Source organism: Pavona decussata, unplaced genomic scaffold (assembly GCF_977016875.1).
Source record: "Pavona decussata unplaced genomic scaffold, jaPavDecu1.1 SCAFFOLD_49, whole genome shotgun sequence".
NCBI lineage: Eukaryota > Metazoa > Cnidaria > Anthozoa > Scleractinia > Agariciidae > Pavona > Pavona decussata.
This window is the reverse complement of record NW_028145471.1, coordinates 471,691-527,500: the sequence shown is the minus strand read 5'-3', so window position 1 is coordinate 527,500 and position 55,810 is coordinate 471,691. Positions and strand designations below refer to the sequence as shown.

The window sequence follows — 55,810 nt, the reverse complement described above, 5'->3', positions numbered from 1 at the left end:
TTTATTTTCCTTTGTTTTTGTATACGGTAATGTGTGATAATGAGTATAAAACAAAGAAAAAGAAAAATTGAACCAAGCGTAAAATTGAACCACAAGTTTACAAATCGTTTAGTTAGAGTCGCTTCACGTCATTTGTCTTTTCCCATTGTCCAGCACTAACAAATTTTGTTTTTCCAACGTAAACTGACCAGTATAATTGCAGTGAAAACAATATAAGATAATTATTTGAGATCATTGTGAGCACCTCATCCTAAAGGAGCTAGTTTTAATGACGTCACTTTTGTCTTTCTAATCTGCCTACCACACGCAACACGATCTAGCCAGCATTTAAGTTCTTGCGACCAACTTTATGCCGAACACAAATTTACGCTGATCACTGAATACACATTAACTATCAAGAATACTCGATCTGCGCGCCATACGTCCGGAGCATTAAATTTTTAAAATCGGTTTTGGAAAACTTTTGAAGGGAAAACTTGGCGGACTGGTGAAATACAAGGTGGGTAATTGATATAGTTTCACTTTGCATGAATATGTTCTGCATCTCATGCGGTGTCAGGCAACAAACATAACTTTACAAAGCAAATCAACTTATTCGTAGCAAATATGAGTTTTGTCCAGCTTAATGATAACTTATTCAGAGACGTAGTATTTGATGGCGATGTTGACAAGCCCGGCTAAGGCGAAGTCAGGTAGAGCTCGGATTTCTCAACCAATGAGATGACCGAATGGTATAAAGTCCACTGGCAATAAAACGTATAAGATACTCTGTACTGGATAAAGTTTTCAGCTAAAGTAAGATGTCTGTGCGATTTTGCGTTAGAAGAGACCCTTGCCAAAAACAACACTATTTTGGAAGGATCTAATAATATTGAAAATTAAAATATTAATTTGTTTTGTTCACTTTTGATATCCAGGATTGCAAATAGAAAGGGATTATTTCAGTCAGCGATACCTGAATAAAGTGGAATGGAACAAATCAAAGACGCATTGCAAGCCATCGTAGAGCAAGCTGAATCAAAAACAGACCTTCCACGCGAAGACATTTTGCAAGAAGCGGCCGACATTTCTGCTACATGCACACTGACTGTTGGACTGATGTCATTCATAGCGAAAGCTTTCAAAACTTTCAAATCGGCTGTTAAGGAAGAAGAGTTAAAAATGCAGTGGCAGGATCTTCTGCGGGACAGATGGGGCACCAACGCACCAGATCTAGATGCTTTTATTTAATCAAGCCTCGCAAGCTGAGTGAGGTTCAGTCATCGGCTCTTAAATTTGAAATACCCTGTTACTTGACCAGTACTTTCGTAAGCCGACATTCTCGGCTTATCAGTGACTGCGCGTGTCGCTAAAGAAACGAGCAAAATACGAAAAACCAATATGCTGAAAATATAAAGTTTAAGAAATTTCATATTAGCATATCATGCTATTTCGCGTGCAGAATTAATATTGCTAATACAGGGGCGTGGCTTGCCAAGTCTATGACGTATGCTTACGCATTTATGAGATCACAAGTTGCCTTTGAGAACTTGGCGCTATAAAAATTTGTAAAGAGGCTAATTATAAATACGGTCTATAAATGTACTCAATTACTAAATTTATAACGACAGCAAATCTTGTAAAATCGTGTTTTCAATAAAACGTGGAATTTGTTCATTTTACACTTGTTGCTTGGCATATCAACGGGGAGGGCATTTAATTTATAAAACAGAACGCTCTTGCGTGTGGTCGAAGTTTTCTTAAACCTTCCTGTACCAGGCCAGGGAGGGTCTTGAGAGCTACGTACCCATTTCATCTTCCATTCTGAACTGGAAGAAATTTGCAGAATATTTGTTCGATTTGTCAAGGATGACTTCGGAAACCATGAAATTTTGGGGAAATATAAAAATAATTAATCCAAAGTGACTAAGCGCCGAGAAAGTGAGGCAAATTTGAACAACCCAATTGACTCTTAACCTGTTCAAGCTGGCCAGGTTTTTTAGGTTGCTTTTATTAATTTTGGTGGTTTTTTTTCTCATACAAACAATGACCTCTACTGAGGATCCGGCACAGTTCATGCTTTGGACGTAAAATTCGCCTTTTCTCGCTCATTCATGCTTAAAACACTGTTGACTTTCTTGATGTAATTTTTTTGTTTTCATAATCCTTTCATTCCTCTCTATTAAAATAATACAAGGCAGTGCGCCTTGCAGGCAATATGAAAAAATAGGAAAAAATAAGTTCAGGAAGAAGTAAAACCATTTGTTTGTCAAATTTCGAGGAAAAGGGCTTCAATACTGTATTTCGAACCGGTGTTGTGTCCTGAACAGTCACTCACGGAAACAGGTGCCCAGGCGTGACGGGGCGGGCAAAACGTGACTCAAAACGGCGTTGTGTTACTGAAAATCGTAAATATAGCGACCAACCAAAACAAACGCAAGCAATCAAATAAACAATTCAGATCTCTGAACAAAAACAACAAGAGACACTTTTATATTGACAGAACTTTATTTTCTTTGCAAAATAATCTGCTTCAGTTCTTCTGTCTTGGACAAATCTGTTGTAAACTTAACGCAAATGTCAATCTTTTTTTTTGTTTTTGTTTTTTACCAAACTCAAATAGCCCTCAAACTGATGACAGTCTTTAGTGGTAAGATTATTGTTAAAATAACACAACGCGGTTAACTCATACATTTTTTCTACTGTCAATCACAATAAGCACTGGGCATTTAATTCATTCAAACGCAAATATCAATTCCTCTAATAGTCCCCAAACTATTGACAGCTTTACAAGCGGTAAAATTATTGTTAAAATAACACAAAGCGGTTAAAACTCAATATTTTTTCCGCTTTCAATCACAACATGATACTATTCCACTATACATGTACCTTTGATTCATTCAAACAAATTCTAACATAAGAAGAATCACCTGGTTTGCATGCATTTATAACTACACCCCTGGCCTATTGATAGCTCCAATATATTTAAAGAGAGAGAGAGAGAATGACAGTTCTTCAGGCTAATCAGAAAGCCACTTTAGGACCAAGGTTTGTGAATTTGGAATTTCTACCTTCTTTACACAGGGCCCAGAAGAATTCTACTTGATTGTACAACTGAGACATTCTCATTGACTGCTTTACTCTGTTAATCATGAAACACTTTGAATGCAACCCTCTTGAACATTGCTACTTGTACATACCACAAGCCAAACAACTGATGACTCAGAAGTTTGCGAAGGTTACTTTCTTTTCTCGCAGTAACCTTTATGTTTTTAGCTCATATCAGTGTTCCTTTGTGGTTTTAATTACTTTTCGTTTAATTCTGAAACTTTTTGTTACTGTAATTTCCTGAAGTTTTGAGGAAACCCAGAAATCCAAGATGGCAATCATGACAAACTTAACACATAATTTGACGCCATCACTTCTTGTTGCAGACTTCAAAGGAAACATCTTTGGATGTACTATCGTTAGTTGTTTGCAGAGTTATGGAGGAGGAAAGGGACAACCCCCCCCCCCCCACCCCCAGCCACAGAAGATGAAAAGAAACCCAGTCTAGGTTGGGCTAATATGACTACCAGTACCTCAGCCATATTGTCACCTGAAGAAACCTGAAAAAACCGACACTTTGAAATTTAAAGAAATGTTCTCGTTTTTGATTGGTTTACAAACTACCAAAGCTACACTCCTTTGTTGTAAAGGTGACCCAAAATTGGCTGATTAATGTTGGGTGGCCCCGGTTGAGTTCGTTGCACTGTAATATACATGTAACATTGTTGTGGCCCAATGTTGCCTGTATTAACAGGGCTCCACTGTAATGCTGATGTGTTCAATTGAATGGTCTTATTTTAGTATTTCATCCACAAAATGAACAGTTCAAGCCACTTAATATATAAATGACTGGGTAGGAAACTATGATAGGTGGAAACTTTTGTCTGTCAAATTGTTAAAGTTTGGAAAACATTGATTATCATATTAGAGTCACTGCATCTGTAGTTAAAGTGCCTATGAAGTAAAAAAAAATTCTTGTTCTAACATGATAGTTTATTATTTTCTGATTTTTTACATGTAGGTTTTAGGCAGTAAAACATTCACAGCGCAGAATAGATTGAACCAAAAGTCTTAAATTTGGCACCTAAAAGTGTCTCCATCTTGCACGCCGCCAAAATGATCATATTACAAAGCTGTGACATAGGAAATACTTCAGAAATGAGAAGTAAACAATGCTTCAAGGCATTTGCTACGTCATCAGCATTGTCCTGAGCAAAGACTTGTTCCCAGTCCACAGGACATGATTTAGTGAATTTTGAGGTTCTTTGGAGGGCGAAAAATGTCAGTTTTAGTTGATTTTGTCAAATTTCTTTTGTCATTTCGTAATCAGGACACAACAAGCTTCAAAATACAAAAAAAAATTTTTTTGCTTCACAGGCACTTTGAGACTGAAATTTTAACAATTTTAGCCTTAAAGCAACCTGCTTGTTGCTTTGGCTGTAACTTCATCTTCTTAAATTATGGTAAAGTCAGACTGACTTAAGCCTCAAGATCAAAAATAGACACACTATGTTTCTTATACAATGAGTTTGAGCTACTTTTAAGCAAGTTGAATTTCATAACCAAATTTCACTTAGCAAAGTTTTGACCGAGCCCTTCATATCTTTCTTAAATGGGTGTGGCAATGAAGGGTTAAAGGGTGACAGAAAACATTCTCATTCTGAAACCACCTCTTCGCACCTATCCAAAACTTCTCTGGGGATTCTCAGCCTGGCAATTTTACATCTTTCCTGACCCAGTGGAACATTTGTGCAAGATCTCCACTCACTTGTAACAGCATCATACACATACAGTGAGGTGCCTTCCGCGAAATCTCCAAAGTAACCACACACAAAAATCTTTCCATTGAAACTTGATACACTTACAAAGCTGCCTCTCAGAGCTGATATGTTGGAAAGAAGGCTCCACGTGTCGCTAGCTGGGTCATACATTTCACACGATGCTGGCTCCGAGTCACCACTGATGATGCCTCCAAACACAAACACTTTGTGATTGACAGCTGTCCCGTCTGCACCACCTCTTTTGATTGACGTTGAAGCAATCGTACTCCATGCCTTTTCCTTTGGGTCAAATCTTTCAACAACGTCCAGTCTTTGTCCTCCTTGAATCCCTCCAATAGCATACAGAGAATTTACGTCAGCCACAGCACATACACCACTTCTTGCAACACTGAGAGATGCTACCTCCTGCCAGCGGTTCGTGTCAGGATGATACCTCTGCACTGTGCTCAATTTTCTTTCACTGACGAATTCTCCACCTACCACATACAAAATTCCCTGGAATGTAACAGCAGCAGCGAGTTTAATCTGTTGACTAAATGACATGAGAGGAGTCCAAGTGTTTGAAGAAGGATCAAAATGCTCCACTGGGTGGCCTCCTATGTTTCCTCCAATGAAATACACTTTTCCTTGACATGAGCTCATGTCTTGGCAGAGAAAGGGCCGAGCAGATAACATGTTTGCCAACTTGTACCACTTGTTTCTTGCAGGAATGTAACACAGTGTTTGTTGTAATCCACAAGCAACAACAGCATTTTCGTGCGTCTTCAAGCAACTTCTTGGTGACTGAGAAAAAAAGCAGTCTTCGGCCCTACTGAACACCATTTTCATGGCATCCAAAACTAAATTTGAACAGTCTGTGTTGTCTCTCACGAAAGAGTTGAGTAGAATAACGTTTAACAGATAGTCACGTGGCACATAAATAAAGCGAATGTGGCGAAACAAGTGTAAAAAGTTCAGCTGTCGCCCTTCACCACTTTCAATCCACTTCATGACAACTTCAAACACTTCTTCCTCTCCTTTCACGGTGATCTCGTCACTTGAAATCCACTCCTCGACTTGTTTACTGCTCAAATTCAAGAAATCCTCAGTGTCAGCCACAGCAATGAAATTTGAGTGAATAAAATCCCTTGATGCTTTCTGAAGTTCCTTCCACTGATACTTCACAGCAAAGTAATAATTCATCACACAGTTCGACAGAGACAGTGATCGCAGAATGACTTCGCCAGACAAAACTTTCAGACTTGGAATAAGCAAATAATCTGCCCGTATAAACAAATCATAAGCATTCCGTTCATTGATATCAACATGTCCGGTGTACAGAAACTCCAACACGTCTTCCATCACAGCTTTGCTTGTTTCTTCTAATCGGATCACTCCTTCTTTCTTCTCTTTCATGTCACTGTTAAGAGCGTTGTAAAAGAATGGACTTCCTGCACATAACACGATTCTGTGAGCTTTCACGCGAGCTTGATCTTCGTTACCGGAGCCAACATCACAGAAATGTTCGTTCCTTCGCTGAATATCGAGGCGTTTCATCATTTCCACACAAACGTGATGCTTCTCTGTCTCTGTAACTGGTTCAAGGGGAGAATCCATGAGTAGTCCAGTATAAAATAAAGCTGATACGATACAAAGGAAAAAAATTGAAAAATTTTTGTAGCCCAGACTAAATATGGCGCCAAAATTTGATCACGTGAACACGTTGTGCCGCTGGGCGCATTAGAGCCCGCACAATCTCGTACCCAGAGTGCTCTGGCTTTTTGGTCAGCGAGCGGTCGCCAGTAGAGACTCTGGAATTTTATGAAAATTTCTTGATTGGTTGTCCCGTAACGGCTCGTAACCGCTTCCATTGTTTTACCGCAAAAATCCTGCGGAAATAAAATTCCAGTACCCCAGAGTCTCTGACCAAAAAGCCAGAGGACTCTGGGTACGAGATTGCAGCCCGCAGGGATTCTTGATTACAGGCCTCTTCGTGTGCACTGCACAGGCCGCGTTTTTTCCTTCAGCGGGTACAGTTTGCCAGAGAAGTGCACAGGATGCACATTGAAAATTTGGGTCAACTTTTCCTCGTTTCATGACGCACAAATTCAAACGAGCTGAATTTCATGTAACGTATAGCAGGTATCACAGATCAAGTAAAACTGGCCAGCGATATGTCTCGTAGTTTGTTCTGACCTTATTTGTGCAATTTTGGTGACAAAAACTGAGAAACTGATGGCATAGAGACAAGGCTTTCTAGCGTACAAAACGTCCCTAGTTACTGATTTTCCACCCAGGCAAAACTATGTCCCTCTTGCACGCTTAGTACCCGTGCTAGGTGCTGGGACAAAGTGCCCAGATAAAAATGGAACCCGGGAGGGGGAAGAGAGATTGGGGGGGGGGGGGGGATAGGATATTCGACTGATTTCATGTCATCATTTGTCACTTCATTTTGTAATGTTCTCAATAAGTATCTCTAGAGCGTCGTGCATGAGAAAAATTTGAGTAATTCACAAATTATGCCTTTCTAGCACCTGTGTATACCCAAGAATGGCTGTGAAGTACTACGGTATAATATTCATATTCAGAAAGCTGAGAGAAAGAACCAAAATGTGTCAAACCATTATTATTATGACTCAAATTTTTGCAAGGCTGATCGGACTGCGTAGCAATCTTAACACGACAGCGACATGATAGAGACCAAACCGAGAATCAGCACAGTGTAGCACGGTCAGCACGGTGTAGCACAGCAAAAAGTAGAACAACCAACGCGAGTCGAGTGGTCTACTAAATGCACGTGGTAATGATTTCGGATGGGCCCAAATTCAGACATCCGTCCACGTCATAGCGCGTGACTACGAAAAATGAACGAAAGAACTGAAATATCATGTTGCTGTCGCAATAAGTTAAATGAGAAAAGCAAAACTTTCCTATCATGTCGTTGTCGTGTTAAGTTTTCTACGCAGTCCGATCAGCCTTGCAGAAATTTGGGTCATTTATATTTTTGGCTGATTAGTTCTTTTACAGATCCTGCGTATACTTGCAGCATTTTCGATGTGCGGTTCCTTGTTTATTGTTTGCTTTCATGTTTTGGACCAAAGATCTTTTTAGATCCGATATGCTGTACTTCTTTTTAACATGTTTTGGCCATGTACCTGTGAAGGAAAGTTTTGCTTTTCTCATTTACATGTAACTTATTGCGACAGCGACATGATATTTCAGTTCTTTTGTTCATTGTTCGTAGTCACGCGCTATGACGTGGACGGATGTCTGAATTTGGGCTCATCCGAAATCACTACCACGTGCATTTAGTAGACCACTCGACTCGTGTTGGTTGTTCTACTTTAGGCTGTGCTACACCGTGCTGACGAGAGCCAACCAGCTCGAAACAGCTGTCCACGGTTGCAGCATTCTGTTGATTCTCGGTTTGGTCTCTATCATGTCGCTGTCGTGTTAAGTTTTCTACGCAGTCCGATCAGCCTTGCAGAAATTTTAGTCACTCATATTTTTGGCTGATTAGATCTTTTACAAATCCTGCCTATACTTGCAGCATTTTCGTTGTGCGGTTCTTTGCTTATTGTTTGCTTTTTTGTTATTATTATGTTATGTTTATTATTACAAGTATTGTTATTATTATTATTATTATTATTATTATTATTATTATTATTATTATTATTATTATTATATTATTATTATTATTATTATTATTATTATTATTATTATTATTATTATTATTATTATTTGATGTTGATATGTTACATAAAATTATAAATATTTTTAAAATTTACTTTCCAAATTATTATATTAATAAATGCATCTCCGGTGAAGGGGCTGGGTGGCATTGGGGTGTTATAGGAACACTGCCTTGGTCTAACGTGGACTTTGGAAACATCCGTTTTTTAAGATAGGACCAACACCGAGGACCCGGAGAAAAATCCTTGGAACACGGACGGCAAACAACAACGAATTTAACCCATCTACAATCTTGGACAACCTCGTTCCCAGGCCTTTTCAGTTGTAAATTGGGAGGGTAAAGAACTAGGAACGAGGTTGAATCTTGGACAATTGAACTATTGTAAAAAATTAAGACCATCTCTCCCCAATTCTCAAAAGAAGTTTCTTGCTGTCATGCAAGGCACGGAACTGCACTTAGCCGGGAGGGGGTTTGTGTAGTTTTTTACGAGCCAAAGGTTTCACGTGGATTCCCCTGTCGGGCACATTTTGGCAATCGTGCCTAGGTTTGACCGTGAGTTTGTCATGACATTCCAGGAACACGGCTCGGGCCGCGGCGAAAATGATACCCAATTTGATGTCAACTTTGTTTTCAAGGAAGGCCTGTGTCTCGATAAATGAACTTCTCCGAGAAATAGTTGCTCCGGAGAGACCGCACATCATCCTTCTTGGCATATGGTGAGGCAGGCAAGCGTGTGCATAAAGTGCACCTAACCCCCCGATTTTTTTCTCTTAAATAAATCTTTGCACCTGTTCGAAACATATTGCGTTATTTAGCGCCTTTTTCAACCAAATCTTGACTTTTTATAGGCTAATCTAGCCATCATCTGTCCCATGACCGAGCTAGTAAGGGGCATGGGTCTATTCCTTACTTGACGTCACAAACGGATTTGCATTGTATTAAGTCTTTGTGAAAATGCATGCAAACAACTACCAGAATTCATTTCTTTTTCCTTTTCAAATTCAAATTTTGTAATCCCAGTGGAGAACAAAGAAAAATAGCTCTCATTAAGGATTCTGGTAGTTGCAAACAAATGACGTCATGGTGAAAATGTCCCATTCATCGTTGATTTTTTGTTTTAGAGGGGGGGGGGGGGGGGGCGCTATAATTGCTTTTTTTTTTTCTTTTAATTAGTTTGTCCAAGATTGCAAGTTTTGTTGATGGAAAGCGAGGGCTACCAACACTGCGCCGATCCTTCTTTCAGTATATATATAATCTAGGGGGAGAGCTTTCTGAATGTAAATGCAAGAAAGACCGCGTGAATTTACCCTTCCATTTCTACGCAATCTGTAACTACTTCAACGGGGTACTTGTGAGGAAAAATGTTAGCGTATTGTTTGAACGGGTACCGGTTCAGACCCGGCACGAAACAGACTGAGAGCAATAATCGACAACAACAAACTAGGATTTTGGTTCCAACACTGACTTTATTGATTCTTTAAACAACGGACGGAACCGAAACGTAGTTACATGACTGATTTCTACAAACGAGGTTGCTCAACCTATACACGATATGTACATGGATCTACTGGCAACCGTGTCAAAAAGGTACACTAACATAGAGATTGTGGAAAACGATTGCAATAGGATTAGCTTAAAGCTACCCCAACGCTGGCAATACGTTCTTTTCGATGACAAAAGTAATGCAAAGAAAGAATCATTCTGTTATTTTTCCAAGCCTTGCTTCTCCCCGCAAACCCATGTTGTAGCGAGTCCAGATGGGGAAAAACAAGATCCTCTCTTGGGAAAAAAACTTTGAGTTGGATAAGAAGGAGGAGTGGGTATAAAACCTTACAAATGCAGATAATTTGGTGTTAGAAACGAACGTATCTAATTGTCGACATTTAACCATAATTTTTTTGTTTGTGTGCGATTTGCACCCTCCTTACTGCTTAAATTACATTTTATTTGTACAACATTAGCTCAGCAAGTATTGATGAACAAAATTATACGTATTTTAGTTAAACAGCACAAGTGAACTTGAGAAGAAACTCTAATAAAGGTTGCTTGACCTTTTGTGTTATATTAACGGGAGCTATACACCTGGAAATTGTGTTTGTATACGTCACTTTGCAATTTCAGTCACTCCAAAACAAGTCATCACAGTATCGTAGAGCATTTTTTAAAAAAGATTAAAATCTCGCTACACGTTCGCATACGACGAAAATGAGCAAGGCATCTCTTATGAGCGGAGACTCTCCGACTTGCTCACCGCTATATGGAGAATACAGAGAACTCCCACTCTTCAAGGGTGTATATTGTAAACAACAATAATCTGCGCGCAACACCTTCAAGTTATTATCATATCAACACAACACTGCTCGAAACATCTCCGAAGCAGAGAGATAGAGTGGTATCCGATCTGAAGACATTTTGTAAGAACCTTGCTGAGTTCAATGTTGCATGGTATATCCTTACCTTAAAGACGGTGCCCTTTACGACTATGCGAGAAAATCGATCTAAGCAAGGGATATTGGAGTCCAAAATGAAAATTGGGGCTCACCACGAATTTCTAGGGATAATTACCAATAACAATTGTAAAAAGCTTTCCAAAAATCGAATATCAATGTATGACATTTTTGTTCCAAATTGAAGCTCAGTTTAGTTTTGAAGCTCAATTGTCTGTGAAAAATTCCTTGTTACCAACAGTTTTATGCCCGGGACGGCCATGCATGCTAGTGCACAACAAACGAGGGGTTTACAGAGTTCAATAGCTGAATAAAATTCTGTTACTTTGACTTGGAGTTCGTATTACGGGCTAATGCCGAAGTTCTTAAAGTATTACCTATTTTACATAATAATTTTCCAAAATGAAAAGCATAGCAGCTACAAAAAATGAAAATTTGTGTAAAATACAATACACTTTGTTTTTCTTTTTTTTACGTATTTCACACTGTTCTCGCTATATAATTAATAAGAAGCATAAAGATGTATGTACATGGGATGTGGTTATGCCTTTTGTTGTGTAATATTCACTTCAGACCTATCTCTTATCCCTGATTTCATAGCAGATCGAAAGAACTATATATGAAGTATAAAAACCAGGATTAGTGGTATCTTCAAGTCTAAGTTGTTGCAAATTGCAAACATCTGTCTTTTCGCCCTAATACTTAGTCTATGATTTTGATCTTTCATCCGAAGTTCAAATATATGTTTCATAATTCACATTCATGACAATGACGACGAATATTATAACTCAGTACGGTTATGAATAATAAGTAATTTAGACTCAGTCAACAGAGACAACTTTTCTCATATAACAGATCGGTTAAAGTTGGCACGGACAAAAGGATGTCCAATAATCGATATAAACTTCTTGATACAGACCCCGTGAGAGACATATATTGAGAATTAGTAAAAAATCAACTAGCGTTCTCATCACGAATGATGTTCTCTTATTGGCTATGCTACTCACTATTCTGTTGTAGATAGTTAGTAGAGTGATAGAGTACTAACAGTGTGCGGTTGTCAACAAAATGGCGCCCGCTTTTTCGCGTTTTCGAAGTGTCTGTGAAGAGGATTTTGAACGACTAGTAGATTTATACTAAAACAATTAGATTGTTCGCTCTCGATTTCTATGCGTGATAGTTGATTCGGGCTTCGCCCTCATCAACTATCACGCGATAAAAATTTCGAGTTCATAATCTAATTGTTGAATATTACAAGGTCTGAGTCAATTTCATACACAGAGTCCTCGGGCTCTTTTGCCAGCGGTTGGTCGCCAGAAGGGACTTTGGGTTATTCGAAAAAAATTTTTTTTTGATTGGCTGCCTTGTAACGGCTTGCATTGTTTTACCGCAGAAATCGAGCGGTAATAAAATTCGAGCACCCCAGAGTCTCTCCTGGCGACCAACCGCTGGCCAAAGAGCCAGAGGACTCTAGGTATTGCGTAGAGCGGGTGTTAATCATGCCAACATCCTGAAGGTATATTTAACCACAGTGCGACCAGCCCTGGAATATGCAGTACCAGTGTGGCAGTCTATTCCGGGTAACCTGTCTGATGTAATCGAGACAGTCCAAAAAAGAGCCCTTAAAATAATTTTCCCAGAGGCTGAGACTTACACAGAGGCCCTCCAGCTGGCTCAATTAACAACACTGGCTGATAGGAGAGAGTACTTGTGTTTTAAGTATATGGATGAAATGAAGCAAAGTGATCACCCCCTGGTCCACTTACTACCGAAACCCGTTGTTAATAGCTGCCATTATGATTTAAGGACAACCCCGCAGCAATTTTACTTGTTCAAAAACTTAATTAATTGGACAACCAGGAGAGCGGAGGAATTTTTTACATTTAAATATTTCAATTAGTTAGTTGTTAGTATTATTGATTAGTTTATTTATTTCATTATCTCTTGTAAATTTAGCTCGTTAATTCAGTTCTTTTCAACTGCCAGAGAGAGTTTTAATAAACTTGAACTTACTTACTAGGTACGAGATTGGGTCTGAGTCGAGTAAGTGCATTTCGAAGTTACCTTAATCCTCTTTATCAAAGCATAGGCTGCAAAAAAACTCATTTTAAAATGACAGAAAGCGAACTACAATGTGACCTAACTAATAAGGGCATTAGAAGGAACCTGAGTTAAAAAACGTATTATAACAATCCGTTTAGCCAGAAAACAGCAGCTTTAACACTTACCCTCATCTTCATGAATGTGTTTAAAAACACGATTATCAATTAAGGTACAAACATCTTTTCTTAAGTCGTACAAGGACATCCTTGATCCATTCAACTTGATAACATTCATAGTTTTCTCGAGTTCTTGACATACACCTTGTCGCCTATTTGAGGCAGGGCTTTCAGAGAATCCTTCCAGGGTTGAACTTATGCTGGCGGCATCAAATTTTGTAACAAGGGGCTCCTCTACATCGGGTAATTCTGACTTTCTTGAAGTCACCGAGTCGTGGTTGTGGTATGTCGTTGTTTGAGATCTAAACGGGGATCTACAATGTGAAGACATTTTCTTGTCATTGTCATTTTCTTTTATTTTCTGCAATGTTGGCCTTCCTTCCTCTTTGCTTTCAAAAGACTCCTGCACTTCCTTATCACTGGAAGATTTCCCCCGCATAGACTCCACAGGCTCCTCTGTAGCGGATTCTTCCATGGGTTCAATATTTGATGAAGTTCCAATACCGTACGGAATTGAGATTTGGTCTTCGTTCTTACTCTCCTCGACTTCATGAAATGCATAACTGCTCTCCATGATTTGCGACATCCGTTGATAGTTATGCTTGCTTGCTTTTTTCTTTCTGTTGCCTTGTATCGCTGTTTCTTTAATCGTGCTCTTTTCTGCAGGGGGCTCGCTCCGGCAAGCGACACCTATTTGCTCACGCTTGTAAGCTATGGCACCTAAATAATCATTGTTTAGCTCTGAGCTGAATGGAGCGCAACTTGTTGATCTTTTGTGCCTTCTATTATGACTCTGACTACCTTCATTAGGGGACGACGGGCCTATCGTATCTAAAAGCCATGGCTGGCATCGGCAGCTTTGACGAGATTTTTTGTGGGATCTTAATTTCACGTTCTCTGAGTCTTCGCAAAATGTAAACCTGCTTGCTGGCTGGTTTTGGCTTCCTCTCTTCTCTTCACTGAAATGCATCCCAAATTCTTCAATTCCGTTCTCTTGTGAATGAGATTGCCTGCTGTATGTGAAATGTTTTGGCTTAACCTCTTCAGGAATGTATATCAAAGGATCTTTGGGTGCTTCTGGTATTGATGAACTGTAGGTTAATAATCGCTTGCGTCTTCCATAACGCATTCGGGAATTTTCGGGATTGTAACAAGGCTCCATGGAGCCTTGTTCCGCCTGATTCCATTGAGACTGATTAGGAGAAATGTCTTCGCATGAAGGTAAGTTCAAGTTCTTTTGTTTTTCATAAAGGGGATGATTATTTTCCAATAGATCTGTGTTTTGCTGACGAACATTTTGGCTTGCTTTCTTCCTTGGAGTGGCACGCAGCGGTTTGGATACTTCAATTTCGTCTGCAAAAGGAAGAACGATGCTGTCACAACTAGCTCTTGTCTGCTCATTCTTTAAAGCAACGGGAACAAAGTCGTTACCGGGCTCCTTTAATCTAATTGAAGTGCAGCTTGCTAATCTTTTGCACTCTTGTCTGGGAATGCTTGCATCGTTCACAGCAGATACAGCCTCGGTTCTCAATGAGGCAAGGTGGGCAGGATGACAGAATGAATAATTTTCCCCCATTAAATGCGGCGTCTGCTGAGAGGCCAGTTGGCTTGCTCTCTTCCTTCGAAAGAGAAGTATTCCACAGGGTTGCATCCCGTCTTCCCACTGAGGGCTTTTTCGGACCCATGTCGTACCTGAGGAAACGCCTGGCATCTTTGACAAACGTCTTCGTCTATTACCTCCCTCATCGTCCTCAACATAGGGCAAAGAGTCCGCGTAAGAAAACGTTTCACTTCTTCCTCTTGCTATTCCTTTAGCCGTGGGGGACCTAACCAAGACACATCTATCTTTTGATAAAGGTGGCTGTACGGAATGACCTCGGAAACTGACAGAGGATTCATTCCATACATCGGCATAATAGGTGCTGAATTTCCTAACACCTTGTTGTGAGAAAGAAGCTGTCCGAGAGTCAGCCAAGAACGGAAGACGTTTTTCTGGGAAAATGGCTCCAGGATACTTAAAGCTTTTTGTCTTTGCACACTGAGGAGAAGTACGATTCCGGTCAAAATTGGGAAGAGGGCGCATTGTCTCCTCGAGTTCCTGCAGCTATTCACCTGGGTTGCTGTTCTGGTACTTCTCGTCGCTGGCTCCACGAGATCCACAACTTTGACGAGATCTACGTCCGATCTTTAAGCTCTGGGCCTTTGATGGGAGTCTTGACGGGCAGTTACGATCTCCAGAATGTTGATTCATGTAATCATTTTCATGTGTCAAACCACTGCTGAAGAGGAAAGAAAGAAACTACTAGATCATTTCAGGACCTGTTAATTGATTTCGATTATGTTTGAGTCAATTTTGGCGGTTTTCGTTAGAGAAAAGAAATCCGGCATGGTTAGCAGACTTTATGGAGGATTTTTGGAAATCGTGGGAGAAATAGAGTTAGTAAGTTTTTTGTTAGATTTTACGTTAATCATGCAAACTCTTTAAACTAAGCTACCCTAAAATTTCAAATAGAAGCTCCTCCAAAAACACACCTCCACTTCCCCCTAAAATACGTCTAGCAAATTGCAGAGGCAAACTGGACCCTTCCGATAACAAGCCCTCTCGAAATAAGTCCATGGACTGCTATAATGTCAGCTGTTTTGAACTGTCTTATGTTGTTACCTTAGTGTTTAATATGTTTTTAATGTCATTCAAGGCTAAACAATTTTGAAACGCAAAATTTCCTGCTGTAATATGCGCAAGCCATACCCACGTTTACACACAGTTTCCACGGTAAGGTATTCTGTAAACTGCTGCAAAACTGTGCCATGTCAGTTAACCCCGCTATGCGTGAGAGAGCGCGCGGGAAACACTATGTTCCCCTTCCCCTTCCATGTAATATGTTTTTCTTTTTCTTTGTGAACTGATCACAATATTTCAACGTTGACTTAAGGGATTCACTGATCCTTAATGAATGAATTCTTACGTTAAAAGAGTAGTGTCATTGTTTCTATTTGTCAGCTGTCCCAATGATTTTTGACCAGTGCTATAACTGGTGAAAAGTGTGTTATGTCAGTTGGCTTCTAATGGGTAATCATCTCACGGAATGGATAATATAATAACTGAGTTACGCTCTTCCAAACGTTTGCCTTAGACGCGTCTGGGCCCCTTTTGGGCCAGTTTACTGTCGCTAGTTCTATTAAGTAATTCACGTGGAGCTCGTAAGAACGCAGTATTCTGCTGTGACTTCGATGGTGTTCCATCTAAAGGCTACACTGTAAATTCAAAAGAACTGTTTTGGCCCCCAAATTGTGGCCGTTTCGTAGTGCTATTGTGAGGACTAATTTAACTCAAGGGCTGAAATGCATCTGAGCTAAGGGCTAAAACGAGTTCCAGGGGGAGTTGAAATTGTTTCAGGGTTAATTTGACCCTCTTGAGTAAGGGCCAGAATAGTTCTTATTTTATACTTTTAACTATAAGCACATGCCCCAGTGTAAATTCTCATTGTACCTGAAGAAGGCTGGTTTGGCCAGCCGAAATGTAGTACACTTTAAAAAGTAATTCTACGCTGCATCGGTCTCTGCTTCTATTATCATTTGTATTTGTTAAGCCGAGCAGATCAACAATTAATCCAACGTATACCAGCAGCCAGCGGGATTATCGTCCACGGCTGTTTTCTTAGAGATTACTTATTTTAAGGTCCGCAATGCACCAAGGGCTAAAATGAGTCCCAGAGTGGGTTAACATGGTCCTTAATAGGGCCGTTTTGCCCCAAATTGGGATAATATATAAATGGCCCCACAGGGACAGCTGAAATTGCCTTAGGCCACTTCAGCAAATTTGACACTAGCTTTGGGGCTGAAGCAGGTCTTCTGAATTTACAGTGTACAAATGATGTGATAGGACTAAGCATGCGATTTTGATAGGTTAGTTTTGTTTTCAGGATAGAGGAATTGGCTTAATTGGAGTTAAAGTTTAAGACTTCCGGTTTCCATGGAATTGTAAACTTTAAGTACGAAACACGAAGTTAGGCAAAAGTTTGCCATTAGATTCTCTAGCAGTGTAGAATATTGCGTTGTTTCTTGACGAGAAGCCAGCGACAGGTTGTTTAAGCGTAAAAGCCAATAGAGGTGCATGGCCTAGTTCAAGATCCGCAAGGTCGTGATCAGTGTGTGGAAGGGAAGTGAGCCCTGATTTCCCTAACATTTGTTGGAATAGTTCGGTACCGGCTTGGCAAGTTTTCCGCGGTGTCTAAACAAGTTACAAATGCAGTGCTTTCGTTTGCAACATTTAACCTTCGTGGAGGTCTTAGTTTGGTGACCCTAGGGTGACTTGGAGGATTTGCTGTTGACTGTTTGAGGGCCCTACAATAACTATTTAAAGACTGGAAACGTTCAATACGAAATTTAACGACAACTATATGCTGCGAGTTTGCTCCTTGAAGAGTAGCATACTTTAGCAAGTCTCGAAATGCGTCTTTTCCAAACACGGTATTTACCAGAAATAAATATTCGCACGCTGTAATCGCGCGTTACATGTTTCAGTCTCCTTATGAGTGTTTGGTTGTTGTTATCCCGAAAGCTCCATCCTACTCAATAAAATCATACTATTTGTGGCAGTTTTATTTGAAGAGTTAGTGATGTTTTAATTTTTTTAGGTCTGCCGTTTTTCCGATCAAAACCGGAGAGTTTTACTAGGATTTGATATTTGCAATTACAGAAGTTCGTCAGCGTGTCGGTAAACGATATAAACACTCCCCTAAAACAAGCAACAGCTCTTTACCACTGCTGGCAAGATGTTCTGTTTGATTTACGCAGAAACGAAACGCGTCAAAATGCCTCTTACTTCGATAAGATTAAATTAGAACCCGAAGTGAAAGCGAGAAATGACTTCTTTTCTTCGGACAGTTTTAATTCCTATTGAGATTCTGTTTTTAATTGGTCTAAACACGAACCCTACCACAAACATTGTCGTGCTTTTAATATAAAAGTATTTAAATAAAAGTTATGATGTTATGTTATGTTATATGTTATCTTATGTTATGTTGCGAGTAAGAAGAAACGTACTGAACAGAAAGGTGTTTCTTGACTTACGTAGTTCCTAATCGTTCCTGTCGCCGTGGATTCTGTTCTTGGTTATCCAAAATTTGTTCTGGCTCCAATTTTCGGGTTCTTCCCTTGTCATCACTTTGTTCCGACTGGAACCTGCAGTTTTCCATTCTTTGGGGTTACAACACAAACTAAAATGATTCGCTTGCTTGGACAAGACGAGTGCCTCTCTTGCTGGTCGAGCTGTAAACAGCGAACTGGTCTGCACTTACACGGCGCTCGTATTTACATAAAGCAGCCCAACCCTAGCTTTTGGCATGTTGTTCTCCGGTCTGAAAATACAAATCCAAGCCTAATTTGGTAATGAGACCTGAAGTGGAATGAAACGTACGCAACAGGTATTGAAGTTTAATTAAGCAATAAACGCACTAGGGCGATTAATTGTAATCTCTGGAATAAGTGTTCATACGTAACTCAAACGTAATTTGAAATTAAAACAGGTATTTATATTTATAGGTGTAATGACTCGGCTCAGCCCTAGCTTTTGGGATGCTATTTTTCGGTCTGAAAATACGAGTCCAAGCCTAATTTGGAAATGAAACCTGAAGGTATGAAGATGTACGTAATTATAACAACAACAAGCTTTACGTACTGATTACGTAAGATGTACCTAATTACGTCATGTTTGGGCGGTCTTTCTCTGAAATTTAAATGTAATTAGATAATTTTGTGTGGGAATAATCCCAAGTATTAAAAGGTTGTTAGGCCAAATGCCTTTTTCTCATTTGAACCGACCAATGCAGAGTTCGGCCATTACGAAAACAACACCAACTGTAATTTTATTCAGCTGTAGGTATTCACTCTAGTTTTGATATATGTATGCTTTATTCCTTTAGCTCGGACCACAGCATCAGCAATGCTTTCGAATCCTACTTTTGTTTCATGACTGCAATTGTCCTTCACAGATGATGCTGGGTTACTGCGACTCCTGATTCAGACTTTAACACCGACAAAACGGATGTCCTCTGGCAATGCTAGGCCAATATTCCACGGTTAATGTTTGGTGACTGAATAAAAGAATAAAAGGAAGAAAGAACGAACGAACGAACGAACGAACGAAAGAAAGGAATAACCGAGAGGGAGAGTTAAATCATAGTTATACAGTATAATAAACTAATATTTTTCTTAATATTTGTGATGCTAGCTCTTATGTAATCTTATTTCCTTTGTTATTCTTTAAAATCCGGATTAAAGGAAAGTTAATTATATTTATTCAAATAATGTTCATTTAAAGATCAAACAAACCTAGCCATAGACTCGTGCTGTGTATGTGTGTGGTTTGTGTGTTTGAATGCAAATCAGTGGAAAAGGGCCGACCGCTGCCTTCATGATAGGTGGTTCTGACAATTGACTCCTGGGGCTAGATTCGCAAAGCTCGTCCAAGTTAAGATGTATCCCTTGTATTGTTTCTTAACAATTAACTATTGTCGGGCTAATAATAGGCTATTGTCAAGAAATAACACTTAGGTTACATCTTAGTTTAGTAGGGGTCCGTGAATCTGGCCCCTTGTCCTCAAATAGCTTATGGCGTTATAATGTAATAGGCCATTTCCGAGTTGCTTTAAGCCTCACTATGAAAGCGAGGCTAAGTGCAAAGTTTTTATTACGAAAATCAGGTTTCATTCATATGCAAACAAAACTGATTTTCATATGAAAAGCTTTGCACTTAACCTCACTTTCATAATGAGGTTTACGGCAACTCGGAAATGGCCTATTGTGGTAATAGAGCGCATATATTTGCTTCGAATTCTGTTTAGTTCACAGTTGTCGGGTTTTGCGTCTGTTATAATTGGACAGATTAATTACTTTGGTTTTGATTTTACGAATCCCGGTCACTTCAAATATACTAGAAATACGACAAATTTATAGCGGAAAATACTTTATTTCTACGGTTGTTCTTGTTTTGTTTTGTTTTGGTTTTTTTTTTCTATTTAGGGCTTCCAAGGCTGACTTCAGAGAGCTGTAGCAATTTGTGCCAGCTACAGTAGACTGCAAGCAGTCCCTTTCTGGTCAGTCGAGATGGTGCGCTCACAGCGCAGCGAGACTGGAGCGAGGAGAAATAAACGAGAAGAGACTGGGGGAGAGAAGGAAAAGAAAGGGACTGCGCTGCTAACTGTAACAGACGCGTTCGAATTTCCCGTCGCTCCAGCAACGGAAAATTCCGATTGGTCTATAAACAATAGCTGCTGTCAAACAAGTTTGATGTGTAATTAACTTCTTCACACGTTTGATGTCAACACTTCAGATCACTAGGAAAATGGTTTCAGTCGTGAAAGAGAGTAGCAGCGATGTCTTGGTAAATTTAAGCGATCAAGTCGGCGGCTTAGTTCTCAAAGAGGGACAGAAGCTAGCAGTAGAAGCGCTCTTGTCGGGAAAAGATGTAATAGCCGTTCTTCCCACTGGTTTCGGGAAATCCATTACATATCAGCGAAACACTTTGCCATCACGGCTTCGATCGTGTTGTTCCACTTCGCAGTGTTATCGAAGACCAGTTGCAGTCAAATGACTTTGGTTTAAAAGCAGTTGCTTTCGACAAGATCACAAAATTATTAAAAGACATTGGTGCCAACTAGTAAAATGTAATTTTCGCATTCGCGGAACAAGCCTTGTCGGCAGATTTCACCGCAGGATGCTTACATATGATATTAACAACAGCTTTCCAATTGTCCTTTGTGTGGTCGATTTCTTTTACTCTGGGCCTCGAAGAAAAATTCAAATGCACCACAACTTCTAGCGATTTTGGCTTTTCAGAGAAGCTTGGATCAATGCCCAAGCTCGGCGATTCTTCCTCTTCGCTCCTATATTCTGGTGATTGAATAACAATGCGGAGTTGTTATTCAGTTAATTGGATTTTTAATGGGTTTAACAAATTGTGGGCGGAGTTCAGCCTGAACGCATCTGTTACAGCTAAGAGCGCAGTCCCTTTCCCCTTTTTCACGCCTTTCCCCAAGCCCCCCTCCGCTCGTTTGCTCCAGTTTTTTCGCGCTCGGCTATTTCGCGCAACCTCTCGACTATCCAGAAAGGGACTGCTTGCAGTCTTTCCCCAAGCCCCCCTCCGCTCGTTTGCTCCAGTTTTTTCGCGCTCGGCTATTTCGCGCAACCTCTCGACTATCCAGAAAGGGACTGCTTGCAGTCTACAGCTACAGTTTCTTACGGAGCTTTTCTGCAGTTTTTCTCCCGTATACAGACAGGATTTCTAATTGGAAGTTTTTGTTTTCACCCCTACACAGAAAGTTACCTTTAAGACCTTTAAAAAAACAAAACACACTGAATTCACATTGAAGGGAGATTTTTTCAGCCAATTAGTCGATTTTCTTGTGATTTCGGACCAATATAGCTGCAAGAAATAGCTCAGCAAACTCAAACACTATGTTAGAAAACAAAATTCGGCCCTGTAAAATGTAGTTAGATTATTTCGTAGTGGTTAATACCTACTATTAAAAGTTTATTAGGCCATATTCTTTCGTATAATATATAAATAATAAAAAAAAAATAAATAGGAATTTCAGTGGAATCCACGGAGTGGCTCTTCTCTCCACTGTTTCCAGGTCGAATTGGAATTTGGAAATGTTGGTTTTTGTGGAGGGAGGAAAACCGGAGTACCCGGAGAAAAACCCTTGGAGCAGGGACGAGAACCAACAACAAACTCAACCCACATATGACACCGAGACCGGGAATCGAACCTGGGCCACATTGGTGGGAGGCGAGTGCTCTCACCACTGCGCCATCCCTGCTCCCATGGATAAGAGGGTTGGTTTCTAAAGAAACTGCGTTGCTGTGTTGGTGGGGAATAGAAACGATAATGTTCGTTTTATCTACAGAGTTGATAACCAAAAGTAAATTGGCCACTGTAAACAGATCTGACTGCTGACGTTTCGAGCGTTAGCTCTCGGATTCGCTCAGACGAATTAGGGCTAACGCTGGAAATGTCAGCACTGGAATCTCTTTACGGTGGCCAATTTGCCTTTATTTATTAACTCTATTAATAAACCAACTCAATCATATAAAATATGAGCAACCCAGATTTCGGCCCTTACAAGACAACATGCATCGATTATGATATTGCTCAGGCTCCCAGGTTTGTTTCACCTCTGCAGTTCTTAAGTTCTGCCGGAGACATTTTACGAATTATTAGCTTATTTTGATGTTAAAGTTGCTAGTTTGATGTTGAGGAAATTTATCCTGCAAGCTTGAAAAAAAGAAAAAGTTTGAAAACAGATAAGACCAGATAAGAACGTGTTTACAGCTTTGTTGTCCCTTGGATGACCATCGAAATCACCAACTAATAAACGAATGAACATTAGTCTCAATTATTACGTGTAATACTTCACTTCTGACCGATGTTGAAAAAATTTGGCACTGATCTGTGAACGAAATCTGCTAAATTCGACAGCTTATAGCTTGACTACGTAATTTCTGCCAATAAACTGAATTGTTTTTAACCTTTCGCTTGGTAATCCCTTACTTGTTTAACAATTACCTGTTTCACAGGCACTCGGCATTAAAAGTTAGTTATGCTAAACTGTGGCCGGCTTATTACGTAAAACCATACACTCGTAAAATGACAGTTTACAAAATTTGGTGGAAGCGCCGAATATTCATGCCAGTGAGCGCGTAGAAAACGTTTGAGACGATGGCCTTACTTGTCTCCTCAAGGACTTACCACCAATTTGAAATGAATGGTTGAAACCGACTTCTCGAATAAAATTTAAGTTTATATATACATCAGCATTGCGGAGAATATTTTTTATATTTGTACTGTAAGGTCTACTGTTTTCTACTCAGCCAGGAGAATTTCCTGGAGTTGTCCCCAATGTTTTAGTTTACAGCTGTAGTTTAGTAAGGTTAGACGGAGGAACTTAAACATACACAGGGAAATAAAATGTTATTTTACAAATTATGTAATTTTGTCGAAACCAATCTGGACTTTCTCTTCCATTTTCCATATAAGGTAGTAGTCCCACGCAAATTTGCGTGTATCCGGGCGGGTTTATGACGTGAAGGGTGGCGCAATTTTTTCTAAAATAGATTTTTTGGTAGCCTGCGTAGCAAGCGTTTCCGTGCTGTTTCCGTGGCGTTTCATTTCTCGCGCGGCCAAAACCGAGAATCTCGTTCCTTGGTCTTTCTTTGCTCCGAAACAGCACGGAAACGCTTGCTACGCAGGCTAATTTTTTGGTGCAACACATGGGGACGTGTTTGAGCCCACGCTTACGGTGTCCATCCCTGGCTCCTGAATCGAACTGATGGGAAATTGTAAATTCTCTCCGAAATGGAACTCACCAAAAAAATTGTGCAATTCTGAGAAATTTTTCAAGCATCACTCACAGTGGCAATTCAAAATACGATTTCCAGTGGGCCAGTGGGCTTGTTATCGCAATGGAGTAAACAAAGCATGCTGGGAAATCTCCAATGGAGGTCGGTTTTACACAATGTAAGCGGAATACTCTAAGGCGTATGCGCACAACGTACTTCTAAGGAACAGGGAAACCAACAATCGTGCGCGCGCTTTTCGGCCGCTCAGAAACTTGTCTCGGGGTAAATATATTTTTTAGTTTTTGTTTATATGTGAGGTTATATGAACGTCATGTCTATTGATTTATCGTCGGAATCCATTGCGGAGACTTCTGTGCAACAATTTTGCGTGGAAATGATGAAACGCCTCGATTTTCAACGAAGGAACGAACACTTCTGTGATGTGATTTTAGAAGTTGGCCCCGGTGACGATCAAGCTCGCTTGAAAGCTCACAGAATCGTGTTATGTGCAGCGAGTCCGTTCTTTTACAACGCTCTTAACAGTGACATGAAAGAGAAGGAAGAAGGAGTGATCCGATTGGAAGAGACCAGCAAACCTGTGATGGAAGACGTGTTGGAGTATCTGTACACTGGACATGTTGATATCAATGAACAGAATGCTTTTGATCTCGTAACTATGGCAGATTATTTCCTTCTTTCAGGCTTGAAATCTTTATGCGCTACCGTTCTAATACATTCGTTGTCTTTTTCCAATTGCGTAGAGGCTTATTATTTTGCTTTGAAGTATCAATGCCCTGAATTGCAGCAAAAGGCGAGGGATTTTATCTTTGAAAACTTTATGAGTGTAACAGAATCGGAAGATTTTCTGAACTTGGATATGAAACAAGTGGAAGAGTGGATTTCAAACGATGAAATCAGGGTGAAAGGAGAGGAAGAAGTTTTTCAGGTGATTGTGAAGTGGATGGAACGAAATGAGATGCAAGAAAGATTCTGTGAGTTGTTTCGTCATGTACGCCTTCTTTACTTGTCACAGAGCTATATTTTTGATGTTATTCTTCCACATCCCTCAGTGAAAGATTGTGAAACATGTACAACATTTACATCAAATGCAATGAGAGAGGTTGCAAATGCCTCCGAAGAATGCTTTTTTGTCCAGTCACCAAGAACTTGCCTTAAGACCCATGAGGATTGTCTTGTTGCTTGTAGCAAAAAGCACACATTTTGCTATGTTCCTGTGGAAGACAAGTGGTACTTGCTGTCCAAAAGAAGAGTTGGCCAACATGTGGCGGTTAGTCATGGTAAGCTGTATTCAATTAGAAGAAACAGTGCTGGTTTGTGTGTTATCGAGCAGTATGACCCAATGACAAACACTTGGACAGCCATGAATCCCACAGCTGAGTTGGTTACAGCTACTTCTGCAAGTCCAGTTACTTTCCAAGGGAGTGTGTATTATGTTGGTGGATATTTGAGAAATAACAATCAGCCAACCGACAAGGTGCACAAGTACAATCCTGACACTAACACATGGCAAGAATTAGCACCAATGAGCATTGCAAGGGGTCGTGTATGTGTTGTCGCTGACAGAAACTCTTTGTATGCGATCGGAGGCGAGTCAGCTTCCAAGGAATGTTTGGATGTGGTAGAGAAGTTTGACCCTGAAAAAAACTGTTGGAGGAGAGTTGCTTCGACCCTTGAAAGAAAAATGATGTGTTCCGGGACATTTGTAAGAGGAAAAGTGTTTCTGTTTGCAGGTTTTACTGACTCAAAGCAACTTGCAAATATAACAATTGAAATGTATGATCCAGTTATCGATGTTTGGACTAGTATTGAAAGCACAGCTGCACCAAAAATCTCTCTTGCCGCAGTATGTTTTAAGGGAGATATATTTGTGAGCGGATTTTGGGGCACAAATAATGCCTTGCAGCACCTTATGCAGGCTTATAATGTTGAAAAAAATGAATGGAAGACCTGTTCATTTAATGAACATAGAGATGGTTCTTTGTTACGCACATTGGCTGCTGTGAGAATACCAAGAGAGACTTTAAAAGTCTGTAACGTGGTATCAGAGACTTAAATGTCTTCATATCCCTACCTGGCTTGTCGCACTACTCCAAACTGTTGTAGCCAATCAAGGAGAGAGTTTCTTAACAGTGAGTGACTGGGTTACTGATTTTGCTGATGATTTACACATGGTTTGTGTGAACAATACACTGTTGGGAACGGATTTTGGGGACAGATAATTCCTTTCATTTTTTTGTTGCCTTGAAATGTTGATAAGAATGAAAGAAAACCCTGTTCAGTTATTGCACATAAAATACATCCTCCCCCTCCCCCCCCAACTTCCTGGGCAAAGCCCCGGGCATATGACTGTTTTTTTTTTTAAAGATGCTTGATCAAAGACAAAGGTACTACTGGTTAGGACTGAAAAGGCATTTTGTTGGCGATGTCGTGTGTGTGTGTGTCTGTTTTCAAGGACCTAAATAAATTATATAATTCTCTTAACCCTGAAGTTCAGAATGCTTCTAGTTTTGCTGTGTTCACTTCTAACGTACCTTAGGTTTTCTCTCTTAATATAGAAATATGTTACTTCTTTTATAGTATGCTTGAGTGTACTCTTTTCTTCTTTTTTCCTTTCCTTTTGTTTTTCCTTTTCACTTTTTTATTCTAATCTAATGATTATTCTTGTATATTAGAAATATTAATATTTTATATATTAAGATGGACGGTGTGCGACAAATGCAGACTGCAGACTTGCAGACTTGCAGACCTGCAGACCTGCAGACTTGCAGACTTGCAGACCTGCAGACTTGCAGACTTGATGGACTCAACATACTGGCCTTTCCCAATTCATTTTAAAAATAATATTGTGTAATCTCCACATCATGCGCTGTCCGCTTAGTACGCTTTAAGGCTACTTGGCTACTTTCACGGTTGTCCTTCAGGACAACCGTGAAGACTTGCCGACCTGCATTCTTCCGGATTTTCGCGACTTTGGAATTTAACGAGAATTATATGCTAGTGTTGTTGATTCCATGGAGTGTTGCTGATTCACTAGCTCGCGGCATTTAGTACGATGGAGTGATATAATCCCCTGTGGAGGCATGTGTTGTTTACGAAATTTTAAGAGCTAAAATCTCGCGCAGGAATTTTTAAATTCAAACTAACTTTGGCATGGCGACCACTTGAGCAACACGTCTTCATAATTTTTTTTGCTATTCTAACTTTGAACTCGCATATCTCGATAGCCAATTATTAATGTCTTTTGAATATTAAACGCTGTGCAGCTAATTCGTTCTTGCCAGGCGTTCGATACCCGATAAATTCAATGCAACAGGCCTCGTTCGTCGGAGAGTTTACCCGATCCTGATATTTTAGAGAATAAAAAAAATCACTAAAATTGTATTTTTGTCAGAACCTAGCCCTTATTATGCTGTTTGCTATATAGTTTGACAACGTTTTCTCAAAACTGGCGCACGTAAGAATTTTACTCCGGAAGGACAATCGTGAAAGTAGCCAAGTATCAAAGCCCCGGCATAGTAAATCGAACCCAATCGAACTAAATTTCAATCGAACTCAATCGAACTCAATCCGTGGATTGATGAGATTGAGTTCGATTGAGTTCGGCAATCGAACAAAATCGAACTCACCGAAAAGAAAAAAAATCAATCGAACCAAATCGAACGTTCGATTTTCAAATTCGTGATTTGTGTAAAACAGGAAAACATTGAAAATCTCTAACCATCTTGGAAGCTCGATTTACTTCAGTCTGGAGTATAGCGCGCGAGTTTTTCGTAAACGAAAAGAAATTACGCAGAAATGGCTTCAGATGCGCCGTGGATTGTAAGCTTCAAATGCGTAGTAAAAAGGCTACCAGGAATGCCGCTTTGACGCTAAGGATGGCGAAGTTTTTTAGTAATTTGCTTGTATTTTTGCATAAAAGTAGCCCTTCGATTTGTCATTCAGCAATTGTAAGTTAGTGAAAAAAGGAAAGGGTACGACAATTTCGGAATACGCCAGCGGGAATAATGATAGCTTTGTTCTGTTATGTTCTGTTTTCTTAACTGCCGTGGACAGTTTATAAATGGGGTTTCTGTTATTGAATAAATTGTAACGAAGCACAAGAAAAACCTGCTTTGATGGGCTTGCTTTGGGCTTACTTTGTATAGGTTTACCAGAGCCAATCAAACTCAATCAATTAAATTGTGTTTGATTGAGTTCGGTTTCCGAACTCAATCGAACACAATCCGATGGATTTAGTTCGATTGAGTTCGATTTGTTCGATTGAATTCGATTTGTTCGGAAATCGAACTCACTGAAAGTCTGGTGTTCGATTTCGTTCAATTGCCGAACTCAATCGAACTCAATCCACGGATTGAGTTCGATTGAGTTCGATTTACTATCCCAGGCAAAGCGTACCAAGCGGACAGCGCATGATATGGAATGGCGGAGGTTACAAAATATTATTTTTAAAATGAATTGGGAAAGGCCAGTATGTTGAGTCTGCAAGTCTGCAGGTCTGCAAGTCTGCAAGTCTGCAAGTCTGCAAGTCTGCAGGTCTGCAAGTCTGCAGGTCTGCGGGTCTGCAAGTCTGCAAGTCTGCAGTCTGCATTTGTCGCACACCGTAAGATGGATAGTCCTGCCAATGACATACTTATTAAATTATTTTTTAACATTAGAATTATCCAAGGTAGTCTGTTACATAAGCCTGATCAGCTTCCTCAGGCTACCTTGCCTCGTTAATGTTTAATTTGTTAATGTTGCATTTGTGTGTGTGAGGCAATCAATACACTGGATAATAAACTGTGTGTGCGTGGGACACTGACTGTAAGATAAATGTGTATATAGATTTCAAAAGATCCAGTGGTGCTTTATAGTGTAATTAATTTTGGAAAAAATGTTTACAAGTAGAAGGGTAAGAAAATAAAATAAAACACTTGGCTCCTGTTGACTTAGATATTAGATCGCTGTCCATCATAAAGGTTGAATATAGGATCCAAAGCAATGAAGAATGAATTAGGTGTTGCCTTCTTCATTCAAGTCCTTGTGAGTGAGAAGTGTTAAGATGGAGTTCAGTAAGATCAACCATACTGATTTCTTAAAAGTTGAACTTTTTTCATTTGCTTGTTGGTTTGTACTGTAATGCTGTGGTGAAAACGTAATAAAGCGGAACCCCGTTAATACAACCACCTTTGGGCTGTGAAAATGTGGTCCGACGAAGAGATGGTTGGATTAACAAGGTTGTAAAACTGAGGAAATGACTGGACTTTGAATTTGTTTGGGCACAAAAAAGTGGTTGTAGTAACAAGGTGGTCGTCTTACCGTGGTGGTCCTAAGGCAGGATTCCACTGTAGTCACAAAGATATGTAACCCAAACTAATTAATGACTGATGGTGTCATAACAAGTCATTCTCTGGTCTTGAACTCTTTTCAGTCCATCCACTTTTCTCCATAACTACACTGTAAGTACGGTATGCACTCAGTCAGGTGTCTTGCTGGAATTGGGCTGCAATGCAATAAATTAGAATAGCTATTACTATAGACCCTTCCTCAGCATCCACAATTCCTGATAAGAAAGTTTTATTTAGGGCTCTATTATCTGAAGTGAATTACACAACATTCTATGATATAGTTGAACTGCAGATGAAAAAACATTAATAAATAAGAGACCTGGTCACAGTTATGTATACTAAGCAACTTGAAGAAGAAAGCTCAACTCCAACTCCAAAGTTATCCATTCTTTGAACAACTGGGGCCAGGTATGGAAAAAGGACACCGGAAAATTACATATTTTGCATTGAAATAGGCTCAGGGTTTGGAGAATTAACCGAGCTGCACACTCCCAGGAAACATTTTGAGCAGGCCTTGTACCCCTGGGGTATTAGTTTTGTAGCTTTTTGATTATTCCAATGGGGTCTTAAAATTCAATTTGATAGTGAGGTCTATAGCATACAAAGGAATTGAATGAACATCAATATTCCTGGAGCTTATTCCTTTCTCTATAATGCACATGTCACAATTTTTTCTTGGACTCTCCTTCTTGGCCCTAGGATAAGGGAGAGTGGTGGAGGTGTGTTAAATGGTGCTCAACCTTTTGGCTGCTACTGGTAACACGGGTTCTCTTTGTTGTTTCTGTTTCTTTCCGCCTGGAATTCCTCATTAAAGAAAACAGGAAGTGGATAAATATAAGAAGAAAGCAGATCCTCCAATAGCCGTGTAAATTTCACCCCCATCCCCACCTCTCTTAAAAGGTGTCCCTTGAATATACTTGATACTTACTTGATTACAAACTTTGTTTTTAAACTCATTTTGTCAAAAAAATATGTATTGAGCTGAGGTGAGAGATGATTTGGGTTTGAAGTCATTGGCAACCTTGCCTCCTACCCTGACGTTCCTTGGCTCGTCACGTCACGCACTCTTCCCCACTTGGAGAGGAGTGCGTGACTTGACGAGTCAATAATCTGAGGGCTCTATTTTGCACAGCGGTATGCCCCTATAAAAATTGGCGCGATTTTCTTGTTAGTTGTCAATCTCGTACCCAGAGTATTCAGGCTTTTTGGTCAGCGGGGCAACGCCGGGAAGACTCTGGGGACATCGAAAAAATTCAAATTTTTTGATTGGCTGTTCGGTAACGGTTTCCATTGTTTTACCGCAGAAATCCTGCGGTAATAAAATTCGATGTCCCCAGAGTCTTCCCGGCGTTGCCCCGCTGACCAAAAAGCCTGAAGACTCTGGGTACGAGATTGGTTAGTTGCATTCTCGTCCCCAGAGCCGCCTAGTCCTCTTAGCCGCTGGAGGCTGGGCACGAGGACCAAGTGGCTCTGGGGACACAGGATTACGGAAGTCCTAGATTCTAGGACTTCCGGTATTCATGTATGAAGTCTTGAAATGTCATTAAATTCAGTGAGAATAACATGGCGGCTGCTAGAGGCGAAAAGTTTATTGAGATACTGGCGAATGTTCTGCGTCTTCTTATTTTGGAAAGATTCTCTTCATGAGCAGCTTGGGAACGCAATTAGAATTATTGTCGAAAAAACGAGGGATGAGTCAGGTGTCTCTGCCTTCGACAAATCCTTGACATTCCAGCTTTTGCCCGTCCATCATTTTGGTCGCATCGCCGTTAAATGCGCTGATACGGGATCAGATATCAAACTTGACAGCATGAAACTACCATCTGCAATGATTGAGTTGATGTACTCCACTCAGTTCTTCTAAGAATTATGCTTTTAATAATTTTAATACATGAATGACATTAGAAGGATAATCTGTGCCTATACTGTTGTACATAGGTGACTGATTATCAGCAGGAGCCCATTCCTGTTATCAGACAAACTAGTAACATTCCATCTCTAGTATTTATGCCTGCAAATTAACTACCATGCAGATTCATCGGGTAACTCATTCACTTGTTATATTACACATTGACATTTGTGTGTTAAATCATGTTATGTGTCCTCGTAGCCTTCAAGAGACTTATTTTGAGTTCATTGGGTTCAGTGACTGTTCCAAATATTAAGTGAATTAAAAAGTTGTTTTAAAAAAGACCAAATGTTGAATGCAATTTCTATTATGACATAAAATACAATTTTAAGGAATTTTCATATTTTCAGTGACACTCTTTATGTCTCAAAGATAATTCTAGCAGGTATTAGACTTGAAGGGATGACAGTGCACATGTAAATTATTTGTGTTGCCCTCTTCCACGTTCAAGCAAGTAATTCCCCAAATTACGCCACCACCCCCTCCCCCCCCCCCCCGAAAAAAAAATCCAGTCAGAAAATGGATGTTGCAAAACAACTGCATATTAAACATTGTTAATAATTAATAATATTCATAGGGAAATAATTATTTTTAGACCTGTTCCTAGGTATGCTAAGTGCCATGTTTTCAAATGTACCTATTGTTGCACTGACAGTAACAGCAACAGAGAAAACAAGAGATATAATTTCAAATGCCTTAGAGATGGTGGATCCTGTCATCATATCATTGAAGTGAACTCAAACGGAAAGAACATACTTTACATTGCTGCTAGATACCAACATACATGAAATCAAATAGAGGCCTTCTCGCTGCCTTACATCGCAAAGCTAAAGGAACTGAGAGAGATGTCCCGTACTGTACTTTATTCCAAGTTAGAAATTTGTGGGGAATGCTCCAGCCATTTGTGATCGTCACTTGGGAAGCAGTTTGCACAGATAGGCTCGGGAAATTTACACTGCACGAAAAATTGGATTTGCTCTTCTTTTGATCCGTATCAAAGATGAGGTCAAATGTAATAACATTTTTGACAACACATTTGATGCACATCAAATATGCGACGCCTTTGCATATACCTTTGACTCGAATCAAAAGTGAGTTCAAATGTATTAACAACTTTGACCCTACCTTTGACGCGCGTCAAATGGAAATCAAACAGCTTTGACTCCGCCAATGACGCGCATCAAAGGTGGATCAAATATATGATATCTTTGATTAGAAACAAATTTGACTTCACCGTGAATCAAATGCGGCCTTTGTCACCTGTGATTCGAATCAAAGATAATCAAAGGCGGCCTTTGACAGTCTTTGACCACACATTTGATGTGCGCAAAGGCGTTTTTTCGTGCAGTGTTTAGCCATTCAATGGCGTAGAACTGCGAGCTCTTTCACTTTTGTCTCAACCAACGAAAGCTCCTGGGAAGATAGACTCTTTCGTAAATGTTTTTTATCTTGTGAAAACAAGGTTGACAGAGTGTTTTTGTTAGGAAAATTATCATCAAGCGAAACTTCCCTTCCCGATAAAAACTCTAAAGACTTTTGCCAACTCCACACCGTGTTTCCTTCACGAAACTATTGACAGCGTGGTTTCTAATTAAAACCCGTTTGATTATAACACCTACAGACGCGGTATGCGACAAATGCAGACTGCAGACTTGCAGACCTGCAGACTTGCAGACTTGCAGACTTGCAGACTTGCAGACTTGCAGACTTGTAGATTTGATGGACTCAACATACTAGCCTTTCCCAATTCATTTTAAAAATAATATTGTGTAACCTCCGCCATTCCTGACATCATGCGCTGTCCGCTAAGTACGCTTTAAGGCTACTTGGCTACTTTCACGGTTGTCCTTCAGGACAACCGTGAAGATTTGCCGACCTGCATATTTTTACGACTTTGGAATTCAACGAGAATTATATGCTAGTGTTGTTGATTCCGTGGAGTGTACGATCGAGTGATATAATCCCCTGTGGAGGCATGTGTTGTTTACGAAATTTTAAGAGCTAAAATCTCGCGCAGGAATTTTTAAATTCAGACTAACTTTCGCATAGCGACCAATTGAGCAACACGTCAACATAATTTTTTTGCTATTCTAACTATGAACTCGGATATCTCGATAACCAATTGCAATTATTAATGTCTTTTGAATAACGCTGTGCAGCTAATTCGCTCTTGCCAGGCGTTCGATACCCGATAAATTCAATGCAACAGGCCTCGTTCGTCGGAGAGTTTATCCGATCCTGATATTTTAGAAAATAAAAAAAATCACTAAAACTGTATTTTTGTTAGAACCTAGCCCTTATTATGCTGTTTGCTATATAGTTTGACAACGTTTTCTCAAAACTGGCGCACGTAAGAATTTTATTCCTGAAGGACAATCGTGAAAGTCGCCAAGTATCAAAGCGTACCAAGCGGACAGCGCATGACATGGAATGGCGGAGGTTACATAATATTATTTTTAAAATGAATTGGGAAAGGCCAGTATGTTGAGTCTGCAAGTCTGCAGGTCTGCAGGTCTGCAAGTCTGCAAGTCTGCAGATCTGCAGGTCTGCAGGTCTGCAAGTCTGCAAGTCTGCAAGTCTGCAGGTCTGCAAGTCTGCAGGTCTGCACAGGTCTGCAGGTCTGCAGTCTGCATTTGTCGCACACCGCCTACAGATGTTGTAAAAATTTTGCCAACGGCATTTTCGGAGAATCTTTAGCGATTTATTAGCGTCCGCCATCGTGCTGCATTTCTTTTTGTTTTTCGCGCGTTTTTCGTTTTTTCTTTTCAGTCGCCCATCCCACGCTCTGCCGCTAACATTTTCACTTCCGTTTTAGATTTCTATTGTTAGGAACTAGCCAACCAAATCCTGTGTCCCCAGAGCCTCCTTTCCCTCGTGCGAAGGCCCCGCCGGCTAAGAGGGACAGGAGGCTCTGGGGACGAGAATGGGTTAGTTGTTGAATTTCACTTTTTCGCCATCTTCTCCCCTTGAATCTGTATATTTTGTCTCGCTTTTACACATGGATTCTCTCCTTGAACCAGTCGCTGAGACCGAAAAACCGCAGTTTTGTGTGGAAATGATGAAACGCCTCGATATTCAGCGAAGGAACGAACACTTCTGTGATGTGACTTTGGAAGTTGGCTCCGGTGACGATCAAGCTCGCTTGAAAGCTCACAGAATCGTGTTATGTGCAGCAAGTCCGTTCTTTTGCAACGCTCTTAACAGTGACATGAAAGAAAAAAGAGAAGGAGTCATCCGATTGGATGAGACCAGCAAAGCTGTGATGGAAGGCGTTTTGGAATATCTATACACTGGATATGTTGACATCAATGGACGGAATGCGTATGATCTGTTTGCAAAGGCAGATTATTTTATTCTTCCAAGTCTAAAAACTTTGTCGGCTAATTTCATTATGCAAACGGTGTCCCTCGTTAACTGTGTTAAGGTGTATTATTTTGCCACGAAGTACCAGTGTGAAGAGCTACAGAAAAGAGCGAGTGATTTTATTCTGAAGAACTTTGTTGCAGTAGCTGGAACTGAAGATTTCCTTAATTTGAGCAGCAAAGAGGTCGGGGAGTGGATTGCTAGTGACGAAATCATCGTGGAAGGAGAGGAAAAAGTTTTCGAAGTAGTTGTAGAATGGGTGGAAAAGAATGGTTGCAAGAAGCACCAATTCTTTTATGACCTGTTTCAGCACGTTAGGTTTATCCATGTACCCCGAAACTATTTGTTGAAAGTCATCCTGTCGCATTGTCTTGTGAAAGACAGGAAAAGATGTGTGGATTTAGTCCTAGATGCAATGAACTGCATGTCTGAGGGCACGGAGGAGTGCTTCTTCTCAATGCCACCAAGAAATTGTCTAAAAACCTATGAAGATGCTATTGTTGCTTGTGGGCCAAGAAGGGCAATGTGTTACATTCCATCAGAAAAGAAGTTGTATCGGTTGTGCAACATGCCATCCAACGGTAGTAGCCTGAGTGCTTGCCATGGTAAATTGTATGTTCTTAGTGGAACTTGTTCTACTGGCAGCTTTCTAAATCGTTATGATCCATTCCTTAACCTGTGGTCCCCAATGCACACGCCAGAGACAGTGTATCCATATGCTGCTGTTGTTACTTTCCAAGGTTTCTTGTATGCTGTTGGTGGAACAGACAAGAATTGCAAGGATGTCACCTCTGTGCAGAAATACAATCCAGACACAAATCTGTGGCAGGCAGTTGCCCCCTTGAGTAGCCCCAGATCAGATGTGTGTGCAGTTGCCGATGACAGTTATCTGTATGCTATTGGAGGTTTAGATAATACAGATGCAGCCCTAGACATAGTTGAGAGGTTTGATCCCAGAAATAACACTTGGGATAAACTTCCTTCAACTCTGGGAAAGAGAACTGGAGCTAGTGGTGTGATAATTAAACAGAAATTGTTCATATTTGGAGGCGTGGAATCATCAGCTCGTAATGGTTGTGAAATGTATGATCCAGTCACCTCGGTGTGGAGTGAAATTCCAAGTCCTGTTGCACCAGGAAGTTTTGGAAGTGCAGTTAGTTTCAAGGGGCAAATATTTGTTGCTATAGATTTTCAAGGTGATCATGATGGGGATCAAAGGTTATTACAAGTATACGACATTGATCAAAACAAATGGGAACTCATTTTGCCTCTTTCCAAGTTTTACCAATTATCCGTTCTGAGAATATCAAGAGATGTGCTAGCAAAATGCACACTAGTTGATTACTGAGGCTTGCACTAAGTCATAACATACATTGCTTATCATGTTCACTTTTTGGTCTTATTTGGAAAAATAGGCAGGAATGTCCTAATGTTTATGTGCAAGTTTATCCTTGGTTCCCTAGTAGATTGAGTAATTAATGTGATGCAGTTGTTTGGGCAGTTATGGCAGGATCTGGTTGGTGGTTTCGTTTCATGCTGGGGAAACCTTCACCATTTGCAACATCTCGCACTAATTGATTGTGAGAACTTAAGAAGGAGCAAAAAATATCCCTCAAAATTTTATAATATCACCACAGCAATATAAGATATCAAATTCTGATTTGTTTAACAAGGGTTATTCTAAAAACTAAGCCAATTTTAAAAGAAAAAGACATATGTTGTTTGTCAGTTGTTTACGCTCTGATGGTTGATTGACAACTGGAGGTGATAATGGCCAGGCCAGGCCCCTTTTATACCGAAACTTCCTGTTTTCATGGTTAGTTAATTAATTCAACATGCAAAATTGTTTGACCTGTAGGTGTACAATTAAATCCTACTTTTAATTTATACAGTGTAGGTTATGTATTGTTTAAAAAACAAGCAGGAGTGTTTTATCGGGTTTAAAACCCAAGGCGCAGCCGAGTGGTTTTAGACCCAAACAAACACGTGCAGTGAGTTTTTTGAACGGCTTCAAAAACATTCCTGGAAAAGCATGTGTCAAAAGAGTTCATAACAATTTATTATACTTTAGTGAAAGTTGGAAATTAGCATACGAGAAAAACACTGCATACTAATGAGGAGTGTTTTATCAGCTGATAAAACACCACGTACTAATGAGGAGTGTTTAATCAGCTAATGAAACACCACATATTAATAAGGAGGAGGTTTATCGATATTAATCAATGGGCTTATGAATTATTAATGAGTGATGTGAAGCAACACACGTTCACCCTGGGGATTCATGGATTGGGTTTCACATTGTTTTTGTGCAAGTGGCTATTATTATTATTATTATTATTATATTTTTTAAAACTGAGGCGAAGGCGGCTGCCTAACAAGAGCCTGGTAACCTGGAGCACCCAAGAAAATGCCCACTACCTAAATTGTTTGCAGTAGCACCTAACACTTCACTTGTTGGGCTCCTAACTTCTCAGCTTTTGGCCTTGTAGGCTGCTTGAAAGTTTTCTTAGGCAACAGCCTTGAAGGTTCAGTGGCAAAAGAGTGTTCCTTCCCATTAGCCAAAAGTATTAAGAAAAATATTCAGTGTTAAAAGGGGTTGAGTAATTAATTTGACAGACCAAATTGCTTGACTAATGTAGGTAGCATTCTAGCATGAGGAGCTGAGAGCATTAAACCGACCCAAAGAACTTTTTCTGATCGCTTTTTGATTCATCAGAGTTTTTTGCATGTGGCCTTTAATTCCTTCAGAAAACATTGCTCTAAATAAATAAATTGTTGTTGTTGTTGTTGTTAATGTTTTATCCGCTGCTTTTCACTTCGTTTTGTTATAAAAACAAATGTTGCTCATAATCGTAGGTTTTATTGCAAACCAAGCACAAAGCAGAAGATAAAGCATTAGAGCAACTTTTCCTCTTTTAACAGGTTTAGCAACTGAATAGAAAGAATATTGTTATGTACATTCAGATTTGTATATTTAATCATTGAACTGAGAATGGATGCAGTGTGTCTGAAACATGTTTTCAGGGGTAATCTTTTGGTACTTGAGAGTTCGGAAAATTTTCAGTTTTTAAGACAATGTTCTATAATTAAATCTGTTATTCTGTACAACTACAATTTAGCTTTTAATTGGACTTGATTATATCCAGGTTGTAATTTTGATGATTGTGTGTAAACGAATACTTCTAATATTACATGTTTCTGTATTATAATTTATTTTCTCAAGTCATTGTTAATAATTATTTATGAAGAGCAAACAAAGGAAATCACTGCCATGAAGGCAGTTTTGAGAAGTGAGGTTAATATTTATCATAAAATTTAGTGAACTTTGCTCTGAATTTCTATAAGAGTAATTTTGAATGGTTTGAGAAGCTATATCACTTGAAAGAGTGTTTCATGCGATTTCCAAATACCAAGAAGTAGAGCCACCTTAAATTTTTGAAAAATGAGGCGACTCTGAACCCCCAGGCTCGTTTTCCACCGCTCCCTTGCGTCTCGTTTTCTTTCTCTTTGAGGGATGAGCGTGGGCTCATTTACTGAACAGCGGCTGATAATTGAGCCTACTGAACCCCTCCCTCCCCTCCCCCAAAAAGCTGTATCTAATCATGCTGATTACAGTTTTATAACTGGTGGGGGTCATCAAGCTTGAACAGCCACTGATAATAGCCCATTTTACAGTTGTGCGCTAAGTGACCTGGCCTTGGATTGTAAGCGAGGCTGCTTTTCGTACGTAGATCATACTGTTTTTATGCTAACTAGTTTGCATTTGCATATTGAGAGCAGTGGGGTCTGTATCAAAACAAGGTCACTTCAGCCTCTCTTCCAATCCAAGTCCAGGTCACTAAGCAGATAACTGTAAAAATGACCTATTGAGCCTCTCTATACAATTATCTTGACTTTGCAAAACGTTGTATCTGATCATGATGATTACAGTTCATTGATAAAGAGTGGGGGTCATGAAGCTCATTTTTGAGTTATAACTACTTAATGGTAAATTAGGGGTCTTTTTTAACAGGTTATATTTTTGCTATGGTAACCAATTATGTCAAAAAATGACCATGACTTGTTTGATAATGATTAGGCAAATCTTTGATACCAGTTTTGTTGTCTCAACTGATTAAAGGGTGGTAGTTTTCATCTGTCGAAGTATAAGTGATGGAAACTGGTGCCAGCCAACATGACTAAAGCTCCATTCACACCAACAAAACATGGTTAATTAAACAAGGTTAAGCAAAATGAAAATTGGTAACAGAAAGCTGAACCATTAGCTTTGATATAGGATTCAAGTAAACTTAAACCTATGCTTTCATTAATTATGCTAAATCTGTAGTCTACAAAAATCCGACAGCAGCTTTTATTTCACGAAGGAAACAATTTTAAACTGTGCTTTACTAAACAGCTTTTAAACGTGTTTAAGCCTTGGTTTGAATGGGGCTAGGCATCAAGGGTCATGTTATTACGAGACACTTTGAACAACTGGTGCCAGGGGAGGAAAAAGGGCACCGGAAAATTAGATAGTTTGCTCTGAAATAGGGTCAGGGTTTGGAGAATTAACGGAGCTGCAGACTCCCACGAAAAATTTCGAGCAGTAGCCCTGGGGTATCAACTTTGTAGGTTTTTGATTATTCCAATGGGGTCTTAAAATTCAATTTTATAGTGAGGCCTATAGGACACAAAGGAATTGAATGAACATAAATATTCCTGGAGCTTATTCCTTTCTCTATAGTGCCCTTGTTACATTTGTTTTCTTGGACCCTCCTCCTAGGTCCCAGGATACGGGAGAGTGGTGGAGAAGTGCACTGTCAAATGTTGCCCAACCTTTCGGCTGTTACTGCTAGCAGGGGTTCTCTTTGGTGTTTCTGTTTCTTTCTTCCCGGTCTTCCCGATTAAAGAAAACAGGAAGTGGAAAAATATAAGAAGTAAGCAGATCCTCCACTATTTCTCTACCGCCCCTTAATTCTATTTGTGCTGTCTTTGATGGTAATAATAATCATTATTGTAAATATAATTAATTTATTCCTAAACAGTTGTACGTCTGGCCCACCTAGATTAGCTCTCGCTACCTGTGGGCCAGTCTCTCTTTTTTGCTAAATTTTTCAATTTTCTAATAAACTTGAAACTTACAGGGTAAATTGCACCGTGTTCTCCCCCCCCCCCCCCCCAACCCCCCTTTGAAGTGCTCCTTGAGCATACTTGATACTTACTTGATTACAAACTTTGTTTTTTATCTTATTTTGTCAAAATCAGCATTGAGCTGAGATGAGGGATGATTTGGGTTTGAGGTCATTGGCAACCTAGCCGTAGACGTTCTTTGGCTCGTCTGGTAACGCACTCCTCCCCACTTGGGTAGGAGTGCGTGACTTGACGAGCCAATACATTCTTTGGGCTCTATTTTGCACAGCGGCATGCCCCCATAAAAATTGGCGCGACTTGCATGTTGAATTTCACTTTTCCGCTTGATCTTCTCCCCTTGACTCAATTCTGCATGTTTTTTCTCGCTTTTTCACATGGATTCTCACCTTGAACCAGTTGCTGAGACCGAGAAACCGCAGTTTTGTGTGGAAATGATGAAACGCCTCGATATTCAGCGAAGGAACGAACACTTGTGTGATGTGATTCTCGAAGTTGGCTCCGGTGACGATCAAGCTCGCCTGAAAGCTCACAGAATCGTGTTATGTGCAGCAAGTCCGTTCTTTTACAACGCTCTTAACAGTGACATGAAAGAGAGAAAAGAAGGAGTGATCCAATTGGAGGAGACCAGCAAAGCTGTGATGGAAGGCGTTTTGGAATATCTATACACTGGACATGTTGACATCAATGAACGGAATGCGTATGATCTGTTTGCAAAGGCAGATTATTTTATTCTTCCAAGTCTAAAAGCTTTGTCGGCTAATTTCATTATGCAAACGCTGTCCCTCGTTGACTGTGTTAAGGCGTATTATTTTGCCATGAAGTACCAGTGTGAAGAGCTACAGAAAAGAGCGAGGGATTTTATTGTGAAGAACTTTGTTGCAGTAGCTGAAACTGAAGATTTCCTTAATTTGAGCAGCAAAGAGGTCGAGGAGTGGATAGCTAGTGACGAAATCATCGTGGCAGGAGAGGAAAACGTTTTCGAAGTAATTGTAGAATGGGTGGAAAAGAATGGTTGCAAGGAGTACCAATCCTTTTATGACCTGTTTCAGCACGTTAGGTTTATCTATGTACCCCGAAACTATTTGTCGAAAGTCATCCTGCCGCATCGCTTTGTGAAGGACAGGAAAAGATGTGTGGATTTAGTCCTAGATGCAATGAACTGCATGTCTGAGGGCACAGAAGAGTGCTTCTTCTCAATGCCACCAAGAAATTGTCAAAAAACCTATGAAGATGCTATTGTTGCTTGTGGGCCAAGAAAGGCAATGTGTTATATTCCATCCGAAAACAAGTTGTATCGGTTGTGCAACATGCCATCCATCGGTAGGAGCCTGAGTGTTTGCCATGGTAAATTGTATGTTCTTAGTGGAACTTGTTCTACTGGCAGCTTGCTAAATCGTTATGATCCATTCCTTAACCTGTGGTCCGCAATGCACACGCCAGAGACGGTGTATCCATTTGCTGCTGTTGTTACTTTCCAAGGTTTCTTGTATGCTGTTGGTGGAACAGACAAGAATGTCAAGACTGTTTGCTCTGTGCAGAAATACAATCCAGACACAAATCTTTGGCAGGCAGTTGCCCCGTTCGGTAGCCCCAGATCAGATGTGTGTGCAGTTGCCGATGACAGTTATCTATATGCTATTGGAGGTTTAGATAATGCAAATGCAGCCCTCGACATAGTTGAGAGGTTTGATCCCAGAAATAACACTTGGAATAAACTTCCTTCAACTCTGGCAAAGAGAGCTGGAGCTAGTGGTGTGATAATTAAACAGAAATTGTTCGTATTTGGAGGGCTGCAATCATTAGCTGGTTATCCTTGTGAAGTGTATGACCCAGTCACCTCGGTGTGGAGTGAAATTCCAAGTCCTGTTGCACCAAGATGTTTAGCAAGTGCAGTGAGTTTCAAGGGACAAATCTTAATTGCTGGAGATTATAGAGGTGATTATGAAGGGAATCAAATGCCATTACAAGTCTACGACATTGATGAAAACAAATGGGAACCCATTATGATCCTTTCCAAGTTTTACCGATTGTCTCTGCTCAGAATATCAAGAGATGTGCTAGCTAAATGCAGGGTAGTTGTTCACGGAGGCTCGCACTAAGTCATAACATGCTGATCATGTTCACTTTTTGGTCTTATTTGGAAAAATATGCAGGAATGTTCTAATGTTTATGTGCAAGTTTATCCTTGGTTCCTAAGTAGATTGATTAATAATTAATGTCATGCAGTTGTCTGTGGTATTTACCTAAAAGACAGAATTCGGAATCTGGAATCCGGAGTTCGGAATATAAAAATGAAATTCATCATCATGGAAATTTCAATAAAGGTAAAAGTCACTTGGGAAACAGTTTTTATAGCTGTTGAAAAATTTTAATATCAGTCAGGAGCCCAGGGAAAATTTCAAAAGTTTAACTAAGATTTCAATTGCTGCAGTTAAACCTTTGGCGTTAGTATTCTAAGGTAGTCCCTTTAAGCATAAAACTTAAAAACGTACCAGATTGACGCCTATCTACGTATTTTAGAATCAAATACACGGAATTTGTAAATCAGAAAAGACTTTTATTATTTTTATTTCTTTCTTTCTTAGATAGAGGGCAACATTTTCAACCAAATATTTCTGCAAGTAGTCTAACTCTTTTCAGCAGTCATTGTGTTTCGCCACTTTTTTTGTAATGTTATGATCCATTGCGATTAGCACGATCTTTCATGAAACACCTAATTCAGTTAATAGGAAAGTTGTTTGGCTATGGCATAATGTAAGTAAAATTAAGATATTTCTTTCCTTTTTTTTCTTTTTCTGTGTAACTTGCCGTATGCTGATTGGTTTGTGAGTTAGCGATTTTCATTCTTTCGGATGAGCTAGGGGCGCGAGAGGTGTTCGATTAGTTGTATATTTTTGACAGGTACCGTACAAAGCATCGTGGGAAGATTTGCTGTAGACATCAAGTACCACCTGAATGTTAGTTGGCTGTTGATCTGCAAAGTTTCCATTTGATATGCGTGTTCCAGTTGCTGGTTGAACTGAAGCTTTTATTGAACTGAAATCATTGTATATCCAGTGACATGGTCCAGCATTTCATCCCGCAAAAATGGAAATTTTGCTCTGCATGACATTGACAATGTTCAGAAATCACTTTGTATATTAATAATAGTATTTTAAGCGAAAAGTCTAAAATTTTTAATAATAATAATACTAATAAAGATAATAATAATAATAACAATAACAATAATAATAATAATAATAATAATAATAAATAAGATCTTTCAACATGGAGTCAACGTCACAAAATGTAATTTTGAGTGAGGTCCTGCATAAATCTGACGTAAGAATACAAAAAAATATTTTTGAACAGCTTTAATGAGATAATCAAGTTATTACAAACTAATTACTGGCTATTTACTTTAGCTAACCTATGTTGAAATTTTCATGTCAACGATAGATTGTTTTTGCTGTAGGTATGTGAAAGGGGTAACCATTTTGTGTGGAAAGTATATGAAAGGGACTTTCCTGTCAAAAATGGGATATAAAAGGATAAGGGTTTGGACCTCAGGCCAAGGCCTCTCCATTTAAAACTTTCTTGAGTACACTCCCCTCCCCCCTGGTGCAGGTTATCAGGGTCCAGTGAAAATAGGGCTTAGAACAGGTGAAGGCCTACTGTTAAGAATAGTCTCTGCTTCAAATCATTTTGTTTCTTTGAGGGAGAAATTTCACTGCCCATTTTGTTTCTGTACCAGGTGTAAAAATGGGTAAAAACAAACCGTCATGAAACCTAAAAAATTCTGGTGTTACACTGTGATGAACTTGCATCCGATCCAGGGGAGGGGGGTGGTATCCTTGGAGACCCAGGGGCAGCTTGTCGGGAGGAAGGGATTTTCATGGGCGAAAGGGAGGGGGGAGGAGGTGTAAGAGTAACACTTCTAGTAATTTTATGCTACAGAAACCAGAGTTAATTGCTAGCCCTGTGGGTCATTTGCAGCCATTTTGAGACTGTATCTTTGCCTTACTGATTATGCTTCTGCCCAGTTACAACTTGTATATGCATTTCATTTCTGTTTGCCTAATGTTGCATAGTCCAGTGATACAATTAATTATTTTGATTTATCAATTTGATGAGTTAAATTGCCTATATCACAAACAGCTGTAAAAGCTGGCATTTTAAGCACTAACAAATCGTCAGGGTACATTGATATGCTTTAGTTTGTATCTGTTTATTGTGGCCAATTTACCATATCAATTTATTTTACAGAACCAAACAATATTGTTTTCACTCTTTCACTACTGCAGCACCACAGTTTCTTTAGAAACTATCAGGAGTCAGAACTGCTTTCCATACTCTTCTCTTTTCCATTTTAAGAAAATTTTGTTTACGAAATGGAAAACACTTTTCATAGAGTTGTACAAACAAGAGTACACAAAAACCAAAGGCTTGGGAAAGTGTTTGCTCTGCTGTTTCAACTGCTGTAAATTGTTACTTCTGTGACTGTTAATCTTGTAATTCAGTACACAAACCATGAAACATTTACTGCTGTTTTCATAGTGATCAAAAACATTTTGATGGCTTTCATTAACCTGACTTGTAGGGTGCAGTTTTTAATAAACCCTTTGAGCCAAAATACCAGCATGTGTATTCTTCTTATCTTTTCTTATGGTACATGTGAGGAGAGTTTGTTTAAAAACCAACGCATTTTATCTTTGGTGAATATTTCATGTATTCTCATGGGATGTATGTTTGATGAGCTATTGATGATGTAGAGAGAAATAAGATGCTGATCAATGTTGAACCTTAAATGGTTAGGCCTGTTGCAAATGTCGTGCTACTGCCCTGCCGAACTTAAATCAGTTTGAACTGGCAGTAACATGGCAGTGGTTTCAACGTCGAATTAAATTCAGTCGCACCAAATTCTAAAACATAGAAAATATGTGTAAAACGAGAATATTAACCCAAAATTCATTAAAATTATCTATGAATTAAGTTTGGCACGGCAATAGCATGCCGTTTGAAATCAAGTGCGCTATTGCCGTGCAGCACGCCATGCAGGGCCACCCATGCTAAATAGTCGTGCCAAACTTGATTTAGCCTGACGAACTAAATGGTTTCAAAGGTCGCGCTAGTGCTGTGTTTAAGTCGAATTAAATTCTTGAATTTAGTTTGGCACGGCAGTAGCGCGACGCTTGGAACAGGCCATAGTTAATTCAACATGTAACACTGCTTGACCTTTAGGTGTACAATTAAATACTACTTTAATTTAAACAGTTTAGGTTGTGATGATGTGAAGCCACACCATTTCAGCCCAGGGATTCATGGATTTGGTTTCACATTGTTTTGGTATGAGTGGCTAGTAAGCCTAGTATTATTGTATTTTTTAAAACTGAGACCAAGGCTGTTGCCTAGCAGGAGCCGGGGAGCCTGAGAAAATACTCTTGGCACCTAAATTGTTTGCAGTAGCACGTAACACTTCACTTGTTGGGCTCCTATTAACTTCTCAGCTTTTGGCCTTGCGGGCTCCTTGAAATTATTCTTAGGCCACAGCCTTGAATGCTCGGTGGCAAAAGAGTGTTCCTTCCCATAAGCTAAAAGTATGAAGGTTGTGTAGGTACAATTAACAAATAGATTCAATGTTAAAAGGGGTTAAGTATTTAATTTGACAGACAAAATTGCTTGACTTGTACAGATCGCTTTTTGTTGTTTAAGCTCAGATTCACCAGAGTTTTTGCTTGTGGCCTTGAATTCCTTCAGAAAACATTGCCCTAAATAAATAAATTTTTGTTGTTGTTTTTGCAACCTCGTTCCCAGGGCCTCTCCTCTTCACGTCCCTCTCTCGCTCTCTGGGACGTGTAGAGGAGAGGTCCTGGGAACAAGGTTGTTGTTGTCGTTAATTAATGTTTTATCCGCTGCTTTGCACTTCGTTTTGTTATAAAAACAAATTTTGCTCATAATAATATGTTTTATTGCGAACCAAGCACAAAGCAGCAGATAAAGCATTAGAGCAATGTTTCCTGTTTTAACAGGTTTAACAACTGAATAGAAAGAATGTTACTATGTACATTCAGATTTGTATATTTAATCATTGAACTGAGAATGGATGCAGTGTATCTGAAACATGTTTTCAGGGGTAATCTTTTGGTATTTGAGAGTTCTGAAAATTTTCAGTGTTTAAGACAATGTGGGCTCATTTCCTGAACAGCGGCTGATAATTGAGCATACTGAACCCCTTCCTCCCCTCCCCCAAAAAGCTGTATCTAATCATGCTGATTACAGTCCTATAACTGGTGGGGGTCATCAAGCTCGATCAGCTGCTGATAATAGCCCACTTTACAGCTAAGTGACCTGGCCTTGGATTGTAAGCGAGGCTGGGGCTGAAATTGTTTTGATACAAACCTCATTGCTTTTCATACGTAGATTGTGCTGTTCTTATGCTAACTAGTTTGCATTAACATATGAAAAGCACTGAGGTCTGTATCAAAACAAGGTCATCCCCAGTCGCACTTCCAAATCCAAGTCCAGGTCACTAAGCACACAACTGTTAAAATGGCCTATTAATATTGAGCCTCTCTATACAATTATCTTAACTTTGCAAAAAGTTGTATCTGATCATGATTATTACAGTTCTGTGATTAAAAGTGGGGGTCATCGAGCTCGTTTTTGAGTTACAACAACTTAAAGATAAATATTATTAGGGGTCTTTTTAATTAACAGGTGATATTTTTGCTATGGTAACCAATTATGTCAAAAAATGACCATGACTGGTTTGATAATGATAAGGCATGTCATGTCTCAACGGTTTTCGCGGGAGTCTCCAAGTTTTTCATGAAATCTCCCGGTCTCCCGGGTAGAGCACCAAATCTCCCGGGAAATACCTACTGCGGTCTTTTTGAGATATGTTTATTAATATTGGTTATTTCTCGTCTGGTATTCGCTCCCCCCCCCCGACTGAAGCCCAAAATGTAGGCTTGATGACACGGTTCTGCTGGGACCGCGGAACAAAGAGAAAAGATTTCTAGACGTCTCCAGATTGTTGTACTCCGGGGGTTGACAGGTATGGAGTGGTAGTTTTCATTTGCCGAAGTATAAGTGATGGAAACTGGTGCCAGCCAACATGACTAAAGCTCCATTCACACCAACAAAACATGGTTAATTAAACCAGGTTAAGCAAAATGAAAATTGGTAACAGAAAGCTGAACCATTGGCTTTGATATAGGATTCAAGTAAACTTAAACCTATGCTTTCATTAATTATGCTAAATCTGTAGTCTACAAAAATCCGACAGCAGCTTTTATTTCATGAAGGAAACAATTTTAAACTGTGCTTTACTAAACAGCTTTTAAACGTGTTTAAGCCTTGGTTTGAATGGGGCTAGGCATCAAGGGTCATGTTATTACGAGACACTTTGAACAACTGGTGCCAGGGAAGGAAAAAGGGCACCGGAAAATTAGATAGTTTGCTCTGAAATAGGGTCAGGGTTTGGAGAATTAACGGAGCTGCAGACTCCCACGAAAAATTTCGAGCAGTAGCCCTGGGGTATCAACTTTGTAGGTTTTTGATTATTCCAATGGGGTCTTAAAATTCAATTTGATAGTGAGGCCTATAGGACACAAAGGAATTGGATGAACATAAATATTCCTGGAGCTTATTCCTTTCTCTATAGTGCCCTTGTTACATTTGTTTTCTTGGACCCTCCTCCTAGGCCCTAGGATACGGGAGAGTGGTGGAAAAGTGCACAGTCAAATGTTGCCCAACCTTTTGGCTGCCACTGCTAGCAGGGGTTCTTTTTGTTGTTTCTGTTTCTTTCATCCCGGTCTTCCCGATTAAAGAAAACAGGAAGTGGCAAAATATAAGAAGTTAAAGCAGATCCTCCGCTATTTCTCTACCGCCCCTTAATTCTATTTGTGCTGTCTTTGATTGTAATAATAATAATTATTGTAAATATAATTAATTTATTCCTAAACAGTTGTACGTCTGGCCCGCCTAGATTAGCTCTCGCTACCTGTGGGCCAGTCTCTCCTTTTTGCTAAATTTTTCAATTTTCTAATAAACTTGAAACTTACAGGGTAAATTGCACCGTGTCCAACTCTGGCAAAGAGAGCTGGAGCTAGTGGTGTGATAATTAAACAGAAATTGTTCATATTTGGAGGCGTGCAATCTTTAGCTGGTAGTCCTTGTGAAATGTATGATCCAGTCACCTCAGTGTGGAGTGAAATTCCAAGTCCTGTTGCACCAAGATGTTTAGCAAGTGCAGTGAGTTTCAAGGGGCAAATATTTATTGCTGGAAATTTTAGAGGTGATTATGAACGAAATCAAATGCCATTACAAGTCTACGACATTGATGAAAACAAATGGGAACCCATTATGATCTTTTCCAAGTTTTACCGATTGTCTCTGCTCAGAATATCAAGAGATGTGCTAGCTAAATGCATGGTAGTTGCTCACTGAGGCTCGCACTAAGTCATAACATACGTTGCTCATCATGTTCACTTTTTGGTCTTATTTGGAAAAATATGCAGGAATGTTCTAATGTTTAAGTAAGGAAAGGGGACTCGCTTGTCAGAGTAACACTTTTAGTAATTTTATGCTACAAAAACCAGAGTTAATCGCTAGCCCTTTGGGTCATTTGCAGCCAGTTTGAGACTGCATCTTTGCCTTACTGATTATGCTGCTGCCCAGTTACAACTTGTACACGTATTTTATTTCTGTTTGCCTAATGTTGTGTAGGCCAGTGATACAATTTTGATTGATCAACTGAGTTAATGAGGTAAATTGCCCATCATAAACAGAGCACTAGCACTAGCAAATCATCAGGGTACATTGATGTGCTTTAATTTGTATCTCTTTATGGTGGCCAATTTACAGAATGAAACATTTGTTTTTACACCCCCCCCCCCCCCCTTACCAATGCGGCACCACAGTTTCTTTAAAAAGTATCAAGATTCAGACAAGATTCAGAACTGCTTTCCTTGCTCTTCTCTTATCCATTTTAAGAAAATTATGTTTAAGAAATGAAAAACACTTTTCATAGGGTCGTACAAACAAGAGTAGACATTTAAGAGAAGAAAATACTAATACTGTTGTGGGGAAAACCAAAGGCTTGGGCAAGTGTTTGCTTTGCTCTTTTAAGTTTCCCAACCTTTATAAATTGTAACTTCTGTGTCTGTTTCTTGTAATTCAGTACACAAACCATGAAACATTTACTGTTGTTTTCATAGTCGTACAAAAACATGGCTTTCATTCACCTAGCTGAGTTGTAGGGTGCAGTTTTTACCAGCATGTGTATTCTCATAACGTTTTCTTATTCTTACACATTTTTATCTTTGGTGATCATTTAATGTTAAAAGGGGTTAAGTAATTAATTGACAGACAAAATTGCTTGTCTTGTAGCGAACCATTCTTGCATGAAGAGCTGAGAGCAGAACCGGCGCAAATGACTTTTCTCGTCACTTTTTGTTGTTTTAGCTTAGATTCACCAGAGTTTTTTAATGTTGCCTTGAATTTCGTAAGAAAACATTGCTCTAATGTTTTATCTGCTGCTCAATTGCACTTCGTTTTGTTATAAAAACAAATCTTGCTTATAATAATAGGTTTTATTGTGAGCCAAGCACAAAGCAGCGGATAAAGCATTAGAGCAACGTTTCCTGTTTTAATTAACAGGTTTAACAACTGAATAGAAAGAATATTACTATGTACATTCGGATTAATTGTATAACATCTTTGAACTGACGATGGATGCAGAAAAAATCATAGTTTTTCTTAAATGCTTAATCATGCTTTTACTGTTTCTATGGTAACCAATTATGTCAAAAAAATGACCATGACTTGTTTGATAATGATAAGGCATGTCTTTGATACCAGTTTTGTTGTGTCAAGTGATAAAGGGTGGTCGTTTTCATCTGTCAGAAGGCAAGTGAAGGAAAGGCTGGAAACTGGTGCCAGCCACCTTAAATACTTGAACAACATGACTAATGCTCCATTCCATCAACAAAACATGTTTAATTAAAGCAGGTTAAGCAAAATGAAAATTGGTAACAGAAAGTTGAACTTTTGTCTTTGACAAAGGATTCTGGAACTCATTAATAATTCAATAATATTTCTCCTTCAAAATCTGTTTGTTTGAGAAGTTATATCAAACACTTGTCACAGTGTTTCACCACAATATCAAAAACCTCGAAGTTCGTCAAAAATACTCTGCTACGCGTTGTTTTTTCAACTCTCTTTTCGGTGTTTGATATGTGATGAAACACTGTGTCTCGTGTTTGAGATATTACTTCAAGTAAACTTGAACTTATGCTTTCATTTGTGCTAAATCTGTAGTCGACAAAAATCTGACAGCAGCTTTTATGAAGGAATCAATTTTAAACTGTGCTTAACTAAACAGCTTTTAAACGTGTTTAAGCCTAATTTTGGTGTGAATGGGGCAGAAGCATCAAGGGTCATGTTATTACGAGACAAACTCGAACGTGTGCTTTCTCCAGACACCTTTGGTTACTACTGACTAGTCTTATGAATGAACTGACCCAAAGCACTTCGTAGTGGTTATGGCTTTGAATATCCTGGGTGACTTAACCATTGAACTCTCCCCTCCCCCATCCCCACAAAAAAAGTTGAGATACAAGTTCCGTGCCCTTTTTTTTCTTTGTATAGTAAAAGAGAATAAGTTTCTTGTGACATGGTGATGCAACTCTAAACAACATCTCAGTGATGCCCAGTCCATATATGGTCCCAAGAGAGACCTGAGAGACCTGGTCACAGTTATGTATACTAAGCAACTTGAACAAGAAAGCCCAACTCCAAAGTTATCCATTCTTTGAACAACTGGGGCCAGGTCTGAAAAAACGACACCGGAAAATTCCTTTTTGCTCTGAAATAGGGTCAGGGTTAATGGAGAAGTAACTGAACTGCACACTCCCACGAAAAAATTTCAAGCAGTACCCCTGGTGTATCAGCTCTGTAGGTTTTCGATCATTCCAATGGAGTCTTAAAATTCAATTTGATAGTGAGGCCTATAGGACACAAAGGAATTGAATGAACATGAATATTCCTGGAGCTTATTCCTTTCTCTATAATGCCCATGTTACATTTGTTTTCTTGGACCCTCCTCCTTGTCTCTAGGATAAGGGAGAGTGGACGAGGGGTGTCAAATGGTGCCCAACCTCTTGGCTGCTACTTAGCAGGGGTTCTTTTTGTTGTTTTTGTTTCTTTGTTCCCGGTCTTCCCGATTAAAGAAAACATGAAGTGAAAAAATATAAGAAGTAAGCAGATCCTCCGCTATTTCTCTGCCGCCCCTTAATTCTATTTGGTCCGTCTTTGATTGTAATAATAATATTGTAATGATATGAATTTATCCTTAAACAGTTGTAATTCTGGTCCGCCTAGATTAGCTCTCGCTACAAGTACCTGCGGGCCAGTCTCTCTTTTTTGCTAAATTTTTGAATTTTTTAATAAACTTGAAACTTGCAGGGTAAATAGGCCATTTTACAATAATTGTGTGCTTGGTGACTTGGCCTTGGATAATTTGGAAGCGAGGCTGGGGTTGACCTTGTTTTGATACAGACCTCACTGCAATGAAACTAGTTAGCATAAGAACAGCATGATCTACATATGAAAAGCAATGAGGTTTGTATCAAAACAAGGTCACCCCCAGCCTCGCTTCCAATCCAATGCCAGGTCACTTAGCTCCTCGAGTATACTTGATACTTACTTGATTACGAACTTTGTTTATCATCTCATTTTGTCAAAAATATGCATTGAGCTGCGGTAAGGGGTGATTTGGGCTTGAGGTCATTGGCAACCTAGCCTCCTACGTGGACCTTCTTTGGCTCGTCAGGTCACACACTCCTCCCTACTTGGGAAGGAGTGCGTGACTTGACGAGCCAATATATTTTGCACAGCGGCATGCCCCCAATAAAAATCGGCGCGATTTCTTAGTTGTTGAATTTCACGTTTTCGACATCTTCTCCCCTTGATTCGCCTTTTATTTTCTCACTTTTACACATGGATTCTCTCCTTGAGCCAGTCGCTGAGACCGAGAAACCGCAGTTTTGCGTGGAAATGATGAAACGCCTCGATATTCAGCGAAGGAATGAACACTTCTGTGATGTGATTCTCGAAGTTGGCTCCGGTGACGATCAAGCTCGCTTGAAAGCTCACAGAATCGTGTTGTGTGCAGCAAGTCCGTTCTTTCACAACGCTCTTAACAGTGACATGAAAGAGAAAAAAGAAGGAGTGATCCAATTGCAGGAGACCAGCAAAGCTGTGATGAAAGGCGTTTTGGAATATCTATACACTGGATATGTTCACATCAATGAACGGAATGCGTATGATCTGTTTGCAAAGGCAGATTATTTTATTCTTACAAGTCTAAAAACTTTGTCGGCTAATTTCATTATGCAAACGCTGTCCCTCGTTAACTGTGTTAAGGCGTATTATTTTGCCAAGAAGTACCAGTGTGAAGAGCTACAGAAAAGAGCGAGGGATTTTATTCTGAAGAACTTTGTTGCAGTAGCTGCAACTGAAGATTTCCTTAGTTTGAGCAGCAAAGAGGTCGAGGAGTGGATTGCTAGTGACGAAATCATCGTGGAAGGAGAGGAAAAAGTTTTCGAAGTAGTTGTAGAATGGGTGGAAAAGAATGGTTGCAAGAAGTACCAATCCTTTTACGACCTGTTTCAGCACCTTAGGTTCATCTATGTACCACGAAATTATTTGTCCAAAGTCATCCTGCCGCATCGCTTTGTAAAGGACAGGAAAAGATGTGTGGATTTAGTCCTAGATGCAATGAACTGCATGTCTGAGGGCACAGAAGAGTGCTTCTTCTCAATGCCACCACGAAATTGTCTAAAAACCTATGAAGATGCTATTGTTGCTTGTGGGCCAAGAAAGGTAAAGTGTTACATTCCATCAGAAAACAAGTTGTATCAGTTGAGCAACATGCCATCATTATTTCATAGGCATTACAGTGGTAGCCTGAGTGCTTGCCATGGTAAATTGTATGTTCTTAGTGGAACTTGTTCTACTGGCAGCTTTCTAAATCGTTATGATCCTTTGCTTAACCTGTGGTCCCCAATGCACACGCCAGAGACAGTGTATCCATTTGCTGCTGTTGTTACTTTCCAAGGTTTCTTGTATGCTGTTGGTGGAGCAGACAAGAATTGCAAGGATGTCACCTCTGTGCAGAAATACAATCCAGACACAAATCTGTGGCAGGCAGTTGCCCCCTTGAGTATCCCCAGATCAGATGTGTGTGCAGTTGCTGATGACAGTTATCTATATGCTATTGGAGGTTTTGATAATACAGCGGCATGCTTAGACACAGTTGAGAGGTTTGATCCCAGAAATAACACTTGGGATAAACTTCCTTCAACTCTCACAAAGAGAGCATCAGCTAGTGGTGTGATAATTAAACAGAAATTGTTCATATTTGGAGGCGTGGAATCATCAGCTCGTAATCCTTGTGAAATGTATGATCTAGTCACCTCGGTGTGGAGTGAAATTCCAAGTCCTGTTGCAGCAAGATGTTTTGCAAGTGCAGTGAGTTTCAAGGGGCAAATATTTGTTGCTATAGATTTTCAAGGTGATCTTGATGAGAATCAAAGCTCAATACAAGTATACGACATTGACCAAAACAAATGGGAACTCATTATGCCTCTTTCCAAGGGTTACCAATTGTCCCGTCTGAGAATATCAAGAGATGTGATAGCTAAATGCGCCGTAGTTGATTACCGAGGCTGGCACTAAGTCATAACATACATTGCTTATCATGTTCAGTTTTTGGCCTTATTTGGAAAAATATGCAGGAATGTTCTAATGTTTATGCAAGTTTTTGCTTGTTTCCCAAGTAGATTGATTAATTAATATGATGCTGTTGTTTGGGCAGGATCTGGTTGGTGATTTTGTTTCATGCTGAGGCAACCTGCACCATTTGCAACATCTCACACTAATTGGTTGTGAGATCTTAAGAAGGAGCAATAGAAAAATTCTCCTAGAAACAAAAAATCCCTTGGAGGGGGGGGGGGGGTGGCAAGGGGGTACTCGCTATAATGGACTATATGGGAGGCTCTGCCAGAAAGTGGGTACCTTTTTCAGGATGGAGGTTTTTAAAATGATAGGAATTTCACGAGGTGAAGTGTAGAAAAGTGTACTAAGGGTAAACTGTCATTTAGGTATTCCAAGCCTTTCAAAATATTTTGAACAGGCCCAACAAAAAAGATAAGAGTGTTTCTGCTGTAGGTATGTGAAAAAAGTAAACATTTCTCATGGAAGGTATATGAAAGGGTTACCTTTCCTATCAAAAATGGTGTATAAAAGGGTAAGGGTTTGGACCTCAGGCCAAGGCCTCCCCTTATAAAACTTTCTTGGGTACACTCCCCTCCCCCCTGGTGCAGGTTATCAGGGTCCAGTGAAAATAGGGCTTAGAACAGGTGAAGACCTACTGTTCAGAATACTCTCTGTATCAAATCATTTTGTTTCCTTAGAGGAGAAATTTCTCTGCCCATTTTGTTTCTGTGACAGGTGTAAAAATGGGTACCAACAAACTGTCAGGGGATGGGGGGGGGGGGGGTGTATCAGGGTAAAACTTCTAGTAATTTTATGCTACAGAAACCAGAGTTAATCGCTTGCCCTGTGGCTGCTGCCCAGTTACAACTTGTACTTGTATTTCTTTTCTGTTTGCCTAAATTTGCATAGGCCAGTGATACAATTTTGATTTATCAGCTGAGTTGATAAGGTGAATTGCCCATCATAAACAGATGTAAAAGCTGGCATTTCAAGCACTAGCAAATCGTCAGGGTATATTGATATGCTTTAATTTGTATCTCTTTATGGTGGCCAATTTAACTTATCAATAAAATTATTTATTTTTTTACGCCCCCCTTCCCCCCCTCAGGATTCAGAACTGCTTTCCATGCACTTCTCTTTTCCATTTTTAAGAAAATTTTGTCTAAGAAATGGAAAACACTTTTCACAGAGTCGTAGAAACAAGAGTAGACAAAAATTAAGGTAACAAAATACTAATACTGTTGTTGGGAGAAACCAAAGGCTTGGAAAAGTGTTTGCTCTGCTGTTTCAAGTTTACCAACGTTTGTAAGTAATCATTGTTACTTCTGTGAATGTATGTTGTAATTCAGTACACAAACCACGAAACATTTACTGCTGTTTTCATAATGATACAAAAACATCATAATGGCTTTTATTAACCTGAATCGTAGGGTGCAGTTTTTAATTAACCCTTGAAGCCAAAATACCAGCATGTGTATTCTCCTTATCTTTTCTTATGTTACATGTGAGGAGAGTTAGATAGATGTTTGATGAGCTATTGATGATGTAGAGAGAAATACGATGCTGATCAGTGTTGAACTTTAAATGGTTAGGCCTGTTGCAAATGTCGAATTAAATTCAGTCATGCCAAATTCTAAAACATAGAAATGGATAGCACTAGCAAATTAAAACCAAAACACATTAAAATAATTCATGAATTTAGTTTGGCACAGGAATAGCATGCCATTTAAAATCAAGTGTGCTATTGCTGTGCGGCACGACAGGGCCTCCCGTGCTAAATAGTTGTGCCAAAATTAATTCAGTCTGCCAAAATAAATAGTTTCAAACATTTTGCTGCTGCAGTGTTTAAGTCAAATTAAATTCTTGAGTTTCGCACGGCAGTAGCGGGACGTTTGCAACAGGCCATAGTACGTTAATTCAACGTGTAAAACTCCTTGAACTTTAGGTGTACAATTAAATACTACTTTAATTTAAACAGTTTAGGTTGTGGTGATGTGAAACCACACCATTTCACCCCAGGGATTCATGGATTGGGTTTCACATTGTTTTTGTGCAAGTGGCTAGTAATCCTGTTTTATTATATTTTTTAAAACTGAAGCCAAGGCTGCTGCCTAACAAGAGCCCGGTAACCTGGGGAGCCTGAGAAAATGCTCTGGGAACCTAAATTGTTTGCAGTAGCACCTATCACTTCACATGTTGGGCTCCTAACTTCGCAGCTTTTGGCCTTGTGGGCTCCTTGAAATTTTTCTTAGGCAGCAGCCTTGAAGGTTCAGTGGCTAAAAAGTGTTCCTTCCCATTAGCCAAAAGTATGAAGGTTGTGTAAGTGTAATTAACAAATAGATTCAATGTTAAAAGGGGTTAAGTAATTAATTCGACAGACAAAATTGCTTGTCTTGTCGGGTACCATTCTTGCATGAAGAGCTGAGAGTATAACCGACCCAAATGACTGCAGATTGCTTTTTGCAGATTACAGAGTTTTTGCTTGTGGTCTTGAATTCCTTCAGAAAACATTGCTCTAAATAAATACATTTTTGTTGTTGTTATTGTTAATTAATGTTTGATCCGCTGCTTTGCCCTTCGTTTTGTTATAAAAACAAATCTTGCTCATAATCATAGATTTTATTGCAAACCAAGCACAAAGCAGCGGAAGCATTAGTAAGAGCAATGTTTCCTGGCCTGTTTTAACAGGTTTAACAACTGAATAGAAAGAATGTCATTATGTACATTCAGGTTTGTATAACATCATTGAACTGACAATGGATGCAGTGTATCCGAAACATGTTTTCAAAACTAAAAATGTCTTAGGTTTTC

General features: G+C 39.6%; 5 protein-coding genes and 2 long non-coding RNA genes across 8 annotated transcripts; 5 read left to right on the top strand and 2 right to left on the bottom strand.

Annotated features, from left to right (window-relative positions):
• Window positions 1-3,926: 3,926 nt before the first annotated feature.
• LOC146481482 (kelch-like protein 11) lies at window positions 3,927-6,464 on the bottom strand. Its single transcript, XM_085108257.1, has one exon. The coding sequence runs from the start codon at window positions 6,402-6,404 to the stop codon at window positions 4,683-4,685; it is 1,722 nt and encodes a 573-aa protein (XP_084964383.1). The 5' UTR covers window positions 6,405-6,464; the 3' UTR covers window positions 3,927-4,682.
• A 17,250-nt stretch (window positions 6,465-23,714) lies between these two features.
• LOC146481481 (kelch-like protein 11) lies at window positions 23,715-27,660 on the top strand. Its single transcript, XM_085108252.1, has one exon. It carries the CDS (start codon window positions 23,811-23,813, stop codon window positions 25,560-25,562), a length of 1,752 nt encoding a protein of 583 aa, XP_084964378.1. The 5' UTR covers window positions 23,715-23,810; the 3' UTR covers window positions 25,563-27,660.
• A 6,018-nt stretch (window positions 27,661-33,678) lies between these two features.
• LOC146481479 (kelch-like protein 11) lies at window positions 33,679-45,872 on the top strand. Of its 2 annotated transcripts, XM_085108261.1 has the most exons (3): window positions 33,679-36,672; window positions 44,809-45,003; window positions 45,098-45,872. In XM_085108261.1, the coding sequence occupies exon 1, from the start codon at window positions 33,744-33,746 to the stop codon at window positions 35,454-35,456; it is 1,713 nt and encodes a 570-aa protein (XP_084964387.1). In that variant the 5' UTR covers window positions 33,679-33,743; the 3' UTR covers window positions 35,457-36,672; window positions 44,809-45,003; window positions 45,098-45,872. The 2 variants fall into 2 exon arrangements, with proteins under 2 accessions (XP_084964387.1, XP_084964384.1); XM_085108258.1 differs by having other exon boundaries at window positions 44,809-45,872.
• Window positions 39,552-41,826, top strand: LOC146481480 (kelch-like protein 11). The gene is made up of 2 exons (XM_085108256.1): window positions 39,552-41,473; window positions 41,516-41,826. Exon 1 carries the CDS (start codon window positions 39,613-39,615, stop codon window positions 41,335-41,337), a length of 1,725 nt encoding a protein of 574 aa, XP_084964382.1. The 5' UTR covers window positions 39,552-39,612; the 3' UTR covers window positions 41,338-41,473; window positions 41,516-41,826.
• Window positions 45,873-47,309: 1,437 nt separating the features above from the next.
• Window positions 47,310-54,221, top strand: LOC146481477 (uncharacterized). The gene is made up of 2 exons (XR_014864428.1): window positions 47,310-47,987; window positions 53,949-54,221. It is a non-coding gene; the product is annotated as an uncharacterized LOC146481477 (long non-coding RNA).
• LOC146481478 (uncharacterized) lies at window positions 48,757-50,678 on the bottom strand. Its single transcript, XR_014864429.1, has 2 exons — window positions 49,154-50,678; window positions 48,757-49,008 (listed from the first exon to the last, which is right to left on the bottom strand). It is a non-coding gene; the product is annotated as an uncharacterized LOC146481478 (long non-coding RNA).
• LOC146481476 (kelch-like protein 11) lies at window positions 51,029-54,221 on the top strand. The gene has a single exon (XM_085108254.1). It carries the CDS (start codon window positions 51,221-51,223, stop codon window positions 52,958-52,960), a length of 1,740 nt encoding a protein of 579 aa, XP_084964380.1. The 5' UTR covers window positions 51,029-51,220; the 3' UTR covers window positions 52,961-54,221.
• Window positions 54,222-55,810: the final 1,589 nt, after the last annotated feature.

Excerpts from the sequence above, each read along its gene's own strand:
- LOC146481482 (XM_085108257.1), bottom strand. The coding sequence starts at position 6,404 with ATGGATTCTCCCCTTGAACCAGTTACAGAGACAGAGAAGCATCACGTT.
- LOC146481481 (XM_085108252.1), top strand. The coding sequence starts at position 23,811 with ATGAACGTCATGTCTATTGATTTATCGTCGGAATCCATTGCGGAGACT.
- LOC146481479 (XM_085108261.1), top strand. The coding sequence starts at position 33,744 with ATGGATTCTCTCCTTGAACCAGTCGCTGAGACCGAAAAACCGCAGTTT.
- LOC146481480 (XM_085108256.1), top strand. The coding sequence starts at position 39,613 with ATGGATTCTCACCTTGAACCAGTTGCTGAGACCGAGAAACCGCAGTTT.
- LOC146481476 (XM_085108254.1), top strand. The coding sequence starts at position 51,221 with ATGGATTCTCTCCTTGAGCCAGTCGCTGAGACCGAGAAACCGCAGTTT.